At 39.9% G+C, this 54043-nt stretch overlaps 3 protein-coding genes, 2 long non-coding RNA genes and 1 pseudogene across 6 annotated transcripts in view; 1 reads left to right on the top strand and 5 right to left on the bottom strand.

The window, feature by feature from the left end:
* The window catches only part of LOC104586162 (membrane-anchored ubiquitin-fold protein 3-like), a 7546-nt gene extending 7340 nt beyond the window's left edge, over positions 1-206 (bottom strand). Inside the window, exon 1 of the mRNA XM_010243320.3 lies at positions 3-206. The gene's annotated coding sequence lies outside the window, so the exon portion shown is untranslated. The remainder of the gene's footprint in view (positions 1-2) is intronic.
* A 13733-nt stretch (positions 207-13939) lies between these two features.
* Positions 13940-14745, bottom strand: LOC104586169 (monothiol glutaredoxin-S11 pseudogene; annotated as a pseudogene).
* A 2205-nt stretch (positions 14746-16950) lies between these two features.
* On the bottom strand, positions 16951-17874 carry LOC104586178 (monothiol glutaredoxin-S10-like). The gene has a single exon (XM_010243339.3). The coding sequence runs from the start codon at positions 17702-17704 to the stop codon at positions 17396-17398; it is 309 nt and encodes a 102-aa protein (XP_010241641.1). The 5' UTR covers positions 17705-17874; the 3' UTR covers positions 16951-17395.
* A 5252-nt stretch (positions 17875-23126) lies between these two features.
* LOC148800803 (uncharacterized) lies at positions 23127-23642 on the bottom strand. Its single transcript, XM_088903845.1, has one exon. The coding sequence runs from the start codon at positions 23640-23642 to the stop codon at positions 23127-23129; it is 516 nt and encodes a 171-aa protein (XP_088759971.1).
* A 13226-nt stretch (positions 23643-36868) lies between these two features.
* LOC104586187 (uncharacterized) lies at positions 36869-44513 on the bottom strand. 2 transcript variants are annotated; one of them, XR_002023592.2, is made up of 6 exons: positions 44205-44513; positions 41464-44110; positions 39507-39613; positions 38571-38686; positions 38296-38382; positions 36869-38204 (listed from the first exon to the last, which is right to left on the bottom strand). It is a non-coding gene; the product is annotated as an uncharacterized LOC104586187 (long non-coding RNA). The 2 variants fall into 2 exon arrangements; XR_002023593.2 differs by having other exon boundaries at positions 43980-44110; positions 44205-44507.
* Positions 44514-45957: 1444 nt separating this feature from the next.
* LOC148800802 (uncharacterized) lies at positions 45958-52279 on the top strand. Its single transcript, XR_016085332.1, has 4 exons — positions 45958-46774; positions 46937-47026; positions 47113-47487; positions 52054-52279. It is a non-coding gene; the product is annotated as an uncharacterized LOC148800802 (long non-coding RNA).
* The last annotated feature ends 1764 nt before the right edge of the window (positions 52280-54043 follow it).

Here is a 54043-nt window from a genome sequence, read left to right as displayed (position 1 = left end):
ACCAAATCAAGACGCCATTGATGCAAGATTCGAGCTTAGAAAGTTAGAATTAGGAAGAGAACCAATTCAATGTCGTTGGGCTTCTCCCAGGATTAGAGTGTTGGTATTAAGTTCGTTTTGCCTTCTCACTCTCTTCTGTGTGCATCAAAGAATGAAAGAACACGAAATCTGAAATTTGATCAACGAGCAGGATACAATTACAGACAATAATACGAAGAGACGATAATTTACAGAGACACTCTCCCAGGCTCCCAGCCCCAGACAAGTTCAGATCCGCTACCAACATAACGCTGCCAACATCTCCTAACAAGCCATTACAGTCGCACATCAGGAGCATCTCTACAAAGGGAATCGAACGGCCCAAGTTTATTCGGAAATTTGCAAATCCGTTATAATGCGCTAATGGATTGGGCAAAACGAAACAAACAAATGGATTGGGCCCTACTGGATCCACTTAACTTTTTTACCCCCCAAAAAAAGGAGATCTACTCAACCATTTGTGGGCCCACCTACTGTTTTAAATGCAAGAAAACGGCAAATTCTCTGCGGGTACTGTAGACAGGGTCAGGTTTTGCAGTTTTTGCCTTTTTGACCACGGCAGAGGCAGTACTTTTTCCACACGATTTTGAAATGTGTAAGTGGAAGAGGAAATTGGGTGTGCCCAACATGCTTCTACACACCATCTACTTCTTTCCACGTGGCAAGTTTTTCTGGTCCCTCATGTTAAGCGAAAGAGCAAAAGAATTCAATCCGAATCAGGCTGGTCTGGTCGGGTGTAGATGGTCTATACACCATCTACTTCGTGTCTTCGTGAAATCGGGATTGGACCAAAACTTTTCGATCTGGGTGCCAACCCGAACTGAAATAGAACTCGGATCCTATCTTGCAAGTTTTTTTTTTTTTGCTTGCAAGATTTCAGCTTATGCAAGTAGTGCGTTACCATTTACCAAAAAAAAAGCTTATGCAATAGTGCAACCCTGTTTGTTTGCATTGCAATTTCATTTGCACTAATACAAATGTGTAAGGGTGCAATAAGAAGAAATAAATAAGATACAAATTGAAACAAAAATAAGGTAAAAATTGTTCAGGTTTTATTTTCTTTCATCCATACAAACAAACAAAAATAATTTATACTTAAATCTCAATTTACACTTCTATACTTTCGCACTAAACTGATACGAACCAGCAAAGAAGACAAGTGGGAAAATAATAATTCTTGATATATCATTCAATAGGTTACAACCCTTATTTATAATAGAGCTAGAGATACAAAGTCGACTACCTAAGTTAGAATACAAAGAGGAAATGTACAGCCAATTTTCGATAGGACTATCTCTCCTAGAATTAAGGAGATAATGATAGGATACTAATTGTGATAGAACTATCTCTCCTTAATTCTAGGATAGTAATTTTGACAGAATACTAACATCCCCCCTCAAACTCAAGATGGTAATGTATCAGTCATCTGGAGTTTGCCAACTAGAGCACGGAAGCGAAGAGGAGAGTGAGCTTTGGTAAATATATCGGCAGGCTGATCATGGGAAGAGACAGGAACAAGGCGAACAGTACCCTCAAGCACATGATGATGAAGAAAGTGACAATCAGTCTCAATATGCTTAGTGCGCTCATGGAATACATCATTGTGGGCAATCTGTATGGCGCTACGATTGTCACAGTAAAGTGAGGTTGCAGATGAATGAGTAAGTCCCATGTCATAGAGTAACCATCGTAATCATAACAGCTCGGAGGTAGTGTCAGCAAGAGCTCGATATTTAGCTTCAGTACTGGAACGAGAGACAACCGTTTGCTTCTTACTACGCAAAGATACAAGAGAATCTCCAAGAAAGAAGCAATAACTAGTAGTGGAGCGTCTATCAGTAGGATCACCAGCCTAATCATCATCAGAGTATGCGATCAACTGAAGAGAGGAAGAACTAGAGTAGTGAAGTCCATAAAACAAAGTGCCATTGACATAACGGATGATACGAAGCACAGCAGCATAATGAGTAGTGTGAGGGGCAGACATGAACTGACTTACAATATGAACAACATACGCAATATCAGGACGAGTAACAGTAAGGTATACAAGACTGCACGAGAAATAAGTGAGTCCTGCACGAGTGGTAACAGTCCTACACGAGAAATTAGTGGTTGTAAAATGGGCATTAAGCTCAATCGGAGTGGTAACAGTCTTAGTATCAGTGAGTCCTGCACGAGAAATAAGATCAGTAGCATACTTGGCCTGAGACAGATAATATCCCGATTGGTCGGAGGAGACCTCAACGCCTAGGAAATAATTGAGGCGACCAAGATCTTTCATTTCAAACTATTTGCTAAGAAAAGTCTTAAGAGCGGAAATGCCCTGCAAATCATCGCCAGTAATGATCATGTCATCCACATAAAGGAGGAGAAGTACACAACCCTGAGAGGTCTTACGGATGAACAAGGCATGATCATAAGTGCTAGATTTAAAACCAAACTGACAGACAGTAGAGCTGAATTTGGAGAACCATGCTCGAGGCGCCCGCTTAAGTCCATATAGAGCCTTACGGAGACGACAAACCTGATTAGGGAGATGATCATAACCAGGAGGGGGCTGCATATAAATCTCTTCAGAAAGATCGCCATTGAGAAAGGCATTCTTAACATCTATCTGAAATAGCTGTCAGTGCTTAGCTGCAGCAATTGCAATAAGACTACGAACAGATGTGAGACGGGCAACCGAGGCAAAAGTCTCCTCATAATTAATGCCATTCTCCTGTGTGAACCCTTTAGCTACCAATCTAGCTTTATACCTCTTAACTGAACCATCTGCCCGGGTCTTGATTTTGTAGACCCATTTACAACCAATCACGGATTTATCTGGAGGTAGGTCAACTAAATCTCAAGTATGAGTGCTTGTAAGAGCTTGGATTTCTTCTGCCATTGCTTTCTGCCATAGAGGGTCAGTACTAGCCTCGCGATAGGTGCAAGGCTTGTATAAAGATACAATGGTAGAATAACAATGAAAATCACGAAGAAGAACAGAAAGTTTAGTGACCCTACCAAAACGACGGAGTGGAGCATCAGAACGGTCAGAGTCGAACTCATCAGGAGCAATCAAGGGCTCAGAAGAAGGTAGAGCTGGAGGATCCATAGCCAAGGTAGATGCAGTCGGAGAGGTTGCAGGTTGTGCAGTACTGTTAGAGCTATCAAAGGAAGAAGTAGTCGGATCTGCAGGTAAATCATCAGGAAAAAGTGAAATAGTAGGATCAATGAAAAAATGTGAAGATGTCGTGGTAACTCGAAATGGGGAGAGACTTGAGAACATTTTGTGTTCCCAAAAGGTAACATGACGAGATATGTGAAGTCTTGGGAAAGAGGATCCCAACATCGATATCCTTTATGTTCAATACCATACCCGAGAAAACAACATAGACATGTTTTTGGTTCCAATTTGGTATGTTCATGAGGTTGTAATAGAACAAAACAAGCACAACCAAATACATGAAGAGACTGGTAATCAGGGAAATGACCATACAATCGTTCATAAGGAGAGATGTTACCAATAACAGGAGAATGAATGCAGTTGATGGTATAAACCGCAGTGAGGGCTGCTTCCCCCTAAAATCGTTCAGGACAAGAGGAAGAGATTAAAAGAGCTCGAACAGTATCAAGAATATGCCTATGTTTTCGTTCTGCATGCCCATTTTGTTGAGAGGTACCGGGACAAGATCTATGATTGATAGTTCCATTTTGTGAAAGAAATTGGATAAGGATAGAATCTCTATATATTCCATGGCATTATCGGTGCAAAAAATTTTGATGATAGAAGAAAACTGAGTTTTGATCATGGTGGCAAATTGAATATAAATTGCAGGTAATTCAGATTTATTACGCATGAGATAAATCCATGTATATCGAGAGAAATCATTAATGAAGATCACAAAATAACGCGAACCACACATGGTATTATGAGGCGAAGGTCCCCAAATATCAGAATGAATAAGATTAAAAGGTGCAGAAGAAACAAAATCACTTATATTAAAAGGCAAAACATGATGTTTTGAAAGAGGACATGAAACACAATCAAAGTGGGTTGTTTTAACAGGACCCAAACATCCATTAGAAATTAAAGATCCTAACTTAGAGGTAGAAATGTGACAAAGGCGAGAATGTCAGACACTAGAGGTGACAGCAGCAACAAGAGATGGTAATTGAAGAGATGATAGCTCAAACAGTCTCCCAACCTTACGGTCTGTCCCAATGATCTTCCTTGTCCGTGGATCCTGTACAGTACAACCACGACTTTAGAAATGTATTTCAAAACCAAGTTCACATAATTGTCCAACAAATATAAGATTTAGAGATAATTGAGGTACCAAAAAAGTGTTAGGAAGTGACAAACGAGATGTTGAAATAGTTCCTACACTTTTGACAGTTAAGGTGGAACTATCGATAGTATGAACAATTGGTGCAATAGAAGGATATGACTTGGAAGTAAACATGGATGAATTGGATGTCATATGATTGCGACAGGCAGAATCAAAATACCATGATGAGGTAGTACCTAGAGTGACGGACAAGACTGAATTAGAAGGCATACCAGAATCAGCTTGGAGATGGTGAAGAAGAGCTTGGAGATCTCTAAGAGAAAATTTTGGAGAGGTGTTAGTAGAAGAATCCTCTGTGGCAGCAGCTGCAGTAGAACTCGAAGCCTGAGAACTCATGGATGAGGACTTCTGTCCAGACGCCTTTTTGGCTTGCAAGCGGTGGCACTCCGAAATAGTATGACCAGTCTTCTTGCAGTAATTGTAGAAAGTCCATTTTGAAGATTTAGATGAAGTTGAAGAAGTAGCAGACGTACCCGGAGTAGCAAGAACAACATCAGTAGATAATAAGGATCGCTCATCTCGAAGTGTTTTTAGTCGAGTTTCTTCAGAGAGCAAATCTTTGATTACAACTTCAAGGGAAGGCAATGGGCTACGATGAAGTAGAGTACCACTAATAGGTTCATACTCATCCCTGAGAGTCATCAGAAGATGCCAAACACGTTGGCGATCGCGAAGCTTAGAATAAGTAGTAGCTGTAGAAGTACTATCCCATTCAGGTTCACACTGTGCTAACTGATCTCAAAGAACTTGTAACTCAGAGACATAACTGTGAATGGTCTGTTCAGGTTGCTGCTTCATACGGTGAAGACGCCTATAGAGTTGAAACTGATGCACATCATCAGAAATAGAATAACGAGCTTATAAGAAATTCCATACCTCTTTAGGAGAGTCATATCTGCGAAATTCCAACTTGATGCTTGCAATACAAGTATTGCAAAACTAGGTCAATATTTGATGATTTTTTCCGTCCCATCTTTCTACTCGTTCAACAAACTTATCTTCTGTTTCATCAGCAACTTTAGTAGGTTTGGGAATCTCACCAGTCACATATCGCCATAGAAGGCGGCCCTTGAGAAAACTACACATCTCTTGGGACCATAAATCATAATTTGAGCCATCGAAGGTAACAGTGATGGGATGAGAGATATGTTGAGCAGCTTCAAATGAATCCATGAGGAGAAACATAGATCTTCGGAGCAACACAAATCACAGGAAATTCTTAAGACTGACCTTAAAAAAAAAACTTCGCAGAATCACGGGAAAATCTGGCTATGTCTGGCTCGTATGCTCCCTACGGCTATGTATGGCTCGTCTGATCCATCCCTTCCTCCTCGTTCTCCCGTACACTTGCTCTCTATCCCTCACTAATGGCGCAGGAGAATGCTGCAACTCTCGATCTCCTGAACGGCGGGGCTGAGAACGGAAGCACCAAGACCGTGAGCTTCTCTTCCCTCAAGCCTCAATTTGTCCTTCAAGCTTCCAAGGCTGCCGACGCTGTTCAGTTCTACAAGACAGCATTTGGTGCCGAAGAGTTCAAGCGAGTCATGTATCCAAAGAGGAGGGAGGAACGAGCAGCAAATTCCGGAAGAGGCCGTTCCAAAGAGCGCCGCCGACGCCTTACGACCGACCGACGATGGCTATCCAGAACCCTGTTGAAGCAAGAAGGAACAGGTGGATTTCGAAGCTTGTTGATCCGGCTTCGAGGATAATCACGAAAAGCGCCCAATTGTTATTCTCGTCTGTGTTTCGCAAGGGTCTTCTTGCTTCGCCGCCCGGTACAGAGGTAAACAGAGAACTGAAGCTTGGATCCTCCGTCTTCCAAGTCTGCAACCAGACCGACGACTCCTCTGCTCCGGTTGGCTGCAGAACAAGCTTGATGACGAGGAAGGAGTAAAAGATATTGAAGATCTAAACTCAGCTCCTTACTGGTCCAACGACTTGGATCATGACATCGATGAGCAGGAGGCCTGCGTTCATATCGGTGATGGAGATAGCTCTGATACCATGATACGAACAAGCAAAGAAGACAAGTGGGAAAATAATAATTCTTGATATATCATTCAACCGGTTACAACCCTTTTTATAATAGAGCTAGAGATACAAGGTCGGCTACCTAAGTTAGAATACAAAGAGAAAATGTACAGCCAATTTTCGATAGGACTATCTCTCCTAGAATTAAGGAGATAATGATAGGATACTAATAGTGATAGAACTATCTCTCCTTAATTCTAGGATAGTAATTTTGATAAAATACTAACAAATACAAAATAAAATTGTAGTGCAAACAAAACAGACTGGAATCTATTTTGTGCCTAGGGGAAATGAGATATAGTGGATGGTGTGGATCATAAATTGAACGTTTTGTGCCAAGCGGAAATTAGAAAAAGTGGATCATGAATATGTTCAATTCAGTTTTCACACCCATGATTAGAAAATAAATATCTTTTTTTTTTCTCCACTTTATAAAAAAGAAAAACATAAGCCCCTGTTTGGGAGTGCTTATTGGATAGGATAAATAAATGTTTATCTTAATAAGTGCTTATGAGTGTTTGGCGAAAAATCACTATAAATATTTTGAAAATTATATGGCGGGCTGTGAATACGATAAGCTCTTTAAGAAAACTCCTAAAAAAAGCCAAAATTTTAAACTATCCAAAACGGTCTAATTTCCTGAAAAAACACTTATTTGAGTTTATTTCCCAAATGCATATAAGTGTTTACTGATGTGGTTTCAGCCTAATATAAGCACTTTTTCCAACAATTGCTTAAAAAAGGCACTCTCAAACAAGGGCTAAATGAAAATAAAATCTACAAATTAAAATAATTTATGCTCTTTCACTCTCTCTCTTTTGTCTATAGGATAGACTTATTTATGGGCTGAGTTCAGGCTTGACTTTTATCAAAATATGAATAGACCCGGCCCAAAACCTAAGCTCAACATAGTGGAAAAAAATCTCAACTCGGCCCATGAATAGGTCTATTATAATGAGGAGAGAGATTGGTTTTCCTCCATAGGGTGAGATGGTACTCATAAATTTTGCCAGGTGGAGAGTAATGTGAGCAAAAGACACTGTTCACTGGATAAGATCACAGGGGAACGAACTTTCATATACTGTCAATGGACATGCATTTTCCAAGAAGTGTTGTTGATTGCGTGCAGCAAAATGATGTCGAATATGCTTTGAGTGCTTTGGTACGGATGGCAGTTCTCTGGCATGGCTGGAGCACGGCTTAAACTGATTAGTCTAATTTTATCTTATAATATGTGTCGGCAATTTCTGTGATGGCGCAAAGGAATGGTACCGTGGGCGTTTATTCAACAAATACGGTCACATAGGCGCCATTTTAGTATTATGTCCGTATTGATGATTCGTATTATTGAGATTTATAAAAACGGGTCTTGATTTATGTACCTGTATATGGTAGGCGTTTATTTATTATTTTGTTGATATAGTGTGTAATAGTGCTTAGTGGTGGTTAACTGTCAATAAATAGTTTTAGTATTGCTTTTTTAGTTTTGTAAATAAATTAAATATAAACGTTTAGTGAATAAATATAAGTTATATCAAACACATACCAAATAGAAACTCACATGAATTTGGATGAATTTTATTAGGGGTGCTCTGATAGATATTCCCATTTTGGAATTTTGGATAAGATAATAGGATTCGATCGAAAATTGGATCGAATTTGGATCATCTCCTATTTGATCTAAGAGGATCTGATCCGATATATATGTTATTTACTTATTTATATATATATAACACATATATGTGTTATTTATTTATAAATATATTATTTATATTGCTTTTTGTAAATTTGTTATATTAATCATTTTTTTTATAAAAACATGTATATATATATGATGAAAATAATTGACAAGATACTTGTATTTTTTTGTTTTTCTTTATTTAAATTGTTATATTTTATTTTTCTTTTAATAATTTATTGATTTTTTTTTTAAATTAAATCAGATTGGATCAGAATCGAATATCTGACTTTTTCATCGAATTCAAATTCAATCAATGTCTGTATGAAAGGATTGGATCAGATTTGTTGCTTGTAGTATTAGATTGGATTCGAATATACCTTGATTTGAATTCAATCCAATCTATTTGCATCCCTAAGTTCCGTTTGATTGCTTATGCGCTTTTTAGGTACCATACATTTTTCAGTTAGACACCTATATATATATATATGCATATGCTTATTACCTCAAGGACCAAAGGGTTTTGATTAGGTTTTTAATCTCTAATACCATATCAAGAAATCACTCAACCTAAAATATTAACTTGTTAGGTGAGGTCCTTGAATGGGTTTTTATTCTCTAATGCACTCCCTTTCATGAAATTCTAGTGGGCTTGAAGCATGGATGAGCACAAGTCCACTCATTTATTGTGATGAAATTTAATTAATAATAATGTCAGAGGATCAAACACTAGACCACTTGGTTAAACAGCCTCTAATACTATTTCTAAAAATTGTTCAAGCTAAAAGCTTAAGTTGTTAGGTGAGGGCCATGGATAGGTTTTTAATCTCTAACATATCAAATTGGAGAAAAAGTTTTAATTTCAGGTGCTAACTCGACATAACATAACCCTCCTTTGTCCAGGTTTGGGCCTCGCAGTATAATGTGTAAGACAAACATATGCACTTCATTACATTTAAAGGTCAATTAGGGAGCTCGGTAGAGATGACAATGACGTATACACATTTTCTGCCACGCATGGAGATCTTATAGGGCAATCAAAATTGTCCGTCAGGATACTTAAAACTCCATTTGGGAAGCTCAAATAACATATGAAGCTTTTTGAGAGTTGTAACTGATGTAGGCGCACATGGCCGGCCTAATAGCGTGTGGACACGTGGCATCCTTAGATAGGTGACATGCGACATAGGGCAAATTGCATCCTAGCCGTCTACTTATAACTAACTCCAGGTTCGTTAAAGTATGAATAAGTGGCGTCACTCCCTAGGTAAGTTATCTTGGCATTTACTACTTTCAGCTCTCTAGTTTTCTAGTGATCTCGTCTGAGCTATTCTACTTAGGTCTCATCCTACCTTACTTATTGTGCCCTTGCTAACTTGGCTGTCGGAGTCTCTGCCCCTAGGATAACACCTAGGGCCTCTGACGTGCTTCTTCCTTCACAGGTCAGACTTATAGGTCCTCGACTCTAGGAGCCCTCGGATTTATCAGCCAGCCTTCATCTTGGAGGTGATTTGACATTGTTGCCCTCGACCCATTTCAGGCAACAACAGTAACCACAAGAGATCTGTAGTTTGACCCACGAACGGGACCTTGGTGACCTAGCACGACCTCCGGACAATGGGAACCACCTCGTGAGTCACGGTTCACCTCACAACCACGCATAACATGCTCATAGAGGAGAAATGAGCTATCCCAAGCTGTTGCAAAGTCCTGACCAGCCAATGGCCCTGGAAGACAGCCACACTACAGATTGAAAGAGGTAACTCCCGCCAAGACAAGATACCCCCAAATGGCAGTCTTCGAACTCCACCATGTATCTGGAAGGCTACCATCTAGCAATCCATGCAGCAGAATTGTCAGCACGTAAGACAACCTTGACCAAGTGCCTTGATTACCTGCTAGGTGGGCCTGATTGAGCTCCAGGTGTCCTGAACAAGTTCCAGGTGTCTTGACTGAACTCCAAGTGGCTTGCCTGAGCTCCAGGTGTTTTGAAGACCAACAAAATGTCCTCCACCTGTCCGACATGTACACTCCCGTCATGCATCCAAAACCTATATAAAGGTCAAAATTATCATTCAATTCACACTTATGCCTCGTTAAATTCTCACCTACCCTTCTTCAAATAACTCGGCAACTAATTTGACCATCGAAGTTCTAAGCCTAAGATATATATCACCACAGGCCCTCTAACCTCGTCTCTCCCCCGGGAATGCTTTTATGGCCCAAAGCTCAACATGGAGATGTGATTTTAGCTCTTTCTAGTGCTTTGTTCTTTTGCCAAAAAAAAGTGCAAATAGAAATGTTGTCATTTTCATGTTTGCATTTGCACTCATCCCAAACAGAAACCAATGGATTGGTATATGTTCAATCCCACAGTTCATAATTCATGCCAACCCAAAACTCAAACTACTTTTATTTTTTTTATTCTTTATTTTGCTGGTGTAGGGGGAAGGGTAGCCTGTAAACCCATAACCCAAACCCTGGTGATAGATTGTTCAATCTATTTTGCACGTATAGGATGGTGGTACGTAGAGGAATATGGAGAACACCAAGCTTGCCACATACAAGGTTTCTTGTCCATTTAGGGAAGCTTTTTAAGCCAACTGGCCAATCTTGATTACAATCACACGAACACATGGACTCAAAAACCACCAAAAGCCTCAACACAACCAAAGGACATGAGCATACATGGACCCAATCGGATGAAACACAAAGCTAAAATCAGATGATTGCCTATATATCTAACATAGCTATAATTGGGGTCTAATGCCAACAAAACATGTTCTAACACCCTACCAACATGACCTGTGACCGCACATCTCTCCATGAGACTGGGACCCATCATAGAAGTGAGGCCCGCCATGTATGAGATGTATAGTGTGGGATCATGTTAATAGGGTATTAAAACATGCTTTATTGAGATTAGATCCAGACTTTATATAAAAAGTAAATACTTATACTTGCCTTGATTTTGGTGCATGACAAAAAGTTAAATCCAAAATATGTATGTGCCATTATCTAGTTACACACATGCATGTGCCATTACACAAATACATTTATAAATAATATGCAAAATATGTATGTCTACATGAACGTGGATACATACATAACAATGATATTTACTATCAATTTGAACTTTCATACACAATTATTGCTCATTTAGAGGGTGTTTGTCAATATGTATGGTTTTGCTTTTGAAACAACTGCCACAGCAGTAAAATTGTATTATTTTTGCTGATGTGTAACAGATATTTTTACTTTCAAAAACAAAACCCCCTTTAAGTTGATAGTCTTAGGTCTGGCTTTGGCTCTAGAAGTCTTTAAATTTTGCACTTTTTGACCACACATACTAGGCCTAGGCCTGTTTGGTTGACCCGGTGTGGCCAACTCAGCCTGCTATTTGCACTTGCAGCCAAAATGTGGGCCAGGATAGACTGGGCTTTTTCAGATTCCTGATATGCTGTGCTTGGTCCAGCCCATCAAATTGCCACCCCTACTCCAAATTGTCCTCATGTGTGTTTTCCCCAATAACTAGCGGCCGGAGTTCTTGCTTTCTTTCCCAACACTTTGGCAAGCATAACACACCATTAAATAAATATCATGTGATGAGACCGAATCAGCCCCCCATAACGTTCCACAGCACCTTTCTGCCGTGTATTGAGAATATCTTCCAATAATAATATCATCATTTCTGTTATATCTTCGAGAGATGTTTCTAATATACGCGGGGATATGCTGTGAGAAGTTATGGGGGTTGATTTGAACTCCCATGTGAGCCTCTCTTTGCTTCCCTTTATCCATCTTCATGTTTTGATGCATCAAAATTGATTTGAGTGGTCATGGTTTAAATATTGGAAACAATTTCTCTATATATTTATTGCAGGGGTAAGGTTGCGTACATTTATTCCTCTCTAGATCTTGCCGGCCGTGCGCTACGTGGCGCTGGCCCTTTTTATTATGGTGATTGATGGGAAGTTTTTTCAAACAAAAGATAAAAAAAAACCCGATTGATGAATAAATGGTACTTTTGTCTTTTTAAAAAGCTAGACTAGTAATTAGAGTTTTTTTTTTTATATTTTATTTTTTTGGTGTGTGTGGATAGCAGCTAGGCTGCTTACTATTGTAACTCCCATGGTATAGGAAGGGTCATCACTTGGGATTTCAACAGACAGATTCTGGGAAAATGATTCGGAGGAGGAGATAACACACATGGGGTTTGTGGATTCTCTATGTCACCACCCAGTACCCACCCACCTGCGTTTGCTCTTTGCTTTCTTTGTCCATGGATTCTCCATGTTTTGCCCGTCACTTGTCACTCATCACTATACATGATGGAGGTTACTGCACCAGTCCTGTGAGTGAGAGTGAGAGAGAGAGAGAGCAGCTGAGAGTGGCAATGGTCAAATGAGGTAATTTGGATGGATACACATCCACAACCTGACCCGACCCATTTCATGCTCCATTTCTTCATCCCTTCCAAATTCTGTTAGTTGTGTAAGCCATGAGAATCCTATCACCTTCTATTCCAAATAAACAATGGTTTAACTTAACCAGTTCATTAGGAAAAAAAAAAAACTGGGAGCTCACTGCACATTGGAAGGGAAGTTGGATAGTGGTGGACAAATTTGCAGAGTTGCAATAATCCATTGAGAATCTCCTCAGGACCCTCCGTTGTTTATCTTTTTCTTTTGAATCTTTTTTATTGGGTAGAGCAGGAAGAAGTTAGAACAAAAACAGGGGGTAAATACCCAGCTTCTGGTTGCTGGTTTTATTTGCCACTCTGTAAATATGCTTTGCTTTGATGAACAGCTTTGTCAAGGTTGCTTTAAAGCTGTGTAAGTTAAGCTACAGCTCCGAGGAACCTACACAAAGTAACCCCTTCCCATCAAGCTTCCCATCATTCTTATACAAGTATCAGTAATAGAAACAGGCTTGAGGCTACCCATCAAGCTGCTCATTAATACAGGTGACATGGATAGATATCAAGTCTACTGTCTTGGGATTATGTTCTTTTTTCTTCTCTAGATCAATCTGGGGATGGTTTTGGTCCAAGCTGTTTTACTCTATTAATGAGTAAACTTCTTGTATTGCAATGGGCATGGTCCTGTTTGTCAGGCTGTGACTGAATTTCTTAAAGCCATAATTAAAGCCCCAAAACATCTTTTATCATTAGGTAAGATATTTTCTAAAAGCCACAGTCCAGTAGAAAGATAAACTCAAAAGAGACCAAAAAGATAAGAAGCTTCTTACCAAACAGGCCTTCCAAGCTTTATCTTAATCTTTGGAGCTGTGGAAGACCTTTTCAGAAAACCCAACAAATGCCAGTGGCCACTACCGTTTGATTTTGTCTTTAATTAGAAGAAAAGCTTTCATCACTATCCTAATTTCCTTAATTTAATATCCCTTGAGTTGGGTGTGGTTGACACATGAACACTACTTCCAGTCTATCTGCTTATATTTTATATACCAAAAGTGAAAAAAAAATAATAAAGGAAATGCAATAAAAAGAACCCTTTTTGACTTCATGGATATGGATGAACACAGAAGCTAAGTGTCAGCAAAATCTCAAAAGTCCCATTGTTTTCTCTCCTTTGTGTCTTCATAGACCATGGTTATTACTTATTAAGAGTAATATGAATGTGTTGAATGTCCAAATCAAAACCTTTATATCTGTAATGCTTTGGAATTGATTGATGTTAAATTCAGCGATCATTATTATTTGAAGTTAAGCTCCAAAGAGGGAGTTGTTTGGCACCACCCATCATATTTCTTGAGCCTTTAAGCATATATAATGAAAGCAATATTGTGAACAGAAGCAGTATTCCTCTGCTATATTGGACTAATTGGAGCATGCAAGAGACCAAGGAAGCACAACTTCATTAAGAAAATTAGAGTAGAATACAGAGATCACAGAGACACATATCTATATAATAAACTAACTAAGAATTACTTTAACACATGATAGTCATCACTACAATAGAGGTTTCCAGTGATTGGCTGGAATTAAGCTGCAAGGTTTATTATAAAGGTATTACAGCATGTAGTATTCAGGTTAGAGTCTGATATGACTTGATCAATGGAACCAGAGAGCCACTGAGGTGGAGGGACATAACTTCATTGGTGGATCCTACCAGCTTACCACCAATGAACACAGCTGGTACAGGTGCATTACAGCCCATCCTGGAGAGTGCCCTCTCCATTTCCTTTTCTTCAGGGTCCTGATCCAGCTCATGAACCATGGGGTTCACCCCAAGTTCATGAAACAGGATCTTGACAGCATAGCACATGCAACATGAGCTCCTACTGAAGATCACCACTCCTTTCTCTGAAGCCACTCTCATCACCTTCTCCATTTCCAAGACACCAAATGAAGCAACAATGCTTGGACTGTCGAGGCGGCCACGCGTGCGACTCAAATCAAACTGCTAATGGGACCAAACTAGACCAAAACCTAGATAGCTCTATGCCTTTCTCCACTTAGCAAGTGCTGCTCATCTTAAAGTTGAGGTATCAGTGATGAACTTGACAACCAACTTATATTCTTGGGTGGAAAGAGAAGAGAGTAGAAGACTCAGTCTGAACTGAAGCACTTGGGCAAAGATGGGCTTGACAAGTTAAATGAGTGAGTCATGACAACTATTTATAGTGATCAAAGGAGGGTGGACTGCCTCTATTTCTTTAAGCAAGTCAATTCAAAGGGGAATTTGGCAAGTTGAGAGCCCATAATACCCCTGATATTTTTCAACTCCAGCAGACTTGTTGGATATCAATTTCACCATGCTCTTAAAGCCACAAGTTGCAGCTCTGCTTTTCTGGCTCTTCTTTCAGAACCAAGTATTCTCTATGGTCCTCATATGTGTTGACGTGGAGACAAAACTATGTACCATTCTTCTTGGTTTCCTTCTCTTCCTGCAACACCAATCATCTTGATGCTTCAAATCCCCATGTAGAATGCTTCTGCTTGGCTATCATAGCCGTCCATTTTCTCCATCTTGGTGGTGGGACTAGGAGATGGCTGTGATTTCAGATTTCTGAGGGAGAGTACAGTTTACTTATCCCAAAAAAAAAAAAAAGGTACATGTGGCAAGCTTAAACCTGCTCCCCACAAGATGCTAGAGCCACACATCGAGGACATCTCTTGTACTTGTATGTTGTCATTCATGAAGAGATGTCCCTGATGTGCAGGTCTTGTGAATAGGGTGTGGGTAGCGTCTTATAGGTAGCAGATCCAAACTTACACGTGGCACGTTACATCATTTAGTTGTGCCCTTTTTGCTTTTGTGAATGTGGGCTGGGATTGAGGAATACCCTCTCTCCACAAAGAAGCCCACATGCATACAAGTAGAAAATTCTGAGTGTGGTGAGTTTATTCCATATCCCCTCTCTCTCTCTCTTGGTAGGTTCTCTATCAAGAAAGATTGCAATCTGCAAAGGAGATTGCTTTCCGGGGAATTCGATTCCCTGTGCCCCGCTGTCACTTTCCTTCTTCAAATTAACGACCATTTATATGGTTCTCTGCTTCTCTGCTCATATACAAAGTGATGATGTAAGAATTGTTGGTGGCCATTACTCTAGATTTGTTATAAACAATGAAGGGGTATACAATGGGTTATGCAATCCAATCATAAGTAAACATATCAGCAATCCGTACAACTATCAGATGCAGAAGCAAAGTATAAGGTCTGAGTGAGTGAACATACTTGGGAGAGGAGATCCAGATTCCAGACTGTCTAGGCCCATGGTCCAAGCTAAGGTTGGCCCTCTAGTTGAACTGGGCCATGTTGAGACCACAATGTGCAGAAGTCTCAGACGACTTGTGGACCATAAAATTTTGGGTTGATCAATACAAAATTACAAATTGGTAAGAAATATGCATTAGACATCACATGAGGGCCACTTCAACTAGAATGATTATATTAAATATCACCCATTTGGAGCGAGAAACATCAATTTGACATTTCAACAAACAGCTTCCCACACATGCATTTTTAAGGTGTTCGTTTCGATTATAAACAACATAAAATAACAGTTAGATACCAGTTTGTATTGATCAACTTAAAACGTTTCTTGTAGAAACAGCAATGGTACCAACTACCAAGTACAACCAAAGACCCAAGCAATGCATTGAACTTAACAAACAGCGCTGTAAGCATTGTAGATGAATCACTATATGCATAATGGTTGAAAATGAATGAATAGCGTTATTAGTGCCCATTTGGGAGGGCTTTCGGGATGTGGCTTCTGGCATTCTGATCTGGGACCCACACAGAAACCTCTGAAGCTGTGTGCAGGGGCGGAGTTAGGGGGGACCCAAGGGAGCCATGGCCCCTCCTATGGTCCAGAAATCTGTATTTTGAATACATTTTTTGTATGTAAGTTTCCTCCCTCTCCTCACTTCTCACCCAATGGTTGGCTCCCCTATGGCCCATCCATAAGTTTTGCCACCCCCCACCCTCATAAAGAATTCTTGGCTCTGTGGTGAAAATCTGAAAAGCCAACATGAGCGCTCTAAACACCATAATCATGACTGTAACATGAAGCTACACATTATCCAGAACGCGGGTGATCAACCAAAACGGCTCAATTAACGCAACTCAGGCGTTAATCCGCACCACACACACGCACACACACCATGACAATTTGGTTCAACAAGCAATTGATGAATTGGTTATATAACATATGGCTAGCTAATGTAGTTATAGTCAATATCTTCAGACTTCAGGCCAGCTTAATATGTATAGGATCAGTGGTCGGAAGGTAAAGCAGTCAGACTCCATGGAGAGCTTCATTTCTAAGCAGTTTAATGTTGTACAGTGGCACTTCAATCCACTACTATATAAATGCTTTCTAAGTGGAGGCATAAGTGTTGCAAGGAATTTCTGTACAGGAGTCGAACCAGGAGGATGTGGCCGTTTTTATTGGAGGAATTTGATTTAATTATGTACATATTGTCTCTGATTCGTAGCCATCCAGAAGAAGAATCCCACAAGGATAAAAGAATAAAGAAGACTAGACAACACTCATTTTTTGTTATTTATTCCTTATTAAATTGAACTATAAACTAAAGGGGGAGAGAAGTTTAAACTTTAAAGCATTGGGTATTTATTATAACAGCCTATTCTCATGAATACCAATATTAATGTTGTTATTCTCTCATTAATTAGTACATTAGCTAAGACAGCCGCAAACACACAAAGAGAAAGAAAACAAAAAAGAAATAGAGAATTACTAGGAGAATTTGTGAAATGATCAGACAAGATTATTTTTGACATGGTATCAGAGCTGAGTTTGATAATTTATGATCATCACTTAATTAAAGCCAGATGGCACCGGCCGCTTTCAGCATTGGTACAAGCGATCCATCAAGGTGCAAAGACATGACCTTTTGTGTCGAGCCTACGAATTTACCGCCAATGAACACGGTCGGCACCGCAGGGTTACACCCAAGTCTCAAGAGTGCTAATTCCATGTCTCTTCCTCTATAGTCTTGATCGAGCTCGTGGATTGCTGGGCTGACCCCCAGTTCATAGAAGAGTCTCTTAGTAGCATGAGACATGCAACAAGAGCTCTTGCTAAAGATCACTGCAGCATTCTGTGATGCCAACTTTGTTATCATATCCATTCCGCAGATCAAAGAAAGAGAGAAGCTAAACTGAATTTGAGAAGCTGGTTTATTGAAACCCAAAGAAGAACTAGCTAGAATGAAGGCTCAGAAATTCTGAAATTTGGGTGAGAATGAATGTGAGTGAAGAAGAGAATGAAATTTTCTGTGATGGGCTTAGCTCTGGAGCTCCCTTATTTATACAGGCCGGTGAGGGTGGTAGATAACATTGTTTAATACAGAAAAAAAAATTATACACATTAAAAAGAGAAAGGTTTCTTTAGATCTTTTGAGGATGCCCCAAAGGCTCCTTATCATTTGCTAGACAGGGACCTTGGTGCATTACTATAGATGGAATTACAAGTTGGAGAATCAGATGGGGAAATCTGGCCCTACATGAAAGGAATAAACTGCTTAGGAAGGTACAAGTACAACTTCACATTTTGGTGTGACAAAAATACCCTTCCAAAAAGAAGGATTGTACAAATTAACCCGTATGAAACTATTAATACCAATGTTCAGAGAACCGGACTGGTCATCAACCTAGAAAAGGGAGGGGTTTATGGGTTAGAGATTCAACTCGGATTGACCAGCTGGTCTGGTCCATTTTTTTAAACACCGATTTATAAGGATATTATACAAACTAACATGTATGCTGAGTTACCCTACCGTGTATATTAGTCATTGATTGAAAGTTTTAAAATTTACAGCCATTTTTTATATGTCTCATTTAATAATCCAACTATATAGGGTTATCGGTTACATGAATGCTATTCTACCATTCAGTTTTGTTTAATGTCATATTCATTGTTGAATTGCAAGCATTTAAATTATCGATCCATGTCCTTTTTGATCTACCCCTAGACCTTCTAGCCCCTTCAGCTTGTTACTGATCACATTTTCTTATGGATGCTATAGGTGGTCTTCTATTCGTGTGATCGAACCATCTCTGCCTATTTTCTCTCATTTTATGACATGTTGGAGCTACTCCTAAGTTCATACAAATGACATTGTTTCTAATCCTATTCTTTTTAGTTTTTTCACTCATCCATCTCAGGATATACATTTTTGCCACACTTGTTGGATTTTGAGAGGGGGGAAAGTTGGTTAATGGGATTTTAGTTCCCATTGACCAAGAATCCCATGTTTATTTTTCAGATTTATGTGGGGATCAGGGAAAGTTTATTTTCTTAGGTACCACTTACCTGGGTAAGTAATACCCATCTCCTAGGTGGGTAAATAGCTTTCCCACCTAAGGGGAAAGTTGCTAACACTTGAATGAGATAAAAATGTCCCTTTAAATAATAGATTTTTTTTGACTAAAATGGTCATTACCTTATTTACCTAGGAAATAAAAAAATATGAGTAAATGCACTTACCCAGGTAAATAACTCACCGAAAAGTAAACGGGGCCTAAGAATTCTCATTTATCACTGTTCTTTTGTTTAATACAATGATATATAATATTAGTGATATGACCAAATTTTCTGCATATTTTCTAATGTTTTAATCTTGTCTTGGACCTGGATGTATTTCTTTGTTTTTCTTTAGGTGGGTTTTGAGAGGGTGATATTGAATGCTTTTTTGTACTGGAGTTGGAGCAAGGCAGATTATGTCCTCCCTTGTTAATTTTAATTTTCTAATTGATAATTAATGGTCAGTGGAATCTAAATGTGGCCACTCTTCCACCTAGAGTAAAGTTTGGGATTAAAAAAATGTTGAACAGATTTTCCCTCTAAGTCAATGCATCAACTTGTGATGTCATTAATAAAACATTTTCAAAAAAAAAAATAGTAACCTGTTGAGTTAATCAGAGGGATCATTGTTCAACTATTTGAGTTGGTGGGTTGTTGATCGAATCAATGGTTTTTTTTTTGTAGTATAACGGGTTGAAAGTTGACCCGAACTAGTAAGGCGATTGGGTCATCTATTTGATAGCCTATGTCAACAATAGTTTGCAAACAATGCCTTTCATGACCCTAGATATTGTCTTTTGGATCAGATAAAATTCACCAAAGCTTTATTGATAAAATTAAAGCTGTAAATGGATTGGATTGGACCAGATATACATATATCTAGATCAAAATTTATTAATCATATTCAAATTCAGATATAATCTTATCCATCAGATTAAATTGGATTTTGGACATTTAATAAATAAATTAAAAATGAATTTGATATTATATATCATGAAAAGAATATAAAACCATCTCCAGAGGTAAACAAAATTTCAATTCTCCCACTATTTATCATCATCAATCTATGATCAAGAGTTGTTTTCAGAAACATTATCATCTAAAGCCAAAACACTTTTAAGCCCAAAACTAATAAATTAAAATCGAGTGCCCCATTTGCCAGGGCTTTCCCACAACAGCTTAGGCCCTGCACAAAAAGCCAGGAAATTGTATTTGGTGAAAACCCAGCTTTTCAATGCAGAAGCCCTCCCAAAAGGGTTACGAGGCTTTGTGCTTTTGGGTTTTAAAAACACAAAACCTGATGCTAATGTAAATGCACTAAAAACACAAAACAATAAGTCATTTCAGTTCAGTCACTTCAGCTCTTATCAAACGGTCCCTTGTCTCCAAAAAGAATTTTGAGAAGATATTTACATATAATCCTGATTAGTTGATTTTGTCCTTTTTCTTTTTCTTATTTGATTGCATCTGCCGATGAGGAGAAAGAGCATAGAATTTATCTAACACAACACAGATTCACTTTGCTTTATCTTTGCATATTTGAAGAGATGTTGTCATCGAATTCATATGATCAAAACAGCAAACAAAAAAAAAAAGAAAAAAAAACATTTCCCGTAAAGAATGTCAAATTACAAAAAATAAAAAAAGAATAAAATCAACGAACGATATCTAGTCCAAGTCATGCATCCAACAAGAAAAAAAATCATTAGTTGTTTGGTTTCAACCAATTCTATAGAATCGCAGAGAAATTCAATGAGTTTCAAACTTTTGAGAAACAAGGGGTTTGGTTGTCCCTATATAGAATTAATGCAAAGGCTACTAACCGAATCTTAGGAATGAATTCAGCTCTATATTTGTCCTTCATTCATTCTAAGTGTCAGAATTCTAAGAATCATTTTATACAACGACAGCACCATTTGTTTTCCATCACCAAGTGCTCAAAAGAAATAAATTAGATTTTTATAGATTTTTCCATCTCATAATCTTTTTTTTAGATTTATAATGCTAAAATAGTATTGAGTGAAAGAATCTATTACAATACCAGGGAGTATGTAATATAAGTAACGTTTGAGACAATACATTCATAAAACCAATAAAAATTTTTGAGGGAGTACAAACCATTAATTTCCCTAGCCTAGTTGAGAAACCACTTTGTCCAACTCAGGAAACCACACTATCAGGCAGGCTGAACCTGTGGGCCTTGGCAAACCAGTTGAGCCAGATATGCAATCCCACACTTGAGTTCCTTTGGTTTTTGCCATGTACAGTTGTTAGAGTTCATTTTGGAAGAATGACGGTTCAGCCCACGGTCAGAATTTTTATGTCCAAAGTACAGTTGGGTTGGGTATCAGTTCAGAATTGATGCCAATTTACGAGCAGGTATTGGTGTATAGAATGAAGATTTTTGACATTTTGAATATTTATAACTCTGGAGTGGAAATTAAAAATCTGCATTAGGCCTGTCCATACTTCTTTGGTTCATTTTTGCTATAGGTCTAAATCTGAGAATCGTGACTATAAGTCACTTCATTGTTTTAGCCTTGGGCTACATGTTATCGTAGCAAAAGTGGTTTGTAGTTTTTTTGACAATCCATCCATCCACTATCATGGTTTAAAGTATCGATATGCCTATTAGATGTTTCAATACCATAATATTGTTTTTTTATTCAAAATAGAGGTCTATCATTGACTTGCCAATACGATACGATATGCCCAATACACGATGTACTTCCTATAACTGTTTGATACTTCTAATGGCTTACTTTCTGAAGTTTCATGAATGGAGAGGGGTTCGGAAAGGGGGATTGCATATTTTAGTGTCGATAGATAATCGTTGCACACTCGAATCGCGGCATCATAGATAAGGTGGGTCATCGATGTACCTTTTTAAGTTGGTGATGCTGGAGATAGCCTATAAGGTCGGTGCAAAGTGATTGTTTATTCCACCTCTCACTCCCTAGCCTCATAGAACCCTCCAATTGTTAATGAACAAGTGATTGTTTATTCTTCCTTTAAGGGTTTTGAGACCGGACTCGTGCATGGCTGAGGGCCAATGAATGGGGCCCAGCCAAGTATATGGAGTGCCTTTGGCTTAGTGAGGTAGCATTATTCATTTAGTGTGTTTGTTTGTTGCATTTTGCGTTAAGTGTTGGGCTGATGTCAGCTCTTTAATTTATACAAAGACTCGCTCTTTTGAGGGTCTTTGAGGTTGAGGTTGATGTCAAAGGCCGCTCATTAACAATGGTCGAGGTCCCATAAGCTCATGCCTAAGCTAAAAAAGGCAAATAGTAGGGTTGTTCATAAGAAGGCCCAACCCGACCAAATCGGACCGACCCAACCCGAGTCAGCCAGGTTTTCATTAGCACGGGTCGATTTCGGGTTGTGCAAATTCCTAAACTGATGATTCGGGTCGGTTTCGATTTTCACACAAGAAAACCGAAATCGACCCGAACCGAATCGACTTAGTCAAACATGAAGTTCCAAAGCCCATTAGGCCACCTAGTTTTTGAATGGTTGCAAGAAACTTTGGATTAGTGAATAGTGATTAATGAACAACTTTTGTGATTAACTTTTCATTTAAATTTTATCATAGGAGATGGTTGAAATGATGTTCAATTTATGACTGTTTTTAAAATTAGCAAGATTTTATCACAAGGATGAACTTAGAACCGAAACCGACCCAACCCGACTCAAATCGACCAGGTCGGTTTTGCTTAACACTGGGTCGGTTTCGGTTTCTATGTCAGGTAACCCGACCAAGTTGGGTCGGTTAGAAAAATCGTAGTAAACCGACCCAACCCGACCCGTGAACAACCCTAGCGAATAGGCGTATGATCTTCCGAAGGTCGTGTCCTTGGGCTGACGTCTAGTTCGAACATATAACCTTGGTGAAGGTTGTGTGCTGTGGCCGATCGTTCGATTGAGGGGTCCTGGCGAGTGAAGGAGGCGAGAACGTATACACCAAAGATTCAAGTCGAGGTGAGAGAAACTTGTACACTTTATTTACAAAACTTTCAATAGTCATACTTACATCATAGATAGTGCATCCAGATGTCTTTGGAGTTCCCAGTACGAGGCACTGATCTTCTATTCATGAGCAGAGAGTAGGAAGGCTGAGGTTTCTCATCCCCTTTGGGGGCCTAGTCAAAGATATGGCCGTAGGTGCATTTGATCAGGGAGTCTACTGGGCTCGACCACGGCTCGGGGGTCCGTCTCTGAGGTTGATCCCCTCCTTGCGGTAAGGCTCCTTAGTTCTTGTTTTCTAGCACTACAGTGTAGCACTGTCTGATAACTTGTTGGTCCCTCCTGACTACTACTACGCCATGCTTGATGGGGAACTTCATGACAAGGTGATAGGACGAGATGACTGCCTTGAGTGAATGAAGGGTTGGTCTCCCTATGATAGCATTATATGGGGAGCCTTTCTTCACGACCAAGAGCTCGATCATCCTGGTGATTTGCCGAGGCTCTGTCCCTACTGTGATGGGTAGGGTTATCTTCCCTTCGGGCTTGATGATTGCTCTAGAGAATCCGACTAGTGGCATGTCTGCAGGTTGTAGCCGATCTAGCATTAGTTGTATCTTCTCGTAATCGTTGTAGAACAAGATGTCAACCGAGGAACCACTATCTACGAGGACTCTCCTTACCACATAGTTGGTGGTGGTGACAAATACTACCAATGCATCATCGTGGGGAAATGAGATCCCTTGCAAGTCGTCATTGGTGAAGGTGATGGTGCCCTCCAGCTTCAGTTTTCTAGTCATCAGGCTCTGGATGTTATACTACATGGCGTAATTCTTTCGGGCCGAAGCCGACACTCCACCCAAGAACGAGCCTCTAGTGATGACATCGATAACTCCAACTAACGGTGGCGAGTTTGGGACTTGGTCTATTGATGTCACTGCGAGGATGAGGCATTGATGTCGCCCTCGATGTACTCTTTCAGGTGCCCATGGCGGATGAGGGTTTCGATCCCGTCCTGTAGTTCATAGCAATCTTCGGTGTCGTGGTGGTATTTGCAATATTTCTTGGGGTTACCCCTTTGGGGGTTCCTCTTCATCTTGGCCGGCCACTTCATGTACTCCTCATTCCTTACTTGCATAAGTATGTGCATTCAGGTGGAGTTGGAGTATACTTATTGAAGGAAGGGGTCGATGGCTTCTTCTCGTTGTCTTTGTTAGTGTGGCCATGGTCACGGCCTTCCCTTTCCTTCCTCTTCTTATCAGTGTCCCCTCGGCTGGGTTCAACCTCTGGCTCATTGAGGCACTTGCTGACCTTGACTTCCTTGGAAGCAATATACTTTTTTGCCTTCTTCAAGAACTCTGCCTTGTTCTTGGGCGGGGTCTTGGAGATGGACCATTTGAGGGGTATGAGCCAAAGGCCGTTGATAGCTGCATGCATAGACACCAAGGGATCAAGGTTTTCTCTTACTTTGAGCTCTTCTTGCTTGAATCGGTTAATGTATGCCCGAAGGCTTTCTCCGTGCTTCTGCTTGATTGACATGAGGGATATGACGATCTTCTGACATCGTCGACTATTGACAAAGTGGGAGAGGAAGAGGTCGGCAAACTAATCCCAAGAGTTATTGGACTGAGGAGGGAGTGTGGAGAACCATCTGCATGCTGCTCCTTTGAAGGTAGCTTGGAAGGCTCGACACATTAGGGCGTCGGAGTACCCATAGAGGAGCATGAGTGCCCTGAAGCTCTCCATGTGATCATTTGGATCATTGCTCCCATTGTAAGTCTGCAGAGTGGGAGCCTTGAAGTGAGGCGGGTGTGGTTATAAGGTGAAGGAGTCATTGAAGGCGTCCATCCGAGTGGATGAGGGGTTTTGACTAGTGGAGGCATCACCTCGGTCCTCTTTCACCTGCCGAATTTGATCTTGGATGGCGCCTATTTGTGCCTATAGGTTGCCAAGGCATCGGTCGATGGGGGCCTGAGCCTTGTCTAGGTTCTCTCTCACACGAAACGGGTCGACCCTATTTCCCGAGTGCTTGGATGTCGGTGCATCCTGAGCCTTATGAGCTCGGCGATCATTGAGAAAATTGCGAAGATCTAACACTAGTGGGGGGGGAGGTGTAGCGTCGACCTCCAGCCCTCGGAGGAGGGTTGTAGTGGCTAGAGCGCCCGCCATCGTCCTGATTTCTCTCTACATGGTGGTGATGGTGGCCGTGGTCCCAGTGGTTATCGTGGGACCCCACTAGATCAGCCCTCTGGATGGGAAGCCAAGATGTCTTTGACAGGGACTTGCAGACCCACCGGCTGTTGTTGTTGGACGTTGAGGGGTCGGCCTTCCCGGGGCCGATTGAGCGCTACCAAGTGGTGCATGAGTGGAGCACCCACTGTATTTCCCTGGCTTCTGACGCAGGGGGGGTGGCACCGTTGGGGTGGCTTCCTATTGGATGCCCCACCTCATCCAATCTTTGGACTACGTTGTCTAGCCTGTCGAGGACTAGCTTGAATTGGTCCATAGTAACCAAGTTTTGAGCAATCTAAGTGTGTTCTTTCTTATCGTCCATGTCAGATACTTAATTAATGAAGTTGAGTTTTTCTTTTTTCTTAGAGGGAAGTCTTGGAAACGTTCTCATAGACGACGCCAATTGTTGTTGCCAATGATGGGGCCGGGGGAAACAAGGGAATTGCGTTGGTGTCTGAGGCCGATAGGTCCAACTTGTAAGCAGGAAAAGAGTACATGTCAGAGGCCCCAGGTGTTATCCCAGGGGCGGAGACTTCAATGGTCAAGTTAGTCAAGTGCCGAAGAGGGGTCGAACCAGGCTTGAGGCGAAGGCTCAAAGCTTAGTCCTTAATAGCCAAGGAGAATTCTCTTGGGATTCGAAATGCAAGAAGACAAGTGTTTGTATGTAAGTAAGTGGCCTTACCTCTAGATGAGGAGCCCTTTTTATAGCTGAACTTTCCTTGGAGTGGTTGGAGGCAATTAGAGATGTGCGGCCAGGATGTCATCTGATTGATGCCACATGGAACGATCCGAGGCTTGCCAAGTATGCCTACATCAATATCCAAATTCAAATAAAATCTTATCCATCAGATTTAAATCAGACTCAAATTGGATTTGGACATTTAATAAATAAATTAAAAAATGAATTTGGTTTTATATATCATGAATAGAATATAAAACCATCTCCAAAGGGGTAAACAAAATTTCAATCTTCTATTTATCATCATCAATCTATGCTCAAGAGTTGTTTTCATAAACATTATCATCTAAAGCCAAAACACTTTTAAGCCCAAAACTAATAAATTAAAATTGAGTGCCCCGTTTGCTAGGGCTTTCCCATAGTAGCTTAGGCCCTGCAGAGAAAGTCAGGAAATTGTATTTGGTGAAAACCAATCTTTTCTGAAGCAGCATAGTCAACGCAAAAGCCCTCCCAAAAGGGCTATGAGGCTTTGTGCTTTGGGGCTTTAAAAACACAAAACCTAATGCTAATGTAAATTTACTAAAAACACAAAACAATAAGCCATTTAGTTCAGTCACTTCAGCTCTTATCAAATGGTCCCTTAGAGTCTCCAAAAGTAATTTTTAGAGCACATTTACATATAATCCTAATTAATTGATTTTGTCCTTTTTCTTTTTCTTTTTTTCTGGATTTATCTGATTGCATCTGCTGATGAGGAGAAAGAGCATAGAGTTTATCTAACACAGATTCACTTTGCTTTATCTTTGCATATTTGAAGAGATATTTTCATCAAATTCATATGATAAAAACAGCACACAGAAAAAGAAAAAGAAAAAAAAAAACATTTTCCGTAAAGAATGTCAAATTACAAAAAAAAAAGAATAAAATCAACGAAAGATATCTAGTCCAAGTCATGCATCCAACAAGAAAAAAAAAAAAAATCATTAGCTGTTTGGTTTCAACCAATTCTATAGAATCGCAGAAAAAATCAACGAGTTTCAAACTTTTCACAAACAAGGGATTTGGTTGTCCCTATATAGAATTAATGCAAAAGGCTACTAATCGAATCTTAGGAATGAATTCAGCTCTATATTTGTCCTTCATTCATTCTAAGTGTCAGAATTCTAAGAATCATTTTATACAACGACAGCACCATTTGTTTTCCAGCGCCAAGTGCTCAAAAGAAATAAATTAGATTTTTTCACTTCATATTTTTTTTTGAGATTTGTACGGCTGAAACAGTATTAAGTGAAAGAATATAAAGAGAATGACGGTTCAGCCCAGGGTCAGAATTTTTAGGCCTAAAGTACAATTAAAATAGGTGACAGTTCAGAATTGATGCTAATTCACGGGTGAACGTTGATGTATAAAATAGAAATTCTTAACATTTTGAATATTTACAGTATATAATATAAGTAATGTTTGAGACATTACATTCATAAAACCAATAAAACTTTTTGTGGGAGTACAAACAATAAATTTCCCAAGCCTAGTTGAGAAACCACACTATCAGCCAAGCTGAACCTGTGGACCTTGGCAAACCAGTTGAGCCAGATATGCAATCCCACACTTGAGGTCTTTTGGTCTTTGTCATGTACTGTTGTCAGAGTTCATTTTTTGCTATAGGTCTAAATCAGGGAATCGCGGCATCAGAAATGGCCCCTCCAAGAGTTCCCTCCATCAAATTTTCAGTGGGGTCATAATAATACATCAAAAAATTTGATTTCATTGTTTTAGCCCTGCACTATACGATTATCATAGCAAAAGTGGCTTATAGTTGTCTTTGATAATCCATCCATCCACTATCATGGTTTAAAGTATTGATATGACTATTAGATGTTTTAATACCATAATATTATTTTTTTTAATCCAAAATTGGTTAGGGGTCGATTTTAAGCCTGCCTATCATTGAAAATTTGAAATATTTTAAACTCTTTATATTTAAAATATCATTGATTCATCAATACGATACCATATATCCAATATAGGATGTATCATATTTATGGATATGACTATTAGATGTTTCAATACCATGTATATGTTTGGCATTGACGCTGGAGGTGCAGCACCGTTTTTTCAGAATACGATGCTGCTGATGTGTGGATTGGAAGTATTGTTGCTGCCAGGTAGGACGTTTCACGGAGCAACAACTTTTTCTGTTTAGTACTAATGCTCCGGGAAACGTTTTCAGCACTGGTACCCATTATTCAATGCCACATCACTGCCCTGTTGGCAGCAACAAGTTGCAGCTCCAGGAAATGCCAAATTTGACATTGCTCCAAACCATGCCTTCCCGATTTTCAAGGCATGGCTTGGAGCACCGTTCGGTTCCAAACAAATGTTTGTTTCCTGGAGCACCATTTTTCCCGACGTGGGGCTGATGTGACACTGTTTTCTGGAGCAATGACAACAATGCTAAACTGACGCCATAATATTATTTTTTTATCCAAAATTGATCAGGGGTCGATTTTAAGCCTGCCTATCCCTGAAAATTTCTAAATTTTTAAACTCTATATTTGAAAAATTAAAATATCATTAATTTATCGATACCATAAATTAAGGTATATTTTTATACTTTAAACCTTGTCGACAATATCATTCCTTAACTGTTTGATAATTCTGATGGCTTACTTTCTGATGCTTCATGAGCGGAGAGGGGGTCGGAAAGGGGGATTGCATAATTTAGGATTTAGAGTTTATAATCGTTGCACACTCGAATCGCGGCATCAGAAATAAGGTGTGGGTCATCGACGGTAGCTTTTTAAGTTGGTGATGCTGCAGATGGCCTACGAGGTCGGTGCAAAGTGATTGTTTATTCCACCTAACCTCTCTCTCGATTCATAGCCTCACAGAACCACACTCCAATTGTTAATAAAAAAAGTGGTAGGAATCCCATTCACCATCTCTAAAAGAAATTCATTCATGCAATTGCTAGCCCCCCTCCTTATATAAAGCAGTATATGCGCAATACCCTTTAATTACCATTACTTTTCTATGTTGATTCCAAAGTGTTCAATTCTTATGGTTGGTTAAACAGCCCCTAATGCAACCATCACACTTACCTAATCTTGACTCTTCATTTAGACCTAGTTTTACTTTAATAATGGTGGTGGTGTAATTAAAACCTATGATTAAATAACCCATAATAATGGTGGTGTAAACAATTAAACCAATTCCAAAGTGTGGATCAAATAACCCATAATGATGGATTAATGGAAGATGTTTTCCTTAAAATTAAAGGATTCAGCTACAATGCAATGCGTTCACTACTTGATGCTGCCAAGGATGGGTCGAGGGCAATAATGTAATTACACTTGCATAGAGGAGGGCTAGTTGAGTCCGAGGGTTGATGGACCCGAGGGCTTTAATGTCCAACCTGTGAGCATGGGAACACTAAGTGCGTAGCAAGTAGTTGGATGAGGCCCGAGTAGACACACCTATTTAGCTTACATAATAAGTGACACACCTAGCAAGTGTGCCGCAAGTTAGGGATTCAAGAGCAGTAAAAGCCAAGATAGCTTACATAATAAGTGACACACCTATTTATACTTGAGCTTGGTAGGAGTTTGTTAGCCGTGGACGGCCAGGATGCGATCTAGCCCATGCCACATGTCGCCATCCTTGGCCTGCCATGTGCAATTACATCATTTGCCCCCCACTCTTGAGGCCGTGGTGGAGGTTTGAGTGGGGACCTCGGCTTCGACCGAAGAGAATGTAACGTCACTATTGGGAGTCGCTAAGTGGCATGTTCTAGCGAGGACCTCGACTTCGACTTCGGCTTTGTCAGAGATAGCCTTGGCTTAGAAATGTGGAGGTGTCGGCCTTAGCTTCTTAGGGCTTTCCCTCGTTGGTTGGTGACAGCTACTTTGGAGTTTATTTTGCCTCTTAAGAGTGTCATGGTGGGCCGAGGGGAGGGGGGTATCGTGCCTTGTACAGGTTCGTGATGCTTGTACGTCCTGATCGTGTGGTTTGCAAAAGTATTGGCGAACCCGTGTGCAGGTTAGGCATCAGCGTCGACTGATTGCTGTCGCATGTGATACGGGCAACGAATCGGCTTTCCATAGCCGTGTGTGAGACGGGTGTCAGCATCGATAATTCGTGACCGTACATAGGACGGGTGTCGATGTTGGTAGGTCGTGACCGTACATGGGATGGGTGTCGATGTCGATGTCGACTGGTCGTAGCTGTATCCGAGACGGACATCGGTTCGTCCGGGCTAGGTGACTCTTGGCCTAGAGTCAGTGGGTGAACCAGCTGAACTGCTAGGCATCGTTTCGCATCCCTGAGGTTGACGACGCGTGTCATACGTTAGATTGGGCTATTAGGTCGGCTGCTCCACGACTGTTGGGCACCAGCTTGCCTCGTACTACCACATCCATCAACAGTAGTGAGCCTAAGGGCCTGCCTTCAAGGCTTGAGATCGAAGTACTGAGGGAGAGGACTGCTCCTGTAGGCACCGAGTGTAGCTGACAGGGCGATGACTCTCCTGATGAAAGTGCTAGGTCAAGAGGTTAGCGATGAAGGACCGCCCTTCCGAGGGCAATGAAGGAGGTGCGAGCACGACGAGTGGACGCCTGGCCGAGGGAGTCATTGGGGGGTCCCGCCACTCAGGGCCCCATACCTCGTCTGAGCTAAGGGACGACATGCCACTGATGACGCAGCACACCTTTTGCTCCCAATGGAACATCATAGAGGGGGACTCCTTAAGCACCCCAGGGGTCAGTCGGGCCCTGCTCACAAGGATGTTGCCGCCTACGAATAGGCACGCCATGACTCAGATGGGCGTGTAGGGTGTCCGGGACACCCTCTTGGATTGTCTGGACGATGTGAGTAATACTTCTCTTTACTTTTAGAAAATTTTCTTCTTCTTGCTTTCCCTTTGCTAGCAACTATATTTTTATTGCAGGCGTCTTATATTGTCGTCGGCTTGTGTGACAAGGTGGAGATCCTCCTAGCGCAATTGGGGGCCTTTGAGGAGAAGAGGGAGCAATTGGAGCTCCGGGTGGCAGAGGCAGAAAGCGGCCGAGAGGCGATTGCCCAGGCCATACGGGAGGAGCGCAACTGGAGGAAGGACCTAGAGGCCGAGGTCACGGATGAGAGAGAGCTTATGAGGTCCTTGAAGGCTTCTTTGAAGTCGGATGAAGAGAGAAAGCTTCCGAGGAGAGGCTGCTCGCGGCGGATGAGAGATGCGAGCCAAATGAGAAGAGAGCCGAGGAGGCTTTGGAGGCTTGGAAGGAGACCCTAGAGTACTAGAAGGAGTTGGCCATCTTCAGTGCCTCTTCGTATCTGGAGGGCATTGAAGATACAAAGGCCCAAGTCTTGGCCCTGATGCCCAGCTTTGACGTTAGCCAGTTGGGGCTCCAGTTTGACCTGGTGGCTGAGGAGTCCCTACCAGCCGACAGGGTGCAATCGTCTGAGGGCCAAACCGTTGGAGATTAGCCCATGCAAGTTGATGAAGGTAGACCTGTTCATGGGTTGGGCTTGGGCCGGGCTTTCACTCTGTTATAACAGATTTTTCTAAGGCCTGAGCCCAAGCCCGGCCTGACCATCGGGCCTATAACTTGGGCCCGAGCCTGACCCTCATAAAAAGCCCGAAGCCTGGGCTTGGTCTCGAGCTCGAAATTTAGCCCATGCTGTTATTACTGCTGAAGCGAATGAATATATATATATATATATAGAGAGAGAGAGAGAGAGAGAGAGAGAGAGAGAGAGCGAAATTATAAAGAAAATAAAAAAATGTATATATTTTAAATTATAAGTATATATATTTTAATAAATATTAAGTTATTTATATATTTTTATAATATATAAAATACACATTATGTATTTTATAAAATATATAATGCTGAATCGGGTCGGGCCAGGCTCGAGCCAGGCTTTTTTGACAAATCCCGAGCCTGGCCTGAAACGCAGTCGGGCTTACTGTGTTAGGCCCGTGGGCCTAATTACATGACCATGCCTGATCGGGGTTCGGGCCGGGCTGGGTCGGGCCATCGGGCTACCCGGCCCATGAACAGGTCTAGATGCAACCAAGGGGAATGCCAAAGTTTGAAGGGGATCAACCTCCCCCATCCGAGGCCAAATTTTTGTAAAGCTATAAAGATCACATCAATGAAATTCTCTTTTTGCATAACTTGTGCCTTATTTTTCTACTTGTATTTTTCTTTTTTCTTTTTTTTGGCGTTAGGGGCTGATGCCCCCTTCCGAGAGGTCACAAGTAGCGAAAAAGGTAGTGGCTTTTTACTTAGACATTCGCTTAGGAAAGAAAGTTAAGTGCGTTAGGTTGAGGTTGAGATGCACCGCCGAAGGCTTGGGGCCCCTTTCCTTAGTAGGAAGGAAAGGGAGGAAAATGCCCTCCTGGCTTGTTTATCCCCGTCAAGGTAGCTAGACTGAGGCCAAGTTATGCTGTTGGGGATTCGGAGTGAGGCGCATGCCTTAACTTGCATGACTCAACCTTCCTTGGGGACCTGGGGTGTGAACCTATGGTCAGCTGAGGCCATGGGGACATGCCTGGCCGAGGTCACAAGGTGCTTCCTGTTTTAGTGAAGAAACTTGTCCATTTTAGTGTGTTTGTTCATTGGGTAGTGGGTCGAAGTCTTTGGCCGTTACCATAGCCGAGGTTCTCGAGGTACTCTGTCTTAGCGAAAAGGGCAAGTAGGCATATGACTTACTGAGAGTTGCGTGTCATGGCTGTCGTCCAATCTGAGCATATAACCTTGGTGTAGGTTGTATGCTTCGGCTAGTCGCATAGCCGCGGGGTCCTGGCAGTTGAGCGCAGTTAGAATGTTTACACTAAAGCTGAAGTTGAGGGGGGAAGAACATTGCACTATTCATTGATAAGCCTTTAAAAGATTACATCTCATTGGTAGTACATTCAGATGTTCTCGGAGTTCCAAGTATGAGGAACCGGTCTTCCATTCAAGTATTTTAGCCGAAAGGTGCCAGGGCCGACAACCTGCTTGATTTTGTAGGGACCTTCCTAGTTGGGGCCGAGAGTTGTAGTAGTGAGCGACCCTTTACTGATAGGCCGCAACCCTGAGTTGAGCTTGCTCTCGGATGCCTCCAACATGTCCAAATTATTTCTAAGTTTTTCATCATTCTTGGCTTCATTGTATGTCTCGATTCAAAGCATTGGTTGGTCGATCTCTACTAGAATGACAACATCGATTCCATAAGTCAAGTTGAACGGGGCCTCACTCGTGGCAGTTCGAGGTGTCATCTTGTAAGCCCATATAATGCATTGTATAACTAGTCGTTCCAGAGGCCCTTGGCTCTATCTAGCCTTGTCTTCAGCCCATCCAAGATAGTTCTATTGGTGACCTCGTCTTGGCTGTTGATTTGGGGGTAGCCTACCGAGGTGTACTACTACTTGATGCTGAGGCTGGCACACTATTCTCTAAACCTAGCATCATCGAATTTCTTGTTGTTGTTAGTGACAAACATGTGGGGGATTCCGAAGTGACAAATTATGTTTTTCCAAAAGAAATTCTGGATCATGTTGGCCGTGATGGTGGCCAAGGGTTCAGTTTCGACCCACTTGGTGAAATAGTCAATTGCGACGACGAAGTACTTTCAGTAGAGGAGGGCTAGTTGAGTCCGAGGGTTGATGGATCTAAGGGCTTCAATGTATGACCTGTGAGCAAGGGAACATGTTAGAGGCCCCCGGGTGTTATCCTAGGGGCGAAGGCTCCAATGGTCAAGTTAGTAAGTATGTGGCAAGGGGTCAGACAAGGCCTAAGTAGAGATAGCTCAAACGAGGTCACCAAGGAGTTTGGGAGCTTAGAGCAGTAAAAGCCAAGATAGCTTACATAATAAGTGACACACATAATGGGAGGTGGGACTTTCGTTCATTTGACTGGTTAGATGCCAAAAATGTTGGTATCATTTAAAGGCAATACAAAGTAAGATAGTAGTCTTTTGTGCAGAGCAGTGGATTAGAAAAAGTTCAAGCATATTATAATGGAATTAAAGAATTTTTGTACAAATCACAGATAATAAGGGTCCCTTTGGTTCGCAATTGGAATCAGAATCAAAATTGGAATGGGCTATTCCCATAATCTATTTGATTCAGACATGAATGGGAATGAGAATTGGAATCAGTAGGAGTGAGATTTCATTCTTGGTGACCTGCTTCTTTTGGGAGACTTACTTCTCCTCTTTGATTTGTTGTTGTCTGCCTCCTCTTCAACTCTCTTCCTCTTACTAGACAGCTCAGACTGCAATCCTAGTGCTTCTTTCTCTTTTATGAATTTATTCTCCACGTTGAGGAATTCTTCCATAGTGGCCAGAGGGTTCAGTTCTATCTCCCAGTGTAGGTGGGGTGTTGTACGCCATTCTTGGTCGCGTGAGCTGTACGACTATGTTCAAGTCTGGGATTTGTAGACGTTCCATGTTGAATTTTTTATATAGTTCTGGAGTGTTTCATTAAGTTTTTGTATTACATTAAGTAGGCAGGTCATAGACTTGGAATGTTTTTGCTTATCGCAAAGTGAGTGATGAACAAGTTGGTGAGCTAGTTCCGATTCTTTATGGAACCAGGGGCCAATCCTGAATACCAAAGTCAAGCTTCATCTCGAAGGGTGATGGGGAAAGCTATGCACATGTTGGCGTCATTGGCCGTGTGAAGCAGCATTAGCGCTTGAAAGCCGTCGACGTGATCAACTAGGTCTGTTGCACCTCTATAGATCTCGAAGGTTGGTGCTCTGAAGTTCTTCGACCTCAAGGCCTGGAGGATTTTCGGTGCAAGTAGAAACTCTCGAGTTATGAGAGGTTGTTCAGATGAAGCGCCTACTTGGCTAGCCACTTTCCTTTTTGCCTTTTTGCCCATCATGCTTCTAGCCGGAGTGAGCTGACTCTTCTTTGTGGCGTGATGAGTACATCTTTGGCTCCTTCTCTTGGAACCCTCGGATGAGCTGGCAGCCTCTGTTCCAGTGGGAGTTGTAGCTTGATTTTCCACCGATAACTGGTTTTGATTTTGGTTGGGGACTACGTTGTCAACCAGAGGTTGGTTGTGAACTAGTTCAGGGACTCGGTTGGAGACCTGGACTTGACTGGAAACCTAGGTTGGGGCCGGGTTCTAGTTACCATTCTGATTTAATCTGGCATTCTATCGTGGTACCTGCCGAGGTGGTTGTACCTACTGGTTCTGCTGGTGTTGAGGTTGATGGTGTTGTTGCTGCTGTTGTTGTTGCCCCCCCCCCCCCCCGCCCCACCATGGAGGCAAACTTGCTTTCCTAGAATATGAGTTGGTTGCTCATACCTCATACACACTGCACCAGGTCGTAGAACTTGGGCGCATAAACTCCAATGGGAGCCACTACGGGCTTGTTCACAGGAGAACACCCGTTCACATTATCTGGCGCAAAGGTCGGGTCCAGAGGGACATCTATCTGCCCGATGGTTACAGTAGGTACTTGATTGTTGTTGGTGGGTTGGTTGCTTGATGAAGCCATTAGTTTTTAGTTTCGAAAAATGAAGGGTGAGTAATTAGCTTTTTGTATCAGGATTTCTCACAGACGGCACCAATTGATACTGCGCGATTTGGCTCCTCTTGCGTATCAGATGACTCAGACTCTAATGCGGATAGTACCTTGTCAGGCTGAGTTGTGCTAGGCCGAGCTGGTCTTGTTCTGCAAGATGAAGAGTTAGAGTGTTCGAGTTGTCTTTACGGGGGTGGGCACTTCGATGCTTAAGTCAGAGAGTGTTTTGAGAGATTTTAGGGAATGAAAGAGCTTGAGAGCTTGTAATCGTGTGTGCCTTCACAAGTAGAAATGAGTGCCTTATATGGGTGTTAGTGGTTTGGGTCCCCTTACAACGGGTCTCATCTTCTCGTGGAGCTGTTTCTGCTTGGTCTGGTGTGTTATTGTGTCAGGTATGTGTACTACGCGGGGTTACGATCTGTCCGAAGAACTTTGGGGCCCGTGGTGTGGTAGGCCGGTCCAACGGTCGAGGTATTAATGTTTCGAAGATCTCAGGCTGATAATGTCTCTTCGAGACAAGTCAGCTCGTTCGCTTGCATGTCACCATAAATTCCTATAATTCAACTAGGCTCTGAGGCAAGTTGTTGTGAGTTAGAAAACCTATCAATTCGGCCTGGATAAGGTACTTGAGGCTAACTTGTCGAACCGGTTCATCTAGTCAGCGCCAAGGTGTTACTTGAAGGCCACGTGTCACGAAGTGATTTAGAGGACCAGATTACCCCTCATCAACTCCTGACTTGGGGGGTCAGTCAAGCATCGTAAGAAATCTCGAGCAGCTGGGAAGCCACTACTTATGGCCAGGGATGTGACGGAATGTACAACAACACATTGCAGAGTGCGGGGTGTGCCAAACTACCAACAACAGAAATATGAGACCCAATTACCCATTGGACTCTTGAAGCCGTTGCGGATCCCCGAATGGGTATGGACTTAATAATGGGATTGCCCCGATCAGCTAGTAAAATTGTAATTTTGGTAGTGGTTGATCGGTTGGCCAAGTATGGGCATTTCTCAGCCCTACCACACCCTTACACAACAGACAACAGCCATGGTGGCAGAAGCTTTTGTAAAAGATGTAGCCAAATTGCATGGAACACCCCAGCCCTACCGGTTAGAGCTCTCACCCAACACCAAACTTCGTTTGATATTCCATATTTCCCTCTTTAAGAAAGCCATAGACCCTCACAACAAAGTGGAATCCACACTCCCCAAATTCATAGAGGAAGGAGATCTGGAAACGGAACCCACCCACATTGTTGACTTCAGGTGGGTGTGCCGGGGACACCAGGTAGTTCCTAAAGCTAAAGTTACCCACAATGAAATATATAAAATTAGGAAGTGAAAAGTTACCCACAATGATATTATTTGCTTATTTTCAGCCTTACAAAGAAGATAAAAACTACTTGAAATTTGCAGGTTCATATGAAGGAAAATTTCTAACTAATGTATGCATGTATTTTCAAAAGAACAAACCTCTTAGTTCCTTACTAAGATTCCTTGTCCTCTCTAATTCATATTTATGCTTCCAACAGTTAAAAATGAATTTAAAAGCATTAAGGTAGATGTCAGATTTGTTACATCTAAGAATACAAAATAATGTTAATAAAATACAAATAACAATAATAATAATAATAATAATGTGTTCATCTAAAAATCTTGCTTCTCAGAGAACTCAAAAAGGTGCTCATCAATTCCCTTAGCAGGTGACTGTTGAAGTAATTCCATCACTAACTTTTCTGTATCCAAGTAAGAAATGGATCCTTAAAAGTAAAACCATTCTCTGGATGCATGAATGTCCCATTGGAACTCCCCTGTCTGCGAAGGCCTATTATTGAGAATTTTGAAGCACACTATATAAAATTGCAATGACATGAAAGAAGATTGTTATACAAGTTGAAACAATATATTATCCCTTTTCTTTTGGAATGGATTTAACTTGAGGATTGAAGCCTGTTTTGTCCTACAATTAATTGAAAGTGTGATGAATCACTTGGCAGTCATCCAAATGAAAGCCCTCTAGTAGGATTGGGAGGAACTAGCTTTGCAAGTATATCCCATTCCCGTGAAGTGGAGAACGAGCACTTTGTATGTATCTATCCTATTATCATTTTAGGTTTGCGGTTTGCCTCTCTTGAGGTTAGGTAATTGATTGTGCTTTTTGTTTTTGGTGCAGTAGGTTGTTCCTTTTCACTCTCTCTAATGGAATCATTATCAATATAGGTCTTAACATGTAGACATGGCTATGGGTCGTTTTTCTTCTCTCTGTAATATTTCACAATTCAATTGCATGCTAACACCACAAAACATATACCTATGTTTCCTTGTAGAAGAATTACCATGTTCCTTATTCTTGAATTAGGGCTGTCAATGGGTTGGGTCTACCCGACAGACCTGTACAAACCGAACTGATTATAACAGTTCTGGTTCTACGATTATGTCCGAATTAATAATTGGGCCAGTTCCTGTTCTCACCTGTCCATTCAGACCTAAAACCGACTATTTTATTAATTATATATAATATTTTCTTAATTTTATTATAATTTTTAACATATTATATGTTTAAAATGGCAAATTCGATAGATAATATTAGTTAAAAGTGTTTAACTTTTTAGGATATAAATAATTTCATATTTTTTCTATCAATTTTGTTAAAGTTATATTATCAAGATTTAAATTTTAAGTTGCTATTTAAATAAAAAAACATATAGTTTTCAGTATAATCCGTTTGGTTATTAACATAAGGCATTATGTAAACTTAATTAAGTTAACAAGGATGGTTCTAGGGCTATGACTTTGTCTTATTAATAATCGGTTCAGGACTGGTTCTACCGAGACCCAAACCAGACCGTACTTGTTGACAGCCCTATCTTGAATGGTCAACTTCCAGTCGAACCACCACTTGAAGCTTCAGAAGGAATAGTCATCCACTTATCCTACACAATGAAAAGAAAAGAAAAATCCATTAAGCATGTGGAAAACAAAATTGAAAAAAAAAAAAACATCACCACATAAGTTGATAATTACCTGTCCAAGATAAACATCCACAAAAGCATTAACAAAGGTGGCCGCTTAGTTTTGCCTGGCTGAATCAACACTTATACCTGCACTTACCTAAGAAAGCCAAACATAAAGAGCACATAATGGAACTGATACATCCTTTTTTCACCTTCTTAATTGATAAATTACATCAGAAGACAAATGGCATACGACAGAGAAAGAAGGGCATTTGACGCATGATTTAAAATGAGGAAATCTAGGACCTTTGAATTATTTAATCCTTCGATGAGGAACTTCAATACCTGATTGGGTAATGGGGGCAGAATCTTATGTTCCCTAGGGATGGTCTTCCAAGCTCCTAACTAAGGGCAAGCTGGGCATCTTTCTATAAGGACTCCACAGCAAGGACATCACTTACCTATAAAATTTCAACATGAGCCAATGTAAGTTTCTATAGGAAAAAGAGTAAATGTAAAAAAGAACCACTAATATACAAAGAATAGGGTGCCAACAGGTCAAGTTCGACACAGGTTCTCAAGCCGAACCTGACCAAAGTCACATTAACTCAAACCCAACCTGATCCAACTAAATGGAGAGAGAGAGAGAGAAAGAGAGAGAGAGAGAGAGTATCGATCCCCACCCAACCCATCCCATATATAGTACATCTATACTCAAACAAGCCTATATATAGGTCGGGCCCAACATGAATTTACAACATGAAACCTGATTAAGACTTATCCAACCCTATATTCGGGTCAGTGTAGGTTTACCACTTAATCCAACCCACTAACATGTCTACCTAGGAAATAGCAAGACTGCAATCTGTTTGGTAAGACTTTTTTGAAAGATTTCCTGGAAGCTCTGACAGTCAAAAGACGATGTGAGCTTTTGCATCAAGATCTTAATAGTTTGAAAACCATTTGATTATGTCTCTGTGTCTTTTTGTGCGAAGATGAGTTGAAAAAAGGCGAAAAGCTCCATTTGGAGCTTCCCGAAAATAGTCTGAAATGGGCTTTCCGTGTCTTTTTCAGGGCTGGGATTTCGACGGCTAAATCTTTTCCCAACCAAACGGGAAAAGACCAAAATGCAGACTGCTGGGTTTCTAAAAAGCTGACAGCCCACGTGAAAAGACGCACCAAACGGGGCCAAATAAAAAGGAAAACCTTGCTGTTACATGTAGATATTAGTTTTCTTACAGCCACGAAACCAAAAATTTAGCATCAATGGTTAACACATACATTAGAGGCCATGAGGCCATGGAATTCACATATGCTCCAAGACAATCACTTCCTAGTTCAGCTGCAACACAGAAGGTGTCCAATACTTCTTCAACATCTGGAGCAACCTGGAAAAAAAAATCAACAAGTAAATAGCAAATTCACTGATGAGGTCCAAGTTTCCAACTCCATATTATGGAAAATACTTTATGTACAGTTCCAGGCAGAAGATCTCACTACCAGTCTATCCTATTTTTCAATAAAATTCTTCAACTTAATCAGCATACTGAAAAGTGAAAACTCCAAAGCTAATTTCGTCATAAACAAATTCCTAGACAATGAAAATAAAAGCATCAAGAAAAACCATAATTACAGTGATAGGTAATTGAAGGAAACAAGGGAGTCTAGATAATTAGTTATATATAAGCACAATAGTATTTTTTTTTTTACAGTAACTGTTGAGGATAGCTTTAGAGTGGATAAGTCTATTTGGTCTAAATTTTCCTTTCTGCCCTCAAATAATCAAAAACTGTGAACAACAAGAGGAGCGAGAATTAGCAAATAAGGAGTTGGTCAAGTACAAAAGTCAGCCTTTAAAGATATTTGACTTTCAATTAAGGTGTTTACATTATGCATATGTCTTGTTTTAAGCCATTAAAACCATTTCAGTGTTACTTTGCTTTCTGTTTTGGCATTTTGGGTTTCAAGTGGTGCAGACCAAACAATGCTTCTTATTTGTAGTGTCAGATTTGCATATTCATGGTTATGTTTCATTGCAAATATTTTAGTCTTAGTAGCACATTTATGTAACAGCATCCTTTTTACATTAACTCTTAACAGTTAGCACATTTATTCCAATTGATTAGTCATTCCCTAGGTGCTTAATAATCATTTTTTTTTTGTCTTGGGAGGTGAATCTAACTAGGCACCACCAAGCCCCTACATTAAAATCGGGCCACCTCCTTGCTGGAATAAATAGGTCTATTGGTCCCGCTGAAGTGGACACAATAAAATTGGGCCTGATAGGCCTATATCACCTCCTCATGCCCTTCACCAGAAGGATCATTTGTACCACATTGGATGATTTTGGGACTCAAGAAAAAGAGGTTCAGACAGGCCCACAAGGTAACTTGCATCAGTGATTTGAAAGGCATGCCTAGGCACACAGGCAAGGCACATGCTAATGGACTTGAGGGGCATGGCACAAAGGTGGCTTGTAGAATCAGGAATATAATATGTTTTACATCACATTTGCTACTTCGAGTAATGCAATTGAGGAAAAAAAAAAGAGATTGTGGGTTTTACAAGCTTGAAAATGTTTTATATGTTTGATTTTACTTTTAAATTTTCATTTGAATATGCTTTACATGTTATGTTTATGTATTTTAATTTTAGATAATAGGTTTTTTAAAACATTTATTTTAGAATTTAAGTTTATATTTTTTATTAATATTATGTTTAATATTTTTTTGATTTTTTTTGCATTTTTTTTGAATTTTCTGACTTTTTTATTTTTATTTTTGTGCCTTGCAATTCAAAAAGGCACGTGCCTCGGGCTCGGATGCAAATTGGCCCCTACTCCTTTTTTGCGCCTTGCACTTTTAAAAATACTGACTTGCATCTATAACTAAGGGTCTCTGTTAATCCAAAGTATTTCCCATATGTTTGTTGACACATGCTGGATTAAGTAGTTGCAATCATTCGTACAAGTTGATGGGTACAAAAGAAGTATGTTAGTCCAATGCACAAAATTCAATATCTCAAGTCAAGGTATGAGCACCATGGAATCATAAAGGCAAGTATATGATGATTTCAAGTGTTATCTAAATTGAAACCATTGGTTTAACTAAGTTTATTACACTTTGGAGGATCAAAAGAGGAAAAGTCAATTCTGATAGCCCAAGATCAGAATACAAGAAAACAAATGTTCAGTTCTATTAGCCCAAGATATCTCAGGAAAGCATTCAAACATGTGTACCTTCGGATCTCACCCTTCCTCTTTATATTGTCTCTTGCAAACTGCAAAGTATTGAACTGGTCCTTGATATAAAGGGATCTGATATATTCACCAATGGACAATAACATCAGAGATAACGTGAAGGTGCATATGAGCTGCTATTTTTTGGGGCATATGAGGAGAAAGATTTGAAAGTTTCATGACAAGAAGCTTAAAGTCAGATCCATCATTGATTTGGTACCAATCAGGGTAGCACATTGGATCATGAAGAGGAGGATTATAAACACTATTCTTGGAGGGCAGAAGACCATAACTAGTTTTACCATGCAAAGAAGGCATGGCAATAAATATTGGTCACAACTCCTAGAGGCAATTCAGGCCTCTCAAGTGCTAGAGGGGCCTTCAGAGATCAAAAAGAGCATCTTCTTGGCATTTATTCTGGACCCATCTTGCACTAACAGAGATCATTTTTGAACCTACAGGGCTTGAGAGTGGATTTATCCTTCAAAATAGAGAATTCACTAATGTGGGGGCTCAAGTGGTCATTGGATGGATGCAATCACACAAAGATGGACCTTGGTAGCTTCAGCATCATATCAGGAAAGTGAGATCATTGAAATTTAGGAGGAACAGATTGCCCATATGGGTTCAGTAGACTCCTAAAAGGTAGTCTATGCTGAAGACAATGAGAAACCATTGTTGAGGATTAGATGTTTTGTGAAATGTTATTGTTAGCAATACCAGATATTTTCCTCTTTTACAAAATGGAAGGAGGTCTAGATCGTGTACCTTTTCCGCACATCATTAATAATAAGTCCTCAATTATCTTGCTAATGAGTAAAGAACTAAAATTCAATGTTTTGACAAAGGGCATAGGTTTTTCTAGTTGAGTCATTTGGATAAACTCGAATCAACACAAAAGTTTTCCACATGGCAACATCCCATAGGCCTTATACCAAATAGGGTAATCTAATGCATAATTCAGATGCAACAAACTTCATATATAATGTAAAGGCATTGTTCTTTAAAAGGAAAAAACTATATACAATTAGTATACAACGCAAACCAAATGGCTCCTAAAGCAGAAGACAATATCCATATACCTATAATAAAATGACAGTTTTACGTTCTATAACAACAACCAGCATCGCCCAATAAACCCCCTTGAATGAATCAACATACAAAGTTCAACTAGTACTAGAGATCAACCAAATCAAACACAGCCCACAATTAGATAAATAAAACCTTCTTTGTCTTCCACTTTTTCTATTTGAAAAACCTTCTTAAAATATTCTTTTACCACTCCCTCTTTCTCAAGTAGGCATTTTTTGAAAATAAATAAAAAATAAAATTTATTGAAGAAATAGAACAAGGTACAAGAGTTGATGAGTAATCATCAACCTCAAAGAAACAGAGCAAACCAACCATAAACTAAAACAAGCCAAATCCCATCCACCCTACCTAAGAAACAAAGAGAAAAAGCACTCAACCAACCCAAAACAACCAAAAATAAGACAACCAAGCCCTAACTTTATTTAAAACCCAAAACACTTGAGACTTGTTTGCTCACCAAGCAAGCGCAAAAAGAATCATCTGCATGCAGAGCTGATCCCCTATAACACTTCAATGCTTACTCCTTTCTGCACTAGGCTCTACCACATCTAAAGCTCCTTTTCTTTCCTATAGGCACTACCAGACTTCATGATACTAACACCATTGGTCCATCTTTATATTCTTTTGCATGACATCACACATTTCAATGCTATGCTTCACCACATCCCATGCTAGGATGTTACACACCTCCATACTGAATTCGCCATCCTCCCCTATATTGTTATTATTGGAGAGTCCTAGCACATTCTCCATCTCCCTCCTCTCCTTATGTCATGTTCTTCTAATCTCTTCAAAGTCTTTCATGCAAAAGAAGTGATTTAGCAATTTGGTGAACCTCATCTTCTACTTCATTTCCTTCCTCTTTATAAGTATCAAACATCAAATTATTATCAAACTAAGGCCTACCAAAATCTTCTGCCACGTTCAACCATTCTTCTGCTTCCACTTCTACATAGGAGAAAAGCTGTTAAGGTACAGAAAGCTTCCTTTCACAACTTACTCTCCCGAGTCCCTAGTCCCTAGTCCCAACCATTGAAGCCAAAAAAAGAAAAAAAAACATAGTTCTGGAAATGGAGTATATAGGAACTAATTCAAACAAAAAATGCCACTAAGAAGTAAACAAAATATTAGGAAAAAATTCAACCCACTCAATCAAGTATTCTAACATAATCCAGCTGTCAAATGAATTAGAAGGTAATTAATGTATTAAAAAAAAACACCAACCATCCCACGCTTCCAATATAAACAAATAAGTTAACTAAAAAAATCTGAAAGGCCAAATTTGCAAGTTCAACTTAGAACCAACTCTATTAAGTATCTAAATTATCTGATGAAATCCAAAGAAGTAAAATGAACCACTTTCTGTCCCGACCATTCGAAGTAAACAGAAAGCTAAGCAATGTAAGTTTCTATAGGAAAAAGACCATTCATCAGTAACAAATTTGGGTAATGGGGGCAGAGTCTTGCGTTCCCCAGGGGATGGTCCTCCAAGCTCCTAGCTAATGGCAAGCTGGGCATCTTTCTGTAAGAGCTCCACAGCAAGGACATCACTTGCCTATCAAATTTCAACATGAGCCAATGTAAGATTCTATGGGAAAAAGAACCACTAATATATGAAGAATAGGGTGTCAATAAACAAAGCTGCTTGCCTGTTTCTCGTTGTTAGCCCTTCAATGTTTAAACGCCATTTTCAAGGGAGGTTTTCTACTCCATTTCCCTCAGAAAACCACGGCTACTGCGAAGAGAGTTCAGATTTCAAAAGAGAGTTGAGACTGAAGCCGGAAGGTTGAACTTAATGCTTGAGTTTTATTTTTGGACTCGAAGAGAAAATCCCTTCGAATCCAAATGCACTGAATCCGCAGTGTCAAATCTTTTTTAGCCGTTTACAGTTGCGACTTGCGACTTGCGACGAAAAAGCGCGCTGACCGTACGAGACGGGGGCGTTGATTCTAATCCAACGGCGAGAGAGTAGACAATGAGCATGCAGATTATAAGATCTCTCGACACAAAAGATACGCAATCGAATGCACCTAATCACTATATCCATATTTTCTTGGTATTCGGTGCTATGCACCATCACTATATCCATATTTGAACCGTTGATATTCGGAGATAAATTCGAAGAAGATACACGGCCCAAAATGTATTGGGTCTTCCCGTTAGGAATGATCGGTTGAGATTTGAGTAACAGCACTGGACCGATGCAGCCCAATCACTTTCCTACCCAGAAACCCATTTAGCCCATGTAGTGTCACTTCGGCCTTAGAAGTTAGAACGTGTACTAGTCTTCGAGTGGGAAAGACTGTCACTGTATCTACGGGTGCAAATGGGTCGGATCATTATTTGGTCAAATTCGGATTATCCTTGTTCGGATCTTCGAATTGAAATGGATTCGGATCACTCCTTTCTGATGATGGGATATATATTATATATTTATAATATATGTGTTATTTATTTTTTTTTATTTTTTTACAAAAAAACATGTATATATATGATAAAAATAATTAAAAAATACTTGTATTTTTTTGCTTTTACTTTATTTAAATTAGTATATTTTAATTTTCTTTTAATAAGTTATTGATTTTCAAAGAAAACAAGTCAAATTGGATCAGATCCAAGATCCAACTTATCGATAGGATTTGAATTCAAATCGAATCCTATCAGATTTGATTGGATCTTCAGACCGGATTCAAATATACCTAATTAGAATCCGATCCGATCTACTTGCATCCCTAATTGTATCCAAATTTGAACCGATATCATTAGACCTATTCACGGGCTTGGTCAGGCTTTGTCTTTGTACCAATAGAATGCATTCAGGCCTGAGCTCGAGCCCAACCCAACCATTGGGCCTAGGTCTTAAGCCTGAGCCCAACCTTCATATAAAGCTTGAAGCTCAAGCCCAAAACCGAGCTTAACAAGAAGTTCAAAAATAGTTTTTTCTTTTTTTTTATTAATAAAAAAATGTTTTATTTATATTAAAAGCCCTCAAAACCTAATAAATAATAAAAGATCTCATTACTACTTAAAAAAAAAAAAGAGAAAAGGAACACAAAAAAAATATTGTCTATGTATTTTTTATTAAATAAAATATATAATATATATTTTTATTAAGCCCTCCAAACTGTTAGCACTTTGTGCTCCAAATATTTATCAAAAACAATTAATTAACTTGCTTCCAATTCTCTCTTTTAATTCTTTGGTAAATTATACCTATCATGGGATCAGTGACAAAAGACCTCTTGTACTTTTTTTTTGTAACAAAGACCCCTAAACTTTCATCGTAAGACAAAGACCCCTCAATATTACCAAAATACCTCACTAAATCTTCTCTATTTTCTTTTTCTTGCCATTCTTGATCCATAAATACCATGTTTGGCGGAAAAGAAAAAAAAAAATTCTGAAACTATTTGATGAGAAATTGACTTTTTCACCTGTGATCATTGCCAAAAAGTGAAAAAAATCTCTGGAAAGGAAAAAAATCGTTGGTGGTGTGTTGCCACTTGCCAGGAGTGTCGCTTTTCTCGAATTATCTCAGCAGAGAAGTTCCAGCAGCACTTGTAAATTGCAATATATTCAGCTTTACAACAATGGATTTTCCGGCGAGTTGGGTTTTATCAGAATGCGGTCTAAGACTCCTCCATCACCTATTTCCTCGATCAAGAACCAGCGTTTTTTCCAACAACCCCCACAAGATTAGATTCATTAGTCGAAAGGAGGTGGTTTTAATGGAACAGATAAGGAGGTGGTTTTAGTGGAACAGATGTTAGGGGCAGGAAAATGGGGGAATGCCATTCCATCCAACCACATAGTTGGATTGCAATTCTGATTTCAGACCCCTATTCTCATAAGCCAAACGAAGCCTTAGTTTTTCTCCGATCTAAGTCTTGAGCGCGTCTAGACACCAAGATTGGACACTCAAGATGAGCGCTGCTGTGAGGGTCGGGTCGTGTTTGTTGACGAGGACAGAGGAGAGGGGAAGATTAATGACGTTAATGGAGTTGATGAAGTTGATGAATTTGATCTTGGAGCCACTCTTCCGTTTTGATTGGCTGTCACCCGAGCTGCCATTCCCAATTCTGATAGCTCTATTTCTTCTCTGAGAGATCTCATGAACTTAAATATTAATTCTAGAAATTCTGGGTTTCAACTTTTAACGAATTGTGTTGCGATGACAGTGTAGGAGAATTAGCCACAAGACTCACCATCAAAACCACAGGTATGTTGAGAATGACGAGTCATGGCATCCCGTCAGTTAATTTTCTGTACTGGCCTATTGTCTGTTCTTGTTTTCTTTCTTTCTTTCTTTCTTTAAATTCTCCTCTGCTTTTATTTTCTCTGTTAATTCCTTATTTATATTTGATTATCCCCTCCTTTGCAGTTTCCGGAGAAGATTTACAAGGGTTTGGACATTACCCAAACGCTGCATTTCATGGTGCCTTTTCCCATGCTCGCATTTCCATTCTATTTAGTAAGTTAACTACTTCCTGATTGCTTTAGAATCAACTTATGAATGTGTTTCTTATTGTTTCTGTTTGTGATTTAATTATGTTACAGTGGAGTAGAAGTTCCCTCATGAGAAGGAATATGTGATCACGTCCACGCTCTGCTGGCGCTGGGCAACAATGGTGGGATTGCTTTTGCAATCGGTCCTATCCAAATGCTTAGGCTCTGTTTGGAAGGGATACAAATACAAATATATAGAGTGCTAATCCTTATATTTTGTATTATTTTATATATAGTTGTACTGTTAGAGTTCCATACTAAGGTGGGTTCAGTTTCTCCATTTTCAATTGATGCCTATACTTGCTTTATTATGATCAACTCATACAAGAGTTCTCTTCTCCGATTTGAAGTACTTTAAATTATTTTCTGAATGTAGATTGGATTTTGTAACTTACTTACATCACCATGGCCATGAAGATAGGGAAGGTATGCTTTATGCTCTCTCTCTCTCTCTCTTATATCCTTGTTCCTCAACTGAGTCAACCGTTATTGTCATTTTGTTCCCAAAGCAAGTAAAAGTATGAACATTACAAAATAAGTTGATTTCATATATTAAAGAAAAGGTAAAATAAATTAGAAAAGGATAGTTTGGATATTTAGAAAACTTTAAACAGTCAGATGCGAATCTTTTCGAAGTTAACTAACTGATGGAATGCTGATGAGGGGTGGGTCTTTGTCATAGACCCATAATACAGGAGGGCCCATGCAATTTACCCTTTATTCTTTTCTCTATTTCTCTTCTCCCTCTCGGGCCCCATCACTTCAGCACTGACACACAACCCGAATCTTACCGCCATCAAAAACAACTCTGCAACCCTCACCGCCACCGGAACAACCCTTGCGTCCCCTCTCTTCTCTTCTCCTCCCTCAACCATTGGAGACAGCAAGGCTCCATCTTAGATGGATGTTTAATGAACTAGTAACCCAAAGCTCATGAATTTACCAAAAGCAAGGTCCATTGTCTAGCTTGGGCAGTGGACAGAAATATTATGATCAGATTATACACATCCAAAATTGTATTATATTACTCAACAAGAAACTTTAGAAGGCGAAATATTCCATTTTGATGTAGAAGGGCCATTGCTTATAATATGTTTTGTTAATTGCTATTTGAATTGATTTAGAAAAGGGTGAACGTTGGAAATTAGAAGAATCTAAGAGATGACTTTCGACGATGGAGGTGTTAATGGGAGATTAAATTTGACTTGGTGTGTCTGTCGGAAAACTGTTCACTCAGGCTGAAAATGGAGTCACCATGGAAAAGGAGGTGAGAAGGTGATGGGACCTTAAAGAGTAACAACGAAAATCATTTTTCATTTATAGTAACTTCAAAGCCCGAGGCACTGACCACACGAGTTCAAATCAACCCCCCACAATATCCCGCAGCACATCCCCACTATGTATTGGGAACATCTGTCATCATCAAAAGATGTTTACAAGAAACAAACCATGGGATGTGCTGTGAGACGTTGTGGGGGGCTGATTTGGTCTCCTGACTATACTAGTCCAAGTAAGACTTAGGATGGGAGAGAGAAGGGGTTAGGCACCTCTCTCCCGAATCCAATAGGTGAGGCTCATATGGGATATTGATAAAAAAGCATGAAAATGAACAATTATTTAAACAAAAAAATGATAAAGAAAGCATATCACAATAAAAAGCCAACACAAAAGTAAATTTTACCTATTTTTATTTTTACTTATCTATTTTTATTCTAACTTTTCCTAACTTGCCAATATCCCTTAACTGCTAAGCCCAATTATCACAGATTTTATTACCATTACTTTTTTGTTTTTATTATTTTTTTTCAGAACATTCTAGTCTCTCTATTAATGATATCCCTTATCCTTTTAGTCTAATTTCCAAATACATTGAATCACCTCTGATCTAATGATTCGATTTAAACTACTTAAATCGATTGAAAACAAACCAACAACTGCATATTTACTTTTATTTCTTGTAAACTCTGAATGCAAAGAATATTGCTCTGAATTTTAAACTTAAATAAAACGAACAATCAGGCATGGAGATGGGAAGAACATTCCATTTTTTCTTCATTTGTTTTGGGGAAATATGGGAATGGGATGGAAAAAGAGTAGGATGCGAAATCCCAAAAAAGGATTCGGGGTCGCACTGACAAAGGGAAACTGGAAAAAATATTGGGTCTTGTCAGAGAGGAAGCTCCTTCGTCTTCTCCCATCTACTTCCAGTTATTCCAATAGCCATACCTTCGGCAACTTTTCCGGCATCTTTGGACGACGGTAAGGCATTCCAACAATCAATCTCTCCTTCAATCTCCATTTTGCACTGATTTGCCCTCCCTCCGTCTTCTCCCATCTACTTCCCGCTTCAACCACGAAGCTCCTTCGTCTTCAAGCCGTTTTGCCCTGGTTACCTTTTCTCTGTTCAAGCCGTTTTGCCCAGTTATTCCAGGATCTCTAAGAAAATCAGTGAGAACAGTGTTCCAGCCGTTTTGCCCAGGCAACGAGTCGAAAATCAACACTCGCGACTTTTCATTGATTTTCGACTGTTCTCAATGATTTTCGACTCTGTTCAAGCTGTTTTGCCCAGGCATTCCAGGATCTCGCAGAAACTCCACTGTTCTCAAGCCGTTTTGCCCAGGCATTCCAGGAGCTCAAAGAAAACCACTGAAAAGTACGCAAAAACCGGACACGTGAAGGCCGTTTGGGCTTTTCTGGAGTAGTCGCGAGTGTCCGGTGTACCTCATGGAGTAGTCATATGCCAAGTATGATCTCCATTCACATTGCAAACCTGTGATCCTTTCTCTGCCCGGTGTCCCTCATGATGTCCCTTTCTCGTTACCTGTGTTTTGTCTCCACACAGACATATCAGATTCACCACGTAGAATATTAGTAGTTGATTGTTTAGTGGTGTATGACTCATTTCTCTATAGTTATTACCGTTCTAACCATAGGTGCAATTCCATGGGGTTGTTGCCCTAGTTAAATTATGATGTACTTTGATCTGTAAGGAAGTCTTTGCACAATATTTCCTCTTGTTGCACATTAGAGAAGTTAGGTTTGACTCTCAAAGATGATGCAGTCTGTTTCTTGATTATTATTTATGGGCATAGTTGCAGACTTGCGTTTAGGTGTATCATATTTGTGCTTCCAGTATAGTAAAAGATGTAATAGTTGTATCAATAGAAGATGCTGTGATAAGGGGTTTCCTTCAGAATTAGTTAGGATCTTGCTCTATTATTGTAGTTAACAGGATAGCCCTTAGATTAAGTTGAGGTCTCTCTCTCTCTCAAGGATTCAAAACAATTTCCCCCCTGTAGTTCAATCTGTAGGTGACATGAAAGTTACTGGAATCTGGAAGTGGCAATCATTCAATAGCTCTCTATATACTCGTAGTATCCTATTTTAAACCTTTAAAAAAGAATGATATAGTTTGACATCATGCTGATTTTACTAATGCAGAAAGTTCACTTGCTAAGAATCCAAAAGTAGTAGTCTTTCAGGTAGAAGAGTTTTGTTTTTGGTATTTGGATTTCTTAACGTAACTCTAGTGTTTACATATTCCATGATCATGCTTTAATAGATTGGAATTGGTATTCCCAAAGTTCTTTTTCTTTTTTTCTTTTTTTTTGAAAAAAGGTAAAGTAAGAATTTTATTGCATAACACACACAAGAAAAGAATACAACATACACCCAAGAGGAGAGGGCAGGACAAACAAACCTGGGACATCCCATAAGCTCTTCGAGTTCAGCAACAGGAACATATTCTGGTGCTTGAAGTCATCTACAATGCCTTTTCTTTTAATGTTAGAGAGTCTACTATTCCTTTCTTCCCACACAGTCACCTTCTTACTAGGCGTGGTAATCTCTAGTCTAGCAGCAATCCTTCACTGAGCAAGGCATCGACCAATTCAGACCAGTAGCTTTGATGAAGTGCTACCAGATCTCAACAAATTACCAGGAAATGGATGCAAAGATGGTCAACAGACGCAGCCTCCCAGCCACAAAGGCCAAGCTTAAGTCCTGGATCAGCAAATTGCATCTCAAAATAAAACTCTTGGTAAGACACTTACAAAGGGCTGTAGCCCAAACCAAGAAATTCAGCTTCAAGGGGACATTGGGTTCCAGACCTGCTTGGTTGGAAAGCACATTTAGTTTGACCCATTCAACCCACATACGGATGATTTAACAGAAAAATGCCCATAATAATTCCATCTCTATCTCCTGATTCTCCACTTGTCCATCTGATTTACCTCAACAGACTGATCCTTCAACAACTGAAGCAGCCCAACAACCCAATCCCGTAAACTTCTCCTGAATCTGGAACTCCAAATCACATTTCCCCCCAATAATCTCATAAAACTCCGCAACTGAGGCATCCTTATTCTTGTCTAATCGAAATGATTGAGGGAATAACTCTTCCAAAGAAGTTTCAGCACACAACAATATGGAATACTTACTCCAGTACCCGGGCAATACCGATCCAAGTTCTGTTAACCTTTTTACATTTGTATTTCTTTTGTTATGGTTGGGCTTGGCAAAGTCAAATTATTACATATATAGGGAGAAAACGAACGACTTTTCTGAAATGCTAAAGCAAGCATGAAGTAAAAACATTGTGAGTCTACCTTCTTTAGTAAATAAATAAACTATGTAGAGTATGGTAAATGTTCTCATTCGTGTGTTTTTTTTTGAAAGCTTGCTTTAGGATGCTTTGTGAGTCTACCTTTATTTTATGATACCATTTTGATTTTTTGAAAGCTTGCTTTATAGGATGCTTTGTGAATTCTGATTCAGTGGAAATTAGAAGATTGAATGACTAATTGCTTCTCTTCACCTAGTTTCTAGGCCTACTCACCTTGTGGCCCAAAAGGCCAAATAGTTGGATGATTTCTGTGTCAACCCACTTTGTATTTGAGATAAAACTTAATTCAGCTTATCACTTTCTTTTATTTTTATTTTTGGCAAATATAATCACTTTTTTATATGTTTGCTATGTTTCTTGTGTTGCAGGAACACTTGGCATTATAGAGCAATGGAGGCTGCAAACTTGTAGAAATTTATGATAAACCTATGACAAACTCATGGACTATGCATTGATTTCTTGAAATCAAATTTTCTCATTTTGGGATGTATTTTTAAAGATGTTAAGCCTCAAACTTATAAGTTGATAGTAACAATAGCCAATCATATTCTTTGTTTTGTGTGGTTAATGCATATAAAAATTATATTTATTATCCATCAGATTCTTCTTACCTGGAGATCTTTGAATTTGGACAAGGGCCATCTAGCAGAGTATGATGCTACATATCATTTGTTAATATTTGGAGCTGTAGTAGTGATTTTTCCTTGCATGATTTTCCCACAAAACAAACGTAGGAAAAATAATTTTCCCATGTATAACCAAACGATGAAAAGTGAAATTTTCACACTTCCTCATCCTATCCCATTCCATCCCACCCTTTCCCATCCCATCCAAATCTTCCCGGGGAGCCTTAAGGTTAAAAAATTTATGTTTAAGATATAAGAGTTAAGGGAACAACAAGGATAAGACAGATTAATGGGATACAAATAAGAGATCAACTTTATGTTTAGACTTCAAGCTCAACGATCTTCCCACTTTAACCCATACAGATATCCGGAAACAAAATCAAATCATATGAAAGAAAAATCATGTTGATCCTCCAAACAGTTAACGAATATGAGAAAAAACATAGAACTATCAAGGAAAATAATTAAAGAAAAATAAAGCAAAACGGGAAAGAAACTATGTGGATATTTGGGTTGGAGGCGAGAGTCTACAGGAACACGAGTTCTGTCGAATCTCTCCCCTTCCTGCTAGTCTCGATTACATCCAATAGACTTATCTGAATTGTTCTGTGGCTTCAAAGAAGTTGCTGCAATGAGAAATTTCTTCGTTGCAGATCGTTTGTTTTGGGGAGAAACGACTACCGGGTAATGACCAAAGAAAATGGAGAGAGATCGATTTATGAATGGGAATGCTGTTCGGCGTCCGTAAAGGAACGGAAACTCGAGCAGCTGCTACTGTTATCTCTACTACATCGGCGATAAACAAAGTATCACCGAGGCGTTGAGGATCCAAAATACGACAGAGGAAGCCAACAATGTGCTTTGGAATGGGGCAAACTCTAGAAAAACGGTGATGAAACTCCTCTGCCACACCTGTGAACTGATTTCCGTGATGGGAATGAGAGGTCGTCGCCGCTGTGTTCTCGTCTCAAGGTTGAAGACGATGAACAGTAGTGTTCGCACACGAGTGTGTAAGAAAAAGAGAAAAAAAACAAAAAATAAGAAGAAGGAGAATAGAGAGAGATCTGGGAAGGGAGGATTTGCTTTGGTAAAAACCGTGAGAAATCACAGAAAGGCTGATGAAAAAGGGGTGGGGGTTCCAATCCAATCTGCCGCTGTAACGAGTTGCAGCGGCAAAGACGAAACAACGGGGGAAATGTGAGAAGAAGAGAGAGAGAGAGGTGGGAGAAAACTCTGTCGGGGGGAAGGGGGAGGTCAACAGTTTCGAACAGTGTATTTCCCCGAATAAGAAAGTTAGGCTGGGTTTTATACGTAGGATTAAGGGAAATTTTTGTAATTTTAAAAATCTAGGTCAAATCGGGTCTAAAGGGTGAAACGTAGGTCTTGGTTCAATGATGGAGGGTTTTGGGAGTTGGGAGCCTTCGGACAATGATCAAAGGATTGAATGGGTATGAGCACAAGGGGTTTTCTGTGTGTGGGTTAATGAGATTTAGCCAAAATGGAATCGTATGGATGGGTAAAGGGAGTATTTTTTATTGAAATTTTAAAGGGCAAGGTTTTTGAACATTTTGAGTTGATTGGTGGTTGGGTCAAACGAGCCTGAACCAAATAGATCTGGAAGGGCTTGATTTGGTCAATCTAGAGTCTCAAAATAAAATTTTTGTGATTGAGGGATAAATAAGGGTATTTTGGGCTGAAATTTTGTAAGTGGGTATTTGAGAGTGTATGAGAT

This window comes from Nelumbo nucifera, chromosome 4, assembly GCF_055504915.1.
Source record: "Nelumbo nucifera cultivar China Antique chromosome 4, China Antique-T2T, whole genome shotgun sequence".
In the NCBI taxonomy this organism is placed as follows: domain Eukaryota; kingdom Viridiplantae; phylum Streptophyta; class Magnoliopsida; order Proteales; family Nelumbonaceae; genus Nelumbo; species Nelumbo nucifera.
This window is presented reverse-complemented; position numbering and strand designations above follow the sequence as displayed.

What these genes read in the sequence shown, in the direction of transcription:
- LOC148800803 (XM_088903845.1), bottom strand. Translation starts at nt 23,642, where the DNA reads ATGACTAGAAAACTGAAGCTGGAGGGCACCATCACCTTCACCAATGAC.
- LOC104586178 (XM_010243339.3), bottom strand. Translation starts at nt 17,704, where the DNA reads ATGGATATGATAACAAAGTTGGCATCACAGAATGCTGCAGTGATCTTT.